Source organism: Lepidothrix coronata, unplaced genomic scaffold (assembly GCF_001604755.1).
Source record: "Lepidothrix coronata isolate B3197 unplaced genomic scaffold, Lepidothrix_coronata-1.0 Scaffold122, whole genome shotgun sequence".
Lineage (NCBI taxonomy): Eukaryota > Metazoa > Chordata > Aves > Passeriformes > Pipridae > Lepidothrix > Lepidothrix coronata.
In genome coordinates this window covers 1634880-1703102 of record NW_016690302.1, presented here as the reverse complement: position 1 = coordinate 1703102, position 68223 = coordinate 1634880, and the positions used below count along the sequence as shown (strand labels likewise).

The 68223-nt window shown below is 55.2% G+C and overlaps 3 protein-coding genes across 4 annotated transcripts; 1 reads left to right on the top strand and 2 right to left on the bottom strand.

The window, feature by feature from the left end:
* The first annotated feature begins 12813 nt into the window (after positions 1–12813).
* PERM1 (PPARGC1 and ESRR induced regulator, muscle 1) lies at positions 12814–20709 on the top strand. Its single transcript, XM_017825688.1, has 4 exons — positions 12814–12978; positions 13659–16040; positions 17128–17244; positions 19003–20709. The coding sequence occupies exons 2-4, from the start codon at positions 13661–13663 to the stop codon at positions 19080–19082; spliced, it is 2577 nt and encodes an 858-aa protein (XP_017681177.1). The 5' UTR covers positions 12814–12978; positions 13659–13660; the 3' UTR covers positions 19083–20709.
* A 5571-nt stretch (positions 20710–26280) lies between these two features.
* PLEKHN1 (pleckstrin homology domain containing N1) lies at positions 26281–47516 on the bottom strand. Its single transcript, XM_017825687.1, has 16 exons — positions 47437–47516; positions 45640–45739; positions 41722–41868; positions 41282–41362; positions 39796–39886; positions 36805–36929; positions 36062–36211; positions 35363–35443; positions 31235–31304; positions 30640–30794; positions 29858–30052; positions 29172–29426; positions 28484–28636; positions 27496–27711; positions 27225–27273; positions 26281–26824 (listed from the first exon to the last, which is right to left on the bottom strand). Exons 1-16 carry the CDS (start codon positions 47514–47516, stop codon positions 26631–26633), a joined length of 2142 nt encoding a protein of 713 aa, XP_017681176.1. The 3' UTR covers positions 26281–26630.
* Positions 47517–51748: 4232 nt separating this feature from the next.
* On the bottom strand, positions 51749–62095 carry KLHL17 (kelch like family member 17). 2 transcript variants are annotated; one of them, XM_017825831.1, is made up of 11 exons: positions 61534–62095; positions 61011–61132; positions 60345–60566; positions 59312–59428; positions 58720–58933; positions 58482–58626; positions 57875–58042; positions 57476–57564; positions 56496–56569; positions 55486–55667; positions 54722–54950 (listed from the first exon to the last, which is right to left on the bottom strand). In XM_017825831.1, exons 1-11 carry the CDS (start codon positions 61742–61744, stop codon positions 54722–54724), a joined length of 1773 nt encoding a protein of 590 aa, XP_017681320.1. In that variant the 5' UTR covers positions 61745–62095. The 2 variants fall into 2 exon arrangements, with proteins under 2 accessions (XP_017681321.1, XP_017681320.1); XM_017825832.1 differs by lacking the exon at positions 60345–60566 and having other exon boundaries at positions 51749–54950; positions 61534–62094.
* Between the last annotated feature and the right edge of the window lie 6128 nt (positions 62096–68223).

The following is a 68223-nucleotide window of genomic DNA, read 5'->3' as shown; positions in this document are numbered from 1 at the left end:
GGAGTCACATGGATCCCATTAGCCCTCTGCTTAACATGAACCAGAACCGGGAACAAGCACCAGCGCCGCCCCTGCCCTGGCTCTGTCAGAGACGGCAGGAATCTCTGGATGAAATCAGGCCAAAGCTCTGCTGTGCCTGTCTCCAGGGCCCTGGGAGCCGGGAGGGCACGCAGGGGCCGCCTGGAAAATGTTCCTTGGGGAGGGGGAATCGGCGCGGGGCAACTCGCTGCCATCGAGTGCTCGTTTTTAGAGGTGGGAACTCCCTGTGCTCTATATGTACTTGTTTTTTCACTTTATGTATGGGGACTACCTGTGCTCCATACATCCTTATTTTTACCTTATGGATTAGAACAACCTGTGCTCCATACGTCCTTGTTATTTAACTTAGGGATGGGAACAACCTGTGCTCCATATGTCCCTGTTTTTTTACTTTATGGATGGAAACTCCCTGTGCTCCATACAGTCCTTTTTTTTCAGGTTATGGATGGGACATAGCTGTGCTCCACACAATCACCAGCACTTCGTTAGCCCCCGGGAGTCCCTGGCGGGCATCACTCCCTGATGGGTTTGCTAACACCCGAAGGGGTTGAAAGAAAGCCACTAAGTGGTTTGTTTTTTTTTTTTTCTCCCCTCCACACTCCTGTTTGTGCGAATCCACACCAGCACAGAAGCCTCCAAGCACAGAAGCCTCCAAGCCCTCTGCGTCTGGGCTTCTGAGAGCTGGCGGGGGTGGGATTGCAAAATCCAGGGGGTTGAGCAAGAGGAGTGCGGGGAGCACGTGCCGCAGGGAGCAGAGAGAGGGGCACAGGGCACCGTCCTCCGGTGGCACCTCTTGGCAGCGCCCAGCCCTAGAGATGGTGACAGGTCTGACACAAGCCACCCCTCCTCCGGCGGGGGGGATGGCCCTGGCACAGCTCGCAGTGGGGCCGCGCTCACGCCGAGCCCGGCAAAGGAACCGGAGCACTTGGCCACCGTAGGCTCGGGGTGATTAACTGGAGTGTCAGGCAATTAACTTTTTCACACTTGCAGCCTCTAAACTCCCCCATAACTCAGAGGCGACAGACTCAGTGTTTATTTTCTGCTTAAGGAGAAGTCGGCTGCAGGTTCCAAAGGAAAACAGCCGTTCCCCAGATTTATAGCCGGGCTCCAAGGCAGAGCATAGGACAAAGGAGTCAGTCGGTTTGCAAAGCTGAAGGCCGGGTCCTTGCCTGCAGAAACTGGCATTGAGGAAGCAATTCTATCAGCACAGATCTGGTCCAGACTTTGTATGAGTCATTTTCTTCCCTGAGTCACCATCTTTGTCCCTACATGGAGGGAGCAGGAACCAGCAGTGCCAATTATAAAGTGACAGTCTCAGGGCATAGTTAAAACCAGGCTGGGTCTTGCTGTGCCCTGGAGCCCCATGACAAGGCACATATGCTCATCTGTCATGGATTGTCTTACCTTCTCAAGCATTTGGGAGCAGGGATCTTAACTTGCAGTGTGTCCAGTGGGAATCCTGCATCCCTGTGCTCCCAGCCGGGAGAAGGCTTTTGATTTTGCCATTAGGCAGCACAGAGCTGGGAACTGCATGTGTCCTGCTGGAGTGAGCCCTAGGACATCATCAGATCACTCCATCTGCCTCTTGTTTATGATGTAAACATCTCTGCACCCCTTCCCTGCCACAGGAGAATGTGCCAGCACTGACAGATCGTGGGTTTGGACAGCAGTGCTCCCAACGGGAAGCAGATAGCTCTGCTTCTGGCTGGCCATGGGCCAGTGGCTACCCCGTGGTGGGGACTGGGGAAGAAGGGAGGAGGGCTGAGGATGGATTTGCATGCAGGTGTTACTCATCTTTGCCACTGTCTATTTATTGCTTTGAGCTGGGAGATATTTTGTACGCTGCAACAGGCATGTTTTTGCATAAAACTGCTGCGTGGGGACAGCCTCTATTTGCATCATGGCCAAGGAGGGACGCTGGGGACCACAAATCTTGAACCAAAACCGGGGCTCTGGCTCACTAGTAAGGGTCCTGATGCTGACAGACGAGCCAAGGAATTTGCTCAGAACATCCATATTTTGGTTGGAACCAGGAGCACCTTCCCAGTCTGCTGTAACGCCTCCAGTTGCTACACAGGGATTGTTTTTTATAGCAACATCTCCAAGGTCTCGGCCTCATTATCCCCATTTTTAGAAAGGGAGAAGTAAGCAAAGGGAGGTGCAGCATTTCAAATAGGGCCTCCTGAGAGGCCAGCAGCACATCCCAGCTTTCCTGAAGTTCCCAGCCCTGTGGCCTTCCCACCAGGCACTGCTGGGATGGTCCTGTGAGCAGCCCATCGCTCACAGGGCGGCTGACAGCTCCCTGACCCACAGCTGCTGCCTGCGAGCTGACAGGAAGGCCCGTCTGCTATGAAGGTTAAAAATGCTGCCCATGGGGAGAGCAAAGTCTGACATTGCCTGCAGCATACTTCTCGCCTGGAGTTATTGCCTGTGGATTAGCAAAGGTCAGGGTTTAGTGCTCCAGCCCTTCCCAGTCTCTTCCTTTGCTGCAGGTTAGGGCCACGCTTGGAAATTTTGTTGATTTAGCCTGATCTGTGAGTGCATGGAAAAATCCCACCCAGCCTGGGGGAGCCATGGGAGCAGAATTCCTCCAGCAGATGTAATCGTGCTGGCGGACGGAAAATACCCCACCCCTTGGCCGCTGAGGCATGTGTGGGGAATTCAGAGGATCCCGAGGGGCAGGACAGGTCCTTATCAGCACAGGCTGTGTCCTCCTGACCCTGGCACCCTCCTCTGGCAAAGCCAGAGCCCAGCTCACCCTCCGCTCCTCCTGTTCCTGCCTCGGAGTCTTTTCATCCCTTCTCTCCCTCCCGCCCGTGCTCATTTTGCCCTGACAACTTTTCCTCCTTGCAGAACGTGGGAGGGATGAAAGCTGCAGATAATTAATAACCCTGGCGCTTCTCAGCTCTGCCTTCCTGGGAGAACTCAGAGATTCCTGCTGCCTCCACCTCTGCCTCCCCCTGCAAGTGCTCTCCCTCCGGTCATGTGCTGTCTGTTCCCAGCGCCTGAGAAATTGCAGCTGGCAGCCCTTGCTCCCAAAGACTCTGCTTGTTTTATGTGTGTGTCCAGGGGTTTGGATCCAGTCTGAGCGAGGGACAGGGAGGGAATGGCCTAGCAGCTCTTCTGGAGATGGGGTTGCTGCAGTTTATCCCCAGGAAACTCCGTGTGCAGGAGCAGCTTCTTGATGTAGGTCTGTGAGGGCTTTGCTGAGATCTTGGGTAAAGCCACACTGGGGTAGTAGAGACTTCCCATCTCCCGAGCCCCAAATATAGCAGGAATTGCTTCTCCTGCCTCTTTCTCTCCTGTTCTGTCCCTTCCAGACAGTTTCCAGCAGCTCTGCAGGTCATTCAGGCTCTCCTTTGCTGGCTCCTGATCTTTCCTTTGTGCTACCTCCTGTGCTCTCCTGCTGTTGGGTCAGTTGGAAATCAGCACTTTGCATTTGAGAAAGGAATATCTGGAAAGGCAAATGCAGGACCTGGAGAAAGAGGAGGCTTGGGACAGTGCCTCATGCAGGAAACAAATCAGTGCTGCTGCAGAAACTACCTGAGCAAACAGCAGGAAACCACAGGGAGAGGCCAAGGAGAAGCTGCTGATAACCCGGGATCACCTCCTGAGGGGTGACTCCAGCGCTGGATCCGTCGGTGTTCCGGAGGGAGCAGCCAGGCAGGTGCTGAATTGCACTCTGCCTCTGCCTCTCTGTCTCTGGAGCATCAATTTTGCAGAAGCCTGGTCACCAGAAACCTCACCTGCCTCGCAGAACCCTGGGGAATGTTCTCAGGGACCGGGTCAGGGCTGTGCCCTGGTGTGGATGTCACTGTCAGCTGCAGCTGAGGCTGAGGTTCATCCAGCTGTGCAACTCCTCCAGAATTCCCTGTGTAGCCAGATCCATTCAGCCACAGTGCAGAGGTTTGGTGTTATTAAGGTGAATGTTGCATGGATAGAAAGGAGCCTCTGGGGTTCCTGCAGGGTGGGGGATGCTGGGGAAGCCCCTGCTTTAGTTCAGAGATGTCCTGACCCACAAGGCTGGATCCAGCAGCTGCTGGATCCATTAGCTAGTCCCTTCCCCCAGGCTTACCCCTGCACCCTGCTCCAGGGTCTAGGTTGTGGATTTGGATTTGGATTGTGTTCCCTGAGGACCATGGAGTTTCCAAGAGTGGTGGTGTGACCCTCTTGGGCTTCGGGGCTGCTTTCTTTGCAGAAGAGAGAGGCTGAGACCAATCAACTGCTCCCAGGAAATTCAGTCTTTCATCCCTAATTTCAGCCCCGGGTGCAGCCCTCATGAGCTGTCCTCCTTCCTGAATTGAAGCTCTGGGTGGACATCTCTCTCAGTTCCAGATGTACACACTGTTTATTTTATTTTGGATGCCTCTCTGGCTCTCTGTCCTCTTTCCTCTCCCCATTCAGAGAACTGGGACCCTGTGGCTTTTTCCCATTTGTGGGCTGACTTTAATCTCTGTCCCAGCATTTTGTCTCTGTACCCCGTGCCTGGTGCCTGAGCTGTGAGACAAAGAGGTGTTTACACTCCTGGACTGCCTGGGCACTGGGGCTGGAGAAGCAGCACAGCAGAGGCCGGGTGGAATTGAACATTTCAACACTTTTTCCATCTGTCCCCAAAACCAATATTGACCCAAGACCCCTGGGCGGCTGCTTTAGTCAAAGTTTTACCAGACGTAGCAGCTCGTGGGATCACAGCACCCTGGAGTGTGGGTTGGAGAGGAGGTGAGGACAAGGCTGCTCCCAGGAGGGGACCAGCCCACCAGGATTGTGTGTCCCAGACAGAGCCTGAGGGGCACTTTGCCTCCTGCCATGAAAGATGATGAGAGGAGAGACAATGGCTGTTCTCCCCATCCAGTGCTGATCCACCCTCTTTCCTGGAGATCCCCCTGCTCCACGCAGTCCAGGGGCTGGAGCCCTCCATGGCAGGAGGCAGATTTTCCATCTCCAAATGCCTTTCAATTAAGGAGCGCTAATGGGGCTGGATTTGGCCCGAGCACTAAGGCAGCGGGGTCAGTGCCAAACAATATCCTGTTGACATCACTTCTGAGGAGCAATTCACCACCCCGGAGGAGAAGGGGCCTCGCCGAGCAGCTCCTTGGCACAAAAAAAACCTCGAAGAGGGCTGTGGCCTCTCCTCCTGCCTCTCCCAGCTCCATTATCCAGCCCTGAGGAGCGTCCTTAAGGAAGGAGGTGGAGGGGAGCGAGAGGGGGAAGAGTGGCCATTCTCCCTCTGGCTGATGATCGCCCGTCCCCGTGGGGAGGGGGCCACGGGGGGCCCGGGGTTTGGATAACCTGCCTCATTAGTGGCTGTATGACATCATTATCTCACATTAGCGACACTCTTCCAGAGGTAATTGGGAAGCCTCTGGAATGGCCCTGTGACCTTTAATTAATGCAGTGGGGGCCTTTTCCTTGTGCGATTCCTCGCTCTGCCTCAAGCAGCTGCTTCTTGTTAAGATGCCAGCACAGGGGAGCCTTGGTCCCATGCCGGGATTTTCTAAGCCTCCATCCCCCCGGGGGAGGAATAAAAAAGGTGCATGAACAGTCAGCTGCTGCCTGACTTGTTTCAGCCTCCGTTTCCAGCAGCCCCTCGCCCGCCCCTGGCTCCAGGCTGCTGCCTGGGCAATTACCTCCGGAGCTGATTAGCTCAGCTGGGGCTCCTGCCCCTGCCCACGGGTGCCCACGGGGACTCTTGGCCCGTGGAAAGGTGGGGATGGGGAAAGGGGGCTGCCTGGTACCCACAGAGAGCCAGTCCTTTCATCTGCAAAGGGAAGAGGAAGAATTTAGGAAGAAATTCTTCCCTGTGAGGATGGTAAGGCCCTGGCATGGGTTGCCCAGAGAAGCTGTGGCTGCCTCATCCCTGGAAGTGCCCAAGGCCAGGTTGGATGGAACTTGGAGCAACCTGGTCTAGTGGAAGGTGTCCCTGCCCATGGCAGGGGGGATGGAAGGAGATGAGCTTTAAGGTCTCTTCCAACCCAAACCATTCCATGATTCTGTGATGTGTCCCAGCTCAGGTTTTGCTGCTCTGCCCTGGCTGCTGGGAGGCCCCCAAGCACACACGCTGCCTTAGGCACTGGAATGGATAATCCAGAATTGTTCTTGTGGTACCAGCTCTAATCCTAATTTTGTCTCTGTAAAAACCTTCAACCCGAGGAGATAAAGACCACTGCCTGTGACTCTCCTGGCCGAGATTCTCCTCGGGGTTTCGTATTCAAAGCGTGGAAACAAATTAAAGGAAGATCTATTCAGATTGGGGCTTTTAATTCCCCGACCAAAGGCAGCAGATTTCAAAATCAGGTGAACGGTGTAGTCAGGCCCTTGGGAAATCTTCAGCCTGCAGAGAGCTTGAGCTGTTTTGGCAGTGGCATTTGGACTCCTCAGGCTCTGGGGATGAGCCTGCACAGCGTGATGCTCCTGGCACAGCTCGCCCCTCCACAGCTGGCACAATGTCACCGTCCCTTGTTGCCGTGTGCTGTGCCAGCATGTCCGTGGGGTCTTGGAAAGCCTTTTCCGTGGGCAGAGGGGAGTGCAGCTCTCCGTAACAAACAAGTATTTGGGGGGATTCCCATTGCACAGCCTCGGACTTCAGGGGGTTAATGCCGTCAGCTCTCCCAGGCTGATTTAATTCAAGCCAGACTGGAACACTCCTGGAGCTGGGACTCTCCCGCCCTGGGAGAGAGGGTGAGCGGAGCAGCGTGTGCAGGGAGCTACCGGTGTCTGTTGTGCTTTGCAACCTGACCTCTCCTCTGCTCTTTGAAGCTGCTGACAGTGGGTGGGCTGGGATCAGTGCAGTGGCCGATGTGCTGGGAGTTACAATAACACAACCGCGATGCCCCGTTCAGCCGGGAATGGGATCTGTTTGGAAGGGGGTGGGCAGAGCAGGGGTGAGGAACTCGGGACCTTGAGGGCTGACAGGGTCCTGCAGATGTGGAACAGCTTGTGTTCGGGGCTGGGGTGGGAGGAGAGGCCCTTTCAACCCAAAACATAATTAATCAGCGGCTTGGACAGAAAGCGGAGCTGTGGCTGCCGGTCCAGCTACCGTTGCCCTTTCCAGGCCCACAGCCAGAACAGGGAGGGGAGAACTTCCCCAAGCTGACACTCTGTCAGGAAGTCTCAGGTCCTTCTCCCTTCCCGTGTCTCATCCTGGAGCTCTCTCTTGCTCCCGAGGGCCAGTGTCAGCCACCACTGCCTTTCCCTCCACTGCTCCATCCCAAAGCAGCCTCTCTCCCTCACATCATGTTGGGTGCAGGAGAGGAAGAGGAAGGACACCAAAGAGGTGGCCCAGGACACCAACTCACCCTCCTTTGAGACCTCATTGCAGCCTACAGCTTCCTCATGAGGGGCAGGCACTGATCTTTCTGGTGACCAGCGACAGGAACGGCATGAAGCTGTGTCAGGAGAGGGTTAGGTTGGATATTAGGAAAATGTTCCTCACCCAGAGGGTGGTTGGGCACTGAACAGGCTCCCCAGGGCAGTGGGCATGACCCCAAGGATGACAGAGCTCAAGGAGTGTTGAGCAACAGCCTCAGACACGTGGTGGGATTGTTGGGGTGTCCTGTGCAGGGCCAGAAGCTGGACTGGATGATCCCTTCCAGCTCAGGATATTCTGTGGTTCTGTGAGTTTTGCTTTATGCCTTTGCCACACGGTCTCAGAACCTCCACATCCCCAGCTGGGATGGCCCAAAATACCTCATGTTTTCTACGATGTGCAGAGGCAGAACAGCCCTTACCCCAAAGCACTTCAGACGTTCGGTGACTGCAGAGCTCGAGCTGCTGCTGGCTCAGAGATTTGGACACCCACACGTGGCAGCTGGTGACCTACCTGCGTGGATCACTGAACATCTAATGTTCCAGCACAGGGCACGACAGCCTTGCTGCAGAGGCTCCCAACATGCTCAAGGCAGTGTCAGCAAAGACCCTGCTCTTCCAGCCTTATGGAACACGGATTTTCCCTTCCCTTAGAGGCACCACACCAGCTGGATGGGATGCTCAGCTTCCCCTACACCACCCTCCCCTACAGCCTGCAATCCTGACTGCTCTGGTACCATCACAGCCCTAACGTCCTGCACACCTAAGACCCCTTTTTAGGATCACCACAGACCTGCTCCGTAGAATTTTAACCTCCACGGAGAAGGTTAAAAATCCAAGGGAAACTGCAAACTTTGTGGCTGTAAGTGACATCTAGTGGAAACGGCAGGGAAAATGAGTCCGCAGGCAAAATACTGATCCCGTTGGATTCAGGGGTGAAACTGAGTCCTGAGAGTTGGAACTTCAGCCCAGCAGCTTCTTTTCAGGACTTGTGAAAAAACCACAATAGAATAGCTCTCTGTGCATGGGTATGACTTGCAGAGAGAGCTTGTCTCTCACACCAGTGAGCAATGTGAAAAGCGAGGTGGCTGTGACATGACAGCTGTCCCCTGGCCTTACAGCTGCTGTCCCCAAGCCGGGAGCACCACAGCCACCCAGACCATGCACTGGCCTGCTGCCACTGTGCTGCACTTTGGGTTAAAATGAGGTGCTGGGGTAACTTTGAACTGATGGGTGTTGTGGTGATTTAGGTCTTGCCTGTCCTCTGGCAGTGGGAGCAGCTACAGTCATGGAATCATGGTTTGGGTTGGAAGGGACCTTAAAGCTCATCCAGTTCCAACCCCCTGCCGTGGGCAGGGACACCTTCCACTGGACCAGGTTTCTCCAAGCCCCGGCCAACCTGTCCTTGGACACTTCCAGGGATCCAGGGGCAGCCACAACTTCTCTGGGCAACTTCTCTGCAGCCCTGTGGCTGCAGCTTTTCCTGACAGGTTCTGGGCACAGCCCTGGGGCAAGGGACAGCGTCCCACAGCCCCTGCAGAGAGGCAGAGCTGGGGAGTTCGTTGCAGAACCTGTCCCCCAGGGATGGTGCATCCAGGATCACGGATACTGAGCCCATCCACGTGCCCCTGAGGCAGCTGCCTGCCCTGTTTACCCTGCTTTCCTGGCATTGGAACCACCACCCCTGCCCCCGGGGCTGCCACCCCTGCCCTGGCTGGAAGGGTCCCGCCAGCACAGCGTGGATGTGGCCCGGAGCTATTCTTGTGTAGAGCAAAGCCAAAGCTTGCAGGGAAATCTGAAACCCAGCGAGACTTGGATTAGCAACCCGAAACTCTGGCCAGGATACGAGCTTTTGGAAGAGCTTGGCAGAGTTTCAGGCAGAGTGCAGGCTGAGTTTCAAGTCAGCAGAGGCTGACCTTTGCGTGAGCCTGCTGCTGGCGGCTCGGGAAGCATGGGCTTGAATTTTAAGAGAGCCTGGGGAGCGAGTTTCAGGCAAAAAAAAAAAAAGTCAAATAAAAAAAAAATCCACCAAAATAGTTAAAGGGTTTAGGCAAAAACAATGCAGGGAGTCTTATGGTTTGGGGGTGATAATTCCTGCTCACCTGCCCCCAAACCAGCAAAACCAGCCTGGTGGTTACAGCTTCCTTGCACTTCGAGTTTCAGCACAGAGTTAACCCCTTCCTCAGCGTGGAGGAGCTGCTCCTCCCAGGCTTTCCCTGGGGTAGATCTGGATTCCATGTCTGCTCCCTCCCTGTCTCGGGGGGGGGAGTTCTCATGGCAGTGAGGGTGCAAGGTCAGAGCTGTACCTGAGCAGCTCAGAATTCCCTAATCCGAGGACTGAGCTATCCATGTGACAGTTTGTACCTCACAGGAATTTATGGAAGGGAACAAATGCATCAGATGAGGGGGAGATCACAAGATGGAATGGCTGGTGCTCTGAGAGCAGAGGACCAGAGTCCAGAGCCCAGCCAGAGACAGGCAGACAAGGCCAGGCACTATCAGTGACCGAGGCTGAAGGATGATCCAGCCAGAAAGGAAGAAGGCATGAGAAAATAACCACAAACACAGTCTGTCCTGGGCAGCTGGAAGCAGCAAGGGCCAACGTTGTCTTGCTCCTGAAGCTGTGGACACATTTCGTTTTCCATTATGTTTTTATTTTTTTTCCATTGCTTTTCCTGCAAACTCATCTCTCTTCCTCCCCTCACACACAGCATGTGATGGGTGTAGATCAGGGCAGGGAGGACGTCTTCGTAATCAAACCCACATTTCTCTGCACTGTCTGTGTTGTCTCACAGTGAATTCAGCCAAACCCCCATACTCGTGATGTTTTAGTGCTGGTTTTAAGAGCTGCATGAAGGTGGAATTTTCCCAAATGGAGTTTCCTGGATAGGAAATTGGTTATCTCAGAGTATTATTCCATAAAGCTCCGAAAGCTCCTTTCCCAGAAGTCAAAATCCCTTTACACTTGGAGTAACAAATGTGGAGCTTGAAGCCACAGAACGGGTCTTTATCCCAAAGGAAGTGCCCTTCATGGCACTCCTGGTTTTCCTCCCTAGACCCCTTTTCCATGCCCTTGACCCTGACTCTTTCTCCCACGCTGTGTCCTGTGACATGAGGCACAGAGAGGGGCCTCATCTGCTGCTTTATTTCAGGCCCATCTCTAATTACACATTGACATTAGTTATTTATATAATGTCCTTAATACCACAGCGTCAACCCTGGAGGTGCTGGGACGAGCTGCTGGGAGGCTCTGCCCTCCTGGCTCTGCCCACGGCAGGTGCCATCCACTGGATGGTGCTGGAGCAGCCCTGTGGCAATCCCAGCATCTGGCATCACCTCCCTGGGAGAGCCGGAGCCAGGTATCCCAGAGAGGCACCACGTGCCAGAAGGAAATCGGAGCCGGGCTGTCCAGGCTGCCACTGCTGGATGTCCTTGGCAGGCAGCACCGTGCCCCTCGGGGCAGGGTGCCATGCCCTTGAAGGCCACGCTGGGCTTTTATCCCCCCCGGAGGAAGGCAGGGAAGCGGCGGCAGATGTGTCATTTCCCCAAGGACAGCGCGCGCGGGCTTCGCCCTGGACAGCTAAATAAATAGCGGGATGTCTCCTGCGCTGAGACTTGTTTGTGTCTGGGGGGCCGGGGTGGGCCGTGTGGCGGGGTGTGTGCAGTTCCTGTGGGGTTTGGAGCGTGGCTGCCCCGGCGCTGGGTTTGCAATGTGATGCTGATAACGCGGGCCGCCAGCCCGCTGCTGGCTCCCAGTTCCGTCTCGCTGCCTCTGCCCCTTTCATGTTCTCTGCTGCGGTTTGCAAGGCTGAGTTTAAAGGTTTCTCTGACTAACCCTGGCTGCCGGGCTCAAAGGGAAGGAAGTCGACTGCAGCCAAGAAAAGGAAGCCAGTTGGTTTCCCTTCTGCGTCTGCGAGTTGTGTGAGGGGGAGAAGGGTGTAGCCAGATCAGACGTGAGATAGGATGGGAAGGCAGCAGACCTCTTTCCTTCCATATTTTCTCGGCTGGACAAGCTCCCTGCATGCGTCAGCCTGGAGCAGGGAGAAGGGAAGCGTGTCCTGGTCAATATTTACCCCTCGATTCCAGCTGTTGGTGGGCTGGACCCTCCTGGCTCGCTGCCGGGCTGTGCAGTGTGAGGCGGCAGCCACGACGGGGAGCTTCCATCCCGCGGGATGGCCGGGGCTGGCAGGGCTGGCAGGACAGGGCAGGAGGTTCCCTCCTCCCAGCCGGAGCCAGCTGCTGGCCCCGGCTCCCTGGAACGTGTGTCCTGGCATGGCCAGCACCCCAGCCCGGCTGAGGACCCCTGAGGTGGATGCAGAGCATGTGGGTCCCTCTTGGTTCCCACAGCATTCCAGGACCCCTGAGGGGGGTTCAGAGCATGTGAGTCCCTTTTAGATCCCCACAGGACCCTCAAGGCAGATGCAGAGCATGTGGGACTCTCTTGACTCCCACAAGCATCTGCAAGACTCCTGAGGTGGATGCAGAGCATGTGGGTCCCTCTCAGCACCCAGAGCATCTGCAAGACCCCCGAGGTGGTTGCAGAGCATGTGGGTCTTTTGTGGCTCTCCCACAACATCTATGGGACCCCCCAAGGTGCGTGCAGAGCATGTGGGTCCCTCTTGGCTTCTGTAGCATCTGCAGGACCCCCAAAGTGTAGGCAGAGCACGTGGGTCCCTCTCAGCTCCCACAGCATCTACAACAGTGGCCATCTCCAGTTGTGGGGGCTGCAGCACCCTGGTGGCAGAAGTGACCAGAGCCTTGGGTCAGTGCTGGCCCCCCTGGGCTGGGGCTCACACTCACAGCCACTGTCCTGCAGCAGCTATTTCTGGCCCCTGGGACAGGGAGGGCATGTGGTGGGAGGCAGCTCCGGGGCTCGTGGGAGCCGAGGGCTATTTCTGGCTCTGGTTGCTGACCTGCCAGGCCACCCTCGGCCAGTAACTCCCTCGTGCCAGGCTCACCCAGAGCCTCCAGCCCCAGGCTCCCTCCAGCACGTGGACCAGGTGTCCCTGGGCGGCGTGGGACGGCTGCCACACGCACCCTGCAAGGTTTGTCACAAGACCTGACTGTGGTCTTTTGATGTCACTCTGCGGTAGGCTGGCAGTAAGTGCCCTGGGAGTGCTCTCAGAGGGTGAACCATGCCCTGGGGTGTGCTTTTGTCATCTTGGAAATGACGACTGAGGCAAGGGGTGGGTGTGTGTGGGAAAAAGGACAGTCATTGCCACCCAGGTGTCCCACTCCCTCATGTGATGAAAGGTGTGAGCTCCGAGGCCTTTGCCCCCTCTCCATTGGCCATCCCATGGAGCGATCCCAGGCTGAGGGCAGAAGGGAGCAGTGGGCATCAGGAGTGGTCCCAGGGACCCCAAACGTGGCTGTGGGACAGACACACATTGGCTGATGCCCTGACATGTCCCCCACCAGCTTCTATATATGGGCCTGCCCTCTCTGAACCCACCGCACTCGGCTCTCAAGTGACACGCTGGGGAGGGAGGGGGGGTCTATTTTTAGCCCCTGAATGGATCTGTGCTGGAGCCGAGCTCTCTGCCCCCGTCAAGGGTACGGCATCATGTTGTGCTGGGAGGATTTTCCTGCGTGGCTCTTTGAATGGCTCCATCCCCACCTTAGGTCGGGGTACAGGTAGGATTCAGCTTTGTGGTCTCTCTGCTGCTTCTGCTGCTGGATCCCCACTCTTTTGGGCTCTGTTGCAAGTCCCTCCCTGGGGCCACGGCTATGGAAGGAGCTGCCATGGCTTGCTGGAATGTCCTGTTTGGAGTGTGCTTCGTGCTCCCCTCCTGCATGATGCTGTGGCAGCAGGAACAGAAATCCCACAGTTTTTAAAATGGGTTGTAGGCAAGAGGAGTAGGAAAGGGGTGTGTGAGGTGTGATGCTGCTGTGCTGCTGTGGAGAGAATCCCAAACCTTCTGTGCAGCTGTGGAGAGAATCCCAACCCTTCTGTGCAGCTGTGGAGAGAATCCCAACCCTTCTGTGCAGCTGTGGAGAGAATCCCAACCCCTCTGTGCTGCCATGCTCGGGGAGCAGAGGCAGCAGGGACCAGAGGGGGGTAGCAGTGGTCTCTCTCACTGCTGGCTGGGTTATGGTCCAGCACAGCCATCCCCATCCTGCTGAGTCTGCCAGGAGCTGGAATTTCAGCTGGAAAGATGGGAGGATGAGCGAGGATGAATGAATGCAGATGGCAGGGAAGGAACCCGTGGGGACAGGATTGGGGGCACACACCTCACCTATGTCTGCCAACACTAGTGCCACCTCCTCATGCCCCCATCTCTCCCCCCTCTCCCCACTTTGCTTTCCCGCTGCAGGCATGGATAACTTCGAGTACAGCATCCAGCTGAACGACAGGGAATGGGCTGAGTTCTTCTTGGCCTCAGAGGAGTGCAACCTCGCCCCGGCCTCGCTGGCCACGGCCGAGGAGCAGTGCCTCAGTGACATTGAGCAAGGGGACGGCCACGCCAGCCCCGACAGGCTGATCCCAGCCGGGCAGGGCAGCGAGCCAGCGCCTGGCACGGGGAGCTCTGCCCCACGTGGGGTGCCTGGAGACACCCCCCTGCACTGGCAGGCCGGTGGGCACCTCTCCCCGCCGGAGCTGCTGTCGGGCAGCGAGGACGAAGCGGAGCTGGGCTCGGTCGGCAGGTTCCTGTGTGAGAGCGACCAGCCCGGCTGCCCGTCCGGCCCTGCCATGCCCAGCGCACAGAGGAGGCAGCCCCCTCGCCCCCCTGGAGCCCCCCTGACTGGCCAGGCTGGTGGCACAGCCCAGGGCAACCCAGGGCAGGACGCAGAGGGCGAAGCGGCGGCGGCGGAGAAAGGAGCGGCCGGAGGCAGCCGGGACGTGGAGCCCCCCGGCACCCCAAGCACCCCCGAGCCGGGAGGGGACACAGGAGGGGGACAACCCCACGGCAGCGAGGTGGTGGCACAGCCGGGGACTCCGGTGGGGGGCAGTTCACCAGCACCCCCTGCCAGGAAGAGGCATCCCAGTGCTTCCCACTCGGAGCCCAAGCTGCGGGGACCCTCGTGTGACCCCCCCAGCCCATCCCTGGGGGCTGCGCAGGAGGCGAGCGGGGAGAGGGCGGGGGCCGAGCAGAGCTCCCCGGCCGGGTCCCCCAGCGTGGTGAGGCCCAAGGTGCCAGGGCAGCAGAAGAAGAGCCGCAAGCAGCGAGGGGCCAGCACTGCCGAGGGGGACAGGGAGCCTGGGGGGGCTGTGGCTCAGGGGCCCACACAGGGACCCGGGAAGGCACCTCCGGGCTCGCCAATGTCCTCTCGGAAGAGCAAAGGGAAGGAGAAGGCGGCCAAGGCGGCTTTGGGGAGGATGAGCAGTGAGGAGGCGGCGGAGAGCAAGCCGCCGGTGCCCGGCCCTGGCGTGGATGAGGAGGATCCAGCTGGGAGTGCTCCCCCGAGGCAGAAGGGGAAGGAGCCAGGGGCACAGTCCTCAGGCAAGACAAAGGCCACCAAGCCCTCAAAGGCAGGGCAGGCTGGTGGCTTGGGCGTACGTGACGGTGCACCAGTGATCCCTGACAACGGAGCCGTGGCTCCTTCGGGAGAGGCATGCCAGGAGATGCCAGGGAAGCCTCTCCAACCCAAGAGCATGGCAGCTTTTGGAGGGGATGCTGCTGAGGGAGCCTGGAGGGATCCTGCAGCTGAGATCCCTGGAGTTGCTGCAGCTGAAATCCCTGGGGTTCCTGCAGCTGAGATCCCTGTGGTTCCTGCAGTTAAGATCCCTGGAGTCCCTGCAGCTGAGATCCCTGGAGTCCCTGCAGCTGAGATCCCTGGAGTCCCTGCAGCTGAGATCCCTGGAGTCCCTGCAGCTGAGATCCCTGCGGTTCCCGCAGCTGAGATCCCTGTGGTTCCTGCAGCTGAGATCCCCGCGGTTCCTGCAGCTGAGATCCCCAGGAAGCCCTCAGAGATCCCCATGGTTCCTTCAATTGAAATCCCTTGGGAGCCTGCCCCTGAGATTCCCAGGAAGCCTTCATCTGGGATCCCCAGGTCTCCTCCTATTGACATCCCTAGGAAGACTGCAGCTGGGATCCCCAGGGTTGCTACTCCTGAGATCCCCTGGGGACCTGCCCCTGAGATCCCCAGGAAGCTGAGCCCCCCGTGCTTTGCAGATGGGGCTTCTGCAAGGTCAAACACCCTGGATGTGACCTGGCCTGAGATGTATGACTATTTTTTCTGTGATTCCCAAGAGGAAGAAGAACTGGGGAGCTCAGTGGAGGGGCGGAGATCACCCTTGCAAAGGGAAATATCCTGGCCTGAACTGTACGAGTATTTTTTCAATGAACCAGAAGGAAACAGGAAAAAAGTCAAAGGTAAAGACAGGAAAAGAAAGAAGTTCAGCAGCTTGGACCACACTGGGCTGCAAAATGAGGATCCCAGCTCAGCTGCAGTCAAGGACACTGTGATTATCTCAGTCCCCGAGGTGTGTGAACACTTCTTCCCAGAGACACCTAGGAACAGGATGGGCTGGAGAGGGATTTTCTCAATCGCTCCAGCCTCCGAGGTGAAGAGAGCTGTGGGGGCTCTGAAGTCCCTCCTGCAAAGGCAAATCCACCCCGACAGTGGCCAAGACCCAGCCTCCCAGGCTCTGGTGCCGAGAGGATCCGCAGAGAAGTTCGCCCTCGTCCCACTGGCTCCCCCGGGAAGAGGCCAAGTGTGGCCAGAGGGTGAGGAGATGGCCCTTGCACTGAGAGGTAAAGCATCTTATCCCCTGCAGGGATGTGTCCCATACTGTGTCACGCTGGCTCTCCCTTGGGATGCTCCCACTGTCCCCGTGCCAAGCGAGTGCTGCTGGCCAGGTCCTGCAGGCTGGCTCCCAGCACTGCAGCAGGCATGGGAATCTGGGAATCTGGGACTTTTAAAAACATGCTCTTAATTCAAAAAACACCTTCCAGAGGTCACCTGAACGTTGACTGTTCCTGGAGGCAAGTGAGAGAAACAGGAATAAAGGGAGAGAAGTTTGACCCACGAGGACAGCCAGTGTATTTGTCTTAAAGCTTATATGATGCTTGGAGCCACAGGGCCTCGTAGTTAATATTAAACCCAAACAATGAGTGAGTCATTCCAAAGGGTGCCTCAAAATAGAGCTTCCAGTTGGTTTGCAAGGAGAAAAGCCCCTTTGCCGTGGTCACAGATAATTGGGAAGTCAGTTTTAATTAAAGGCCTGATCAAATAAACATGGGAGCAAAAATAACCTACTCTTACAGCATGAAGTTCCAGGCTGGAAATCTGTCAGGGGAGGAAATTTAGAGCACTCAGGGATGTCCCCCTCCCCGGACTTAGCAGGAGGTGGGAGTGGGGTGGGATCAGTGAGATGCTGAGCACTGGTGCTTCTCAGGGGAATGGATGTTGTCCTAAAGCAGTGTGTGCCTTTGGGCACTGTCTGGCAGGAAGGGGCCCTTGCCCAGAGGTCCTCAGGAATCACTTTCTCCTAAATCTACTCACCAGACCCACTTCCAGCCGCCACACTGCTCTGGGAAGATACACAGGGAGGTGTGAGGCAGCCACAGATCCTGGGGGGGCATTAACAAACATTTGCCTCAGGGTCTTAAGAAAGTCTAAAACTGAGAGGGGTGAAAAATGCGCCCCTCACCTTAGGAAACATAACTGAGTCCTAAATAGACACATTTGACTTGACAAACGGTGGGAAAAAAAGTCTCCAGGGAGGGGAAAATGTGTGACAACGACGTGACTCCCTGGGAGCGCGAGGGACTCGCGTCCCGGGGGGACACACGGGGGCTGTGGCATAAAACCCCAAACCTCGTGCTCCTCTTCTGGCAGGGACAGCAGAGGATCCACGAGTGCTGACCCACAAAGACATGTGCCTGGTGTTCTGTGCCTTTGCATCCTGGGCAGTGAAGACATCTGACCTGCAGGCTCCGGATGCCTGGAAGACCAGTACGTACAGTGCCCGGCCCGGGAGAGGGGCGGGAATGACTTCATGGAAGACTTGGCAGGGAGAAAGGCAGGGGATACAAATACACCCACTGCTGCCTGTGGGAAAGTGCAGGCACTTCCCTGCTTTTCCAGAGAAGTGTCCTTTTAATGCCTTGCCTCTCTCGTGGAGTGGCAGCCCTGATTCCTGCTCACTCACATCGTCCTTTCCCCACACCAAGTGGCTGCTGACAGGAGCTGAGCTGTAGGACAAGTCTATCCCCAGCCTTGGCCCTGCTGCTGACAGGGACCAGGAGCAGTTTGTCAGGAGAAGAGAGGCTTCTTTAGGATCCGTGCTGGCTAGCAGTGGGATTAGGACCTGGAGTGTGCAGGTTTAGGCTCCCTCATCTCAGCTGGAACAAGTGCATGTGTTTTTTCAAATGTGCTATGAAGATATAACCTTCTTTCTAAATACAGCTTAGCTGAAGTATTATCCTGGTGCACTGAGTCCTGCAGGTAAATGGAGCTCTGTTGGATCCTCTCCTCTCCAACCACAACATTGGGATAGGTGGTGGGAAGAGAGGAAGCTCGGGAATGACAAATTTGCTGAGTCCCCCCAGGAGTGCAGGTGGCTGGATGAGCAGGGAATGGGGCAGTGAGAGCAGCATTCCTCATTCCTACCCTGGATGGAGCAGCTGAGTGCAGGGTCCAGCCCTGGAGAGCCCCTTCCATGGGGTGAGATGCTGGGAATGAGGCTTCCTGCTGCTTGTCCAGGGGGAGGAATGTTCCCCACTAAGGTCACACAGGAAGCTGACACCCTGGGCTGAGAATAGCTCATTAGCTAAGGCTGCTCAGTGCCATCATCACAAGGAGCTTTTGGCCTGCTCCTCCTTGTCTTCTGGGTATGGGATGGTGGACGTGGCCTCGGGGAGGTGAGAAAAGTGGGATACGGGTCCTCGTGCCCTCGGGATCACATAACCCTGGTGAGGATGGGAGATGGGAGGCAGTTCCACCTAGTCCTGGACTAGCCATTCTCTTTAGGCATCCTGGGTTCCGGTTGAACTTCCCTGTTTCTGTCCCTCTAACACATAAATCAAAATCAAGTCTGAATTTAAACTGGGAACTCCAAAGGCATGGCTTGGGTTCCCAGTTTTGCTTGGGAATTTAATCTCTCTTATAAACCAAGCTAAAAACATTGGCTGACAGTACAGAGAAAAGCTTGATTCTGTGTATAATCCCCATTAGTTATTTGTTGTATCTCTACATTTTTTGTTTTGGGTATTTTCTGCTTTTGGCTGGGATCAGAAAATCCCCAGATAATCCACAAAATGGTACTTTTCTGGCATCTTCATCCAAACAGGAGTAGAAAATGAAGGGACTGTCCTGAAGCCCTGGTGAGATTTTCTACTGTGTCTTCCTCATCCAGGATTAAACCTGTGTATCCAACCAGTGCACATCCCTACCCCACACAGGGAGCCTATTTAGTGTTTCCCTGAAAAAAAAGCCATTTGCTGTGGAATGGTGGTGTGATCCATGTGCCCAAACTACAGCACTAGATGTGGGCAGCCAGGCTGTGGGTGTCTGGGAATGCACTGGGAATAAATTCGGTGTGGAGGGGATGAAAAACAAAGGCGGGAGGAGACTGGGGGAGGGAGGGGAGTGACCCCTCTATGGCCCAAGGGTGGGCCAAGCAGCTTGTGGTCTGCAGGTCTGGAAAAAAGATCTTTGGGTTTGGAAGAAGCACCCAGACTAACTGTGGGAATGTGTTGGGCTCTTTTCCAGTGTTCCTGGCAAGTTTTGGCACGCTCTCTGCCATCCGCTACTTCCGGAGGCAGGTCAGAGAAGGACAACCCCGGACTTAGGCTCAGCCCACACTGGAGGTGCTTCCTGGGGACAGGTGGGCACGGTGGAGGCAGAGACTGGGGACTTTGTTCTTGGACAGTGTGAGAAGCCTGGATCCCAGCACCAAGACTTCTCTGGACCCATCCCTACACGGGACAGGACGTCACAGGAAGCAGGATCGTTCCGGTGACAGGAATTGATGGCACGGTAGGCAGTCGGTACCTGTACTGGAGAAAAGGGGAGCCCAGCCTGGGCTGGCTCTGGTCTTTCCTTGCACTCTCCTGGGACACTCCCTAGGAGCAGCCAGTGTCTGTTCCAGGGCACTGCTTATCCCTCCTCCCCGCTCAAGTCACCTGGTGGCAAAGGAAGGCACTGACGTGGTGGTGGAGGGAGGTGAGGGCAAAAGAAACCGGGAAAGTGCTTCACTGGTATGAAAGAGCTGGGATGTCTGTGAAGGAAGAGTGGAGAGAGCTTTGGGAAAAGCTGTCTGTCCAAACATGGGGCTTGGCTAAGCATGTGCTGGCTGGGCAGCAGCTAAAAGGGGATGAAGGGGCCGCTCTCCTGGCAGAGCCCAGGGCTCCCATGACTGCTTTGGCTCACTGCAGGAGGACTCATCCTCTTGGAATTCACTCCTAGAAGTCACAGTTCAGTGTAACAGTTCAGGATGCTGAGATAAGGTTTCTGTAGCATGCAGCCACCTCAGCCTCGCTGAGCCAGAGCCACGTCTGTCCCCGTGGGTGAGGAGCACCCGCTGCAAGGACACATCCCAAACCCGTAGGCAGAGGATGGACGGGGGTCACACAGCCAGAGCTGGGGAAGGGGCAGCCAGGAAGGGTTCTGCAGGAGATGCACAGGATGGAAAGGGGCAGCAGAGGAAGGGGCTGAGCTCAGGGAAGTCTCAGGAAAGAGCCCTGACGAGGACAGGAGCATGTCGGAGAGGAGGAAGAAGCACGTGTACGTGTTTGGCTCTGCCCAAACCACACAAAGGGTCTGGATATATGACTTGTTCCCTCTTCTGCCTCCCACCCTGGAGGGGGAAAGTTGGCTGGGGGAGATGTGGGGTGAGGGGGTGCTGTGGCTGAGTCTGTAACCTGGGGGCCTGGGAAGGGCTCGAGGGGGCCCAGAATGGAAGGTGGGGTGAAAAATAAAAAGGAAGCAATTCAGTTCCTCCCCTGTCTCCAGTGCCTTCCTCATCACTCAAGGGCATTATTCATGAGGGTTTTTCTTGACTCCCAAGTCTGGTAACAGCATGAATGTGAGATTAAGCACTCAGGGACCAGATCCACAAAGGTACTAAGGAAAATCATCCCAGAATACCAGTGTGGATCTGCCTGTGAGCTTTATAGGAATGATGTGGTGATGTTTGCCTCATGAAACTAGAGAGGGGAGGTTTAGCTCTTTCCTTGTAATGCAGAGTGCCATGCAATTTTAATGTGTGTAGGGATGGACTGAAGACCATGTATTGTTGCTGATAAGAGAGCACACTGTGCAATTGTGCAGTGAGATATGTAACTGTAAGTAGTGAGAGAGATGTACAGGCTCTATATGGACTATAGCAGCTGTATATCCAGTAAGAGGAGTTTTGTGGAGGAGAAGAACAGATAAAACATGCTGGAAGCTTCTAATAAAGTTCTATTTCATTTACTACTTTTGTGTACATTCCTCTGTCTGCATGGTGGGTGTGGGAAACCACTGAATGAGTACTGAGTTTTAAAGAATGAGAAATCAATGCATTATGTGTCTGTTGATACAAAACTGCAGGAGCTGATGGGCTGGTTTTTGGAGCCCTGGAGGACAGAGCATGCAGGGAGATGGGCTGTGTCTCCTCTGTTTGGCTCAGTCCCCATGCCTGCCCCTCCGAGACACATCTTGGCTGTCACATGTCGCTAACAGCCTGTTCCAGAGAACCCTCCTGCCTCAGAAGCTCTCAGCTTCTCTTCAGACGGCTCCTCAGGGCCCTCTGAACAGATCAGTGAGCACAAGTCCGTGCCCAGCAGCAGCTCCTGCCTTCGGTCCATCGACCCTCATCACCTCCGTGCTCCCTGATCCCGCTCTCCAGCCCGGGCTGCATCCAGGAACACCTGGCACTGCCTCCTCAGAAATGCCCAGCAGACCTGCTCCCTGCACCAAGCAGGAGCACAGTGGGGGCTGAAGCATTCCATATGCTCTGGTTTACTGTTTATCCAGCCGTAATCCGTGAAGCTCTCCCCGCCTTCTCCGTGGCAGGTGGGAACAGCAGCCGGGGGAAGGCGGGTGGGAGACAGGGAACAGCTGGAGGAATCAGGCACTTCCATTGTGCTGGGCTTTCCTGGGAGGCTGTCACAGCAGGAAAGGGCAGAGGAGGAGGGCAGCAGGCAGGGAAGGGGTCTCTGGCACTGCCATCTCAGGACCCTGCCAGGCCTCAGGGGCTCTGGCTCTTCCTGGCAGTTCTCACGCAGGGCGAGTTCCCCAGGGTGAGGGCAGAGCTCAGCCCTGCTTGCTCGGTTGGAATTTTTCAGATTTTGTGTTTTCTAGCCTCGCCACAGAGATCTGGAGGAAAGAATGTTTTCCCTTCCCCTGTGCAGGTGCAGGAACAGCTCATTTCCCTCCTGGCCATGTACAGTACTGCCAGGTGCAACGCTGGCAGATAATAAAGGATTGTGTCAAAAATCACTGAGTTTAATACTTGGCTGAGTGGTTTGTGTCTGTCTCAGTGATTGCAAAGTTGGCTTGGAGGTCTCACTGGAACTGGGAGGGTTTCTGGCCAGAAACCATAATGTTGAAGACATTTTTGATGCCATTAGCTGCTCCAAGGAGGGGCTCTGCGCTGGCATGTGGGGAGTCTGCCCGTTCCCATATCAGCTGGATCTTTCCTAAGGGATGCCCTGGCTTTGGGGACCTCCTGTTCCCAGTGCCCCAATCCAGAGATGAGCCATACACAACCAAACATGGCACTTGGGGTGGGAAAAGCAGCTCCTGGCTATCCCTGACCTGCTTAAGCAGGGAAAGGTGTAGTGGCACCAACTGCATGTTTTCCCACTCCAAAGGATATGGGGTATATCCCACCCTCTTAATGCCTCTGTCCCAGTGCTGTTTCTTCCCAGGAGAGCTGAGCACTCCTGTTGTGCTGCAGGTAACATGAGGTGCCTGTCACCCTTTGCCTCTCTGTGATAATTGGTGTCTGATCCTTTACAGCCTGGACTGGGAGATGTCAGTATGATTTGGCACCTCTGCCTGCTAAAAGTTACCAGAGGTGCCAGATGATCCAGCAGGTTACAGGTGCATTTCACACTCCTTTTGATCTGTGCTGGAAGAAGTGGGTGAGATAAATATTTCAGGAGATGGATGTTTTCGGCTGACTGCAGAAGTGAAAGGAATTACTGAAAAGATCTTGCTGGTATCAGGAGATCAGCTCTGGGAGAGTGTGCTGTGCTCAGTCAAGCAGCAGTGTCCCTCAAGGAAACCAGCCCGGGCTTGCCTGCAATTTTAATGCTTGGTTTATTCTCCGACCTTTTAAGCCCTCTCCTCTCCCTCCACGGCGAGGCCGATGCGCCTGTATCTCACCCCGGAGGGAGCAGCCGGGACCTCACCATCTTTTTTTTTTGCAACAGCAGCAGCCACGGCAACAGCAGCGACCTTTCGGTGCATCCTCGGGGCGGCTCTCCGGGCTCCGGACAGGGCGTCGGGGCCGGAGGTGGGACCTGTGCCACCCCTGCCCGCCGCACGTAGCTCCCTCATCTGACACCTCGCCTTGCCAAGCGCATGAAAAAGTCAGGCAGGTGCACCCCGAGGGACCGGCTCCGTGTTTCATCCGGACACACCGTGTGCCGGAGCCCCGCTGGAAGCAGAAGCCTCTCCCCCACCTCTTCCCGGCGATCGCTTTTGTCGGAGCGGCTCCTTCGCTCTTTATTTCTTTTGCTTCGTCTCTCGGTGATGAAACCCGGGCGAAGCTTCCCACGGACATTCCCGTGGCCGTTTCCGAGCCGTGACTGGCTTCTCGGTGGAGTTCAGAGGGATTTTGGGGGGCTTGGTGCTGTGCCAGAGCCGGGGGGGAGCAGCGACCCCCCTCTTATCTCGGACTGACAGAAGCGCCAGTTGCTGGGGTCGCTTGGGCAGCCCTGCGAGCCTGACATATTCTGGTGGATTCCCCCACCCACAGGGCAGTGAGGGAGTTGCTCGTCGCAGACCAGAGCAGATCCTGCACATCCTCCTGGTGTCCTGGGAGCGGGTTTGCCCAGAGGGTCCTTCCCAAACCTCAGCCGTCCATACAAAACTGCTCCCCAAGGAATTCCCCAAACCCCGAGTGCCTTTGTAAAGACGACAGAAAGATGGGCAGCGGGGCTCACTTGCTACACCTTGTGTTCGTTACAGAGGCTTTTCTCCCTTTTCCTGAAGCCAGAGGAGCAGGTTGCAAGCTCCACTTTATTTTTATTTTTTTTTTTTTTATACATCTCTCTCTTGTTTATTCTTTGAGGAAAAAAAAGGGTTGAAATTCTGGCTTGGAATTAAGAAAGCAGAGAGAAATCCAGCAGCCCACAGTGTGTCAATCACTGCTCTGGCTTTCCAGCTATGGAAAAAGTGGGGGGGAGACACCTGATTCGGGACTTTTAACACTTGGAGGGAGTGAGGGGGGTGGAGAGATCATTTGTCAGAGAGTGAATTGTTGGCAGCCAGTGTCTTCTCATGCCTTTCATCTGCCTCTGTGAATAAAGGCAGAGCTATCCTGTGACCAGAAGGATGTGCACAGCCTTGCTGGCAGCTCTGGAGCACTGGACCTGCCTTTTGTGGATGACCTGGTCCCCATCGAATTCCTGCTGCAGCCAGGATGAAGGATGAATACATTTTTTCAGGAAATAAGAGGTGTTTTGTGCGCTTTCAGGTACTAATTTCCAATTCAATGCAACCTGCACAGAGACATCTAGTGCTGCTCTGAGGAAACCCTCTATTTTTAAATCCTGAGTCTGCTGAGAAAGGTGTTGGAGGAAAAGCAGGAGAGTGGGGGTTTGGGGGTTTTCACAGTCACAAACATCCTGTTCCTACCTGCTATGGATCCACCCAGATAGGAAACCATCAGGGAAAAACCAATGGCCAGCAAAACCAGTGACTCAACAGGGAAAAGAGGCCGTGCAGAGGGACTTGGGTTTGGTCATCACCAATTTGATGCTTGTGGGGGCTGGTTTGGGAATATTTTAGGGCTGGTCCACAAACATTAATTGATCTGCATTATTATAGCGGCCTAGAAAAGCTGTGCAACCCTCTGAAGTCAGGACAGATAGGGGCTGTGGGACACTGTCCCTTGCCCCAGAGCTGTGCCCAGAACCTGCCAGGAAAAGCTGCAGCCACAGGGCTGCAGAGAAGTTGCCCAGAGAAGCTGTGGCTGCCCCTGGATCCCTGGAAGTGTCCAAGGCCAGGTTGGACGGGGCTTGGAACAACCTGGGATAGTGGAAGGTGTCCCTGCCCATGGCAGGGTGTTAAAACCAGGTGTTTCTGGGGGTCCCTTCCAACCCAAACCATTCAGTGACCCTGTGATTCCATGACTGATTTTACAGAGCACCTTTCCAGGACGTGGTGCTGAAGCAAAGTTCGATGAGCTTTGGCTTTAAACCTCCAGCCAGGTCTCGCTGCCTGACAAACACTGGGGAGACTTTGCTCAAGGATTAGGTGTTTGCAGGTGCCTGACCCGAACTAGAGACAGCCAGCAGTCTGGAACCCTCCTGGATAAAGGGCCCCAGGGAAGGAAGGATTTGGAAGGGACAGCAGCGATGGGGGAAAAAAAATCACCTCCATTAAACCAAAGAAAGAGAGAAGGAAATTATTCCATGGGAATGTGTATTGCAGTTGTCCAACCTCACAGAAACCCCAAGGGAACTTTAATATCAGCTGGAAGGGGATCTTCCCTTTTGATACATTGCAGATATTGCTGTTGAAACTCAGTTTAAAAGACTGTGGTGACCACGTTCGAAGTCAATGTGTTCACAGGAGCTCAAGAGCATGGAGACCTCCCAGCATATGTGTGCTTTTGATGTTCCCTAGTGCAGTTTTGTTCTGAATAAATAGATAAATTTGGGGTTATTGGATACAAATCTTCCCAAAACAGAGCAAAAACGAAACAAAACAATGACAGCTACAAGACCCAAACCAACACACTCATGAATGTGCAGACAGCTGCCCATTCTGCAGCACTGAACCTCATCCACAGCTAGAAAATTAAATAGGTCTTTAACTCAGCCACATTTACACGTTACATACATAGAATCCACTCAAACTTTACATGTAAACTTCTTTGGATACCCGAAAAAAAAAAAAATTAAAATACAATGTAATATGCAGGTATTCAAGTAGAAAGAGCTCCCCCGATTGTTTTGTTTGCACCAGTGAAAGAACAAAAATAGAGGTTTTGTTCCTGTGTTTGGTTTGCAGCCTCTTTAGGGAACAAAGGTTAAGAATTTGGAGCCTCAGGTAAAAACATTTGGATTTGCTGCTGACCTTCAATGTGCCAAAGGACCTGGCCTAAGAGGCTGGAGAATAATAGCACTGAGACTCTGTCCCCTGTTGTTTGTGTCCTGGTCCTGCTGTGGGTCTGGAGGGGGGAAGAGGGGGATCACAGCCCACACTGGTATTGTTTTGATCAACTGGAGTTTAACTTGTGGTGAATTTTCTTCCCTCCCTGCCCAGGTAAGTCACAGGCAGCATTTAGTGTGAGCCCAGTTGTGTGCAGAGGAGTGGGAGGAAAGGAGGCATTCCCCAAGAGGAATCCCCAGAGCATCCTTTCCAGGGAAGACCTTGGTGAACACAAGTCACTTGGCATGTTTGCTGGCAGCACATTTCCAGGCTCCACCTGCCAAGGTGCCAGGCTCCTCATGTCACAGGACACCCACCATGGTTTTTGGAGCCAGCACTGGCAGGAAAGAATTTTTTGCATAGATTGGAAAGAAAGTCCCATCCTGCTCAGATCTGGTGGGTTTTTTCTCCATCTCTTGTCCAGTAACTCTGATCTTGCAGGAAGACAATCCTATGAGCACAGCTATTGCTACCAACCTTGTATGCCAGGATGGGACATGTTTCATGTGTCCCTGCAGACTTCATAGCTCAGTGGAGGAAGGTTTGGCTTTAACAGCTGTTCTCAGGGCTCAGGGGATCATCAGAGGGACCAGCCTGAGGGCTCTGGGGAGAAGGAATCAAACTAACCCAGCCACCAACCAGCCCTTCTTTTTGGCCTTTGAGTGACTGCTTCCTCTGAACACCCAGTCCCTTTTACCTGAGGGAGCCTGACCCTTTTTGTTCTTCCTTTCATTTTTGGGGACAGAGCTATTCCCCAGCCAGGGCTCCCTGAGCACTCTCCTTGGCACGGCACTCACGCTGCGCCTCCGTGTCCACAGGGGCTGTTGCTGCTGTGTTTTGCCCCCATCCCCAGATTTAGGGGAGAAATTTGAAGCCCAGGCCTGCCAGGACATGGGAAGCAGCCTTTTGCAGGGCAGGGCTCTTCCCTTTGCTTTGTGTGCCCTGGGTTCCTCATCCTGGAGGGAAGCCCAGCGAGAAAAGAGCCCGGGATGGGGGGGCTTTCTGTGCCTGGCTGTGGAGACCATCCCTTAGACCTGGTAAATCTGCTGGACTGGAGATGGGGAGGTGTGTGGGGTGCCTGGCTCCTTCTCCTCAGCTTCCCACAGGTTGTCATAGCTGAAGTCACTGTGGAAGCTCTGGAGCTCGGCGTAGTCGTGGAAGGCGGCGGAGTCGCGGTGCCGGCAGCTGGAATCTGGCAGGTCGTAGGTGCCGACATTCCCACCTGTGGGAAAACAGACCCAAGGGATCAGAGAGCTCAGCAGCAGCAGCAGCAGCCTGATGGTCACCTTCCCCTTCGCCAGCAGAAGGTAAGAACGAGGATGAGTTAAATCACAGCCCAGGTGCAAATAGATGTGGGCAAAGCGTGTGTGCCACGGGACAAGCCACAGGTCCCCACGTGTGACAGGTGAGCTGTGAGTCAGTGGAAGCCATAAAGGTGTCTCCACCAGGCAGACACGGGCACAGGGCAGGGTGACAGGCAGAGGGCAGGGTCACAGGCTCAGTCCCACCCGGGGAAGCAGGAGGGATAAAGGGCACCAGCCCTGCTTGGAACGACGCTGATGGAGACGGACACCGGCGGGGCAGGGAGGGTTCAGCCCCCCAGCACCCCCCAAGAGTCTCACCTGGTGGGTGCAATGAAGGGCCCAGATGTTCCTCTGGCAGAGAAGAGATCTGGAAAGAAAAAGAGACACAGTGATGAGGATGACACAGCACTGCAGTCCTGGGATACTGCACACCAGGGAATCAGCCCTCCGTGGTTCCCCACTCCCCAGGATGATCCCTGTCACTGAGCAAAGACCCCTGCAGTGAGACTCCAGTCAAGCTGGTTCCCCTGCACCCCGTGTGTTCCCCTGCAGCCAGTGTGGGGCTCGAGGGCTGCATTTACCATCTCACCTCCTCAAGATAAGAAGCTTCAGCCTGTGCCCGCAGCTGGAGCCGGCGGGAGGTGCCAGGGGTGCTGTAAATGGGAGCTGTGGGCACCTCTCTGCAGTGGCCACTGGGCAGGGGCTGGCAGTTCCATTTCTCCAGAGAGAGGTGCTGCTGGGGCACAGGGATTGCTGGGCACCCGTTTGCCTGAGCTGGACCCGTCTGCCTGTGGCACTGCAGGAACTAGAGCAAAGCAAAATCCAGGTTGGATACCTGCTGTGGAGAGCTGGGAGACTCTGACCTGCTGCTTCCCGCCTGCTGAACCAGCCCTGCTGTGAACACACCAAACCAAGGCTTTCTGCCCTCCTCACAAATTCTACTACACCCCAGTCCTGAAGGCCTTGGATGGGAAAGGGAGGATGGCCACAGACATAGTGGAAGTTGGCTGGGTGTGGAGGCAGTAGGATGACGCCCTATGGCAACCCAGGGGATACAGAAGGACAGGGAACAGTCAGGAAAGACCCTCTGAGGGAAGGGAGGTCGTCACCAGCATGGGGAATGCCAGCCACAGACTCAGAAACAGCCTTTTCCCAAGAGATGTGCAAAACAAGAAATGTAGCCTTCAATAGGCACTCAGTTATCGCATCTGGAATTTTTTGGGGTGGATAAAGTGGTCTCTGTGTCTGACTCATCCCTAGTTTCTGTAAACTGGAGCACATCTCAGTCTCTGCCTTTGTTTCGTGGTTTCTGGCTCTTCCTGGGATTACTGTTGTGACGCTGGCATCCAGTGATAAGACAGGGGAAACCTGTTCCCCCCTGACTCTGTCCTGGCTTGAAAAAAACCTGGGAACTATGCTGTGCCCTGCCCCACCCCGAAATGCAGGCCTGGAGTTTCCACATGCTGCTCAGGCTCAGGCAGATGGCAGGAAAAGAAATGGCCCGAGGCACAATTTCTGGAGCCAAAAGCCTGTGTGCTGAGTCAGGGCCAGCTGTAACCAGTAGCAAGCACAGGTACCTCTTCCAGGAAGCTGGAACCTGCCCCACTGGGAGCACTGGGGGAGCTGGGGGTGTAGGGATCAGCGTACAAGTGGGAGCGGGGCATGGCCAGCCTCTCCAGGGAGCTGGAAGCTGTGGAGGGCTGGCTTCCCACCGAGCTCCATCTGCTCAGCTACAAGGCAGAGTGGAAACAGGAACGTGGCACGCTGGCCTCTACTTGCAGTTCATCCCCAGGAGGGACTGGGGTGGGAAATCTCCCTGTAACTAAAATCCCAAACGCTGCTCATCCACGAGGGATGATGGGAGTGACTGTCTGTGCTAACGAGGGGAATTCCTTGATGAACACTCACAGAGGGGAGGGAAATGTGGCCTCACACACTAAACCATTGATGGACACACGCTGGAAAACCCTGGGAAGAAGAGGCTGTGTCCTGTGAGGCAATAACACTCCTACTCACCGAGCAGTGCCGGTCGTGTTGTCTCGGGAATTATTGCCCAGCATCCCATGGCTCCGAGGGACATTGCTCCACCTGCCACGTTTAACCTCACCTCCCACGGGCCATTTTCCAATGGAAATGGATTTCACACCTGCCCAAGAGCACCTGCCAGCACTCCTATCCCCGCCAGTGGCACCGCAAGGGAAAGCTGAACCACGCTCCCCATTCCCAGGCAGGAGGATCCATCCCCCCAAAATCCACCCTTCTTACACTGCTGAGGTGTGACGGGGGAGCTGGGGGGTGATGCTGTGAGCCGTGAGCCGAGTACGGCTCGTTGTACTCCGGGGACGGGATTTCGCCGCTGGGATTTTCGGGAATGAGGCTGCAGATGCTCCTCTCCGAGTCCTGGCTGGGCAGCTGCTGGATGCACAGCCCGCATTTGCCCTTGGATTTCCTGGCGCTGCCCCCTCTCCGCAGGTCCTGTGTGGGCAGCCCTGTGCTTGGCCAGTTGGCTTGTGCCAGGCACTGAAATGAGAAGGCAGACCCTGGAGCTGACTTTCCTCAGGCCAGGAACTCAGGGATCGGGATGGTCTTGCACGGAGTCCCTGCCCCGGGCACTCCTACAACCCTGGACACGCAAATGCTGCCCAGGGCCAGACCAAAATCCTGCCTAGCCCATCACCTCCACCCACCTCCAGCTCTTATTTTGGGGTCTCCTGGCCTTTGAACCACCCCGTTTGCCCTCCTGAAACCTGTCCAACAGTCAGAGTGGAGGACTGGGATGGGACTCCTCTGCAGCCTTTTCCCTTATCAGCAGAGGCTGGGCCAGGACAAACCCAGGCTCCAGGCATGGATTTGTGGCACCACACAGCAAACACTGCCCGCACCAGAGCACTCTGCTCAAAGGCAGCGTCCGTCCCCACACGCATCCCGGGCTTTGGCAGGGGCTCACTTACGTGGAGAGGCTGGGAATAGCCAGAGGAGAGGGCATCTTCGAGCAGCCTGCCCTCAGGCATCAGCAGGAAGGAGTGTCCGTCGGGCAGGGAGCCGCTGGTCTGGGACAGGTGGGTCACGGTGGTCACTCTCCCTCCGGACGCCCAGGAATTCGTGCGGCCGTCGGAGGTGAGGGACCCCCTCCCGCTGCTGGTGAACTGGATGGGGAGAAGAACATGGTGATGGAAGGACCCTCTGCATGGCCACAGGCACATCCCTCCCCAGCCCCAGCAGTGCCAGCCCAGCACAGCCCTCGGTGCCCCTTGGGTTGGGGCTGTGTCCCCACGGCCAGCAGTTGCCCGGTGGCCGTGCCTGGTGTGTGGGGTGTGCTGGTGGGTCCAGCTGAGGTGACCAGGGTGAATGAGGGGGGTGCACTGCAGGAAAGGGGTGCTCAGGCACCCTGACCCGTCCCAGCTGGAGAGCTGGCAGTGTGGGTCTCCCCTTCCTTGCAGGAATCACAGAATAACCAGAGTTGGAAGGGACCCACAAGAATCATCGAGTCCAAGACCCTTTTAATGCCCTTGTGCCCAATGCCTCACTGCACAACACTGTCACAGTCTACGTCCTGCTTCTGAAGGAATTCACTATAATATCTGCCTATAAAATGTCATAAAGGGCTTTAAATAATTGGCAGGGCTCAGCAGCTTGCTGACAGCCTTCAAGCAGGACGCCTGAAGACAAAGTCTGCTGCGTCACAGGAGTGCTCCAGAGACAGGACAGCCACCGATTCCCAGGCGACTGTTACCTGGCTGGGGTGTGGCGGCTTTGATCCTGAGAAACTCTCGGATCCGGAGAGGGAGGAGTCGGCGTTTCGAAACTGGGCCGTGTTGAGGCAGTAGAGCCACTCCTGGTAATCCTCGTAACTGCGGCAGGTCACCCGGATCGAATTGATCAGCCGGCCTGGGGAAACAGCACTGGCTGCTCTCACTGGGCTCCACTGACTCAGTGTTGCTCCCTCGATGAGCCCGTGGGAACCCTCTCGCTCCGTCCCCTCCCCACGTCCTCCTGGGGTCTGGAGGTGCTGGGACGATGGGAACGCTCTGCCTTCGGTGCTGCCCGTTTGTACCAGGCTGGGTGTAGGACAGGGGCAGTCCCAGCCTGGGTCTAAATGAGGGGGACACTGTGCACCCCTGGTGCTGTGGCCTCTTCCACCAGCAGAGCCGGGTCCTGCTGCTCATCCAGGGCACTGAGGGTCCCGGATTTCCAGGCAGTGCAGTTCACAGAGCCTGGCTCCCACACAGCTGAGAAGGGGCCACAGCAGCTCAGTAAAACCAGCAAACCAGCCCCCCAGGACCCTCCGTGGCTGCTGCCAGCACACCCCGTGGTGTGGGGACACCCACCTTCGATTAAAAAGGAGCTTTTCTCGTTCTCTTCAAAAAGCACCTGGATGGCGTTGAGTGGCAGCTCGCCCTGTTGGAGAGAGAATCAGGATTGGGACCACAGAGCTGAGCAGATCTCCCAGTCCGTACCATAGGGCACATGGGCACTGTGGGAAGGACAACGTGGCTGCCCCTGCCCACCTTGGGGCAGCAAAACTCCACTTCCACAGGGGCTTTCCCATCAGGAGAGCCAAGAGGAGCCTTGTGCAGAGTTTTGCTGGGAGCACGAGGAGGGAAGCCCATGGTGAGGACGGAGAGAGGCTGGCAGGAGCCTGGCTGCAATTCCTGTGGCTTGGGGAGAAGGGGCAGCTTGGCCCTGCTGGGATGCCTTGGGATCCCCAGTGGGGATGGGGAATCTCAGAGCCTAAATCCCCTAGGGCAGGTCTGCAGGAGACAAGAGGCACACCCAAGCTGCTGCTAAGCTGGGCAAGGATTTGGGGGCCTCTGTACCTTCACAGGTGTGGGGCACAGGCTTGTTGGAGAACTCTGTCTCCAGCAGATTGTCCCAGCTTGGTGTTTCCTGCTTCCAGTTCTCCCAACCACCAGCCTTACTGCAGGAATGAAGCCTCTGGAGCCAGCATGACTGTGTGAGACAGCTTTGTTCTCAAAGTCCCTGCTGAGATCCAAGCTTGGAAAAAACACCCCTTCCCTCCTAGTTCTGTTTCCAGCAGTTTAATGGCTGAAATTTCTGATTTCTCTGGAAAACTTCGCAGACGTGGACCCGCACGAGGTTGTAGTTGCTAACTTGGGACTTCCAGCCTTGCCCAGAGGAATGCCCACAATCCATTCCCTGCAAAGCCTTACAAAGACAGGGCTGAGCCCCGCAAATGCCAGCTGGTGAAACCTGAGCTCTTGTGTTACACGAGGCACAGTTGTGAGCTGCCACTCCTGAGGTGGGAGCGGGGCTTGCCCCGGGCAGGCACCACACGTCTGTTCCTGTCAGCTGGGAGCTAAAGCAGCCTGTCCCTGGAAGATCTGGGAGTTAGAAGACCCCGTGTGCTATTTGCCCTAAGTGCTATTATACTTTTTCATGCACATCCACCACTGTCCCCTCTGCCCTCACCCGGTGTCCCGTGGCCATCCCATGTCTGTGCCAGGGATGGGCTGCCTGTCCCAGCCCCTCTCTTGCTCTGCTGCCACATGTCCTTTAAGTGTCACCGCTGACAGCTTAATTCTCTGTGATAGGCAACGTGGCAGAAGGGCCAAGGGGGTTCGTCAGCACTGAATTCAGATCCAGAGCTCCTCTTTCTTTGGGGTAAATTTTCCTTAGAGAAATGAGGCAGGAAAGCCCTGGGAGAGCCACTGAAGCAGATTCTGCACTGGAAACATCACACAGATGAGCTCATCCCCTTATTTCTCGTCTCTCTCATGCTCTGAGCAGAGGGAAAACAAGGAACATGTGGTATTTTTGCTCCTGTTCCTATTCCTCTCACCTGGATGTCACCCTGACTCTCTCTGTGGGCACAGAGCACTGGGCAGGGGCAGCCGGTGGCAACAGCCCTGGGTGCAGCTCCTGGACAGGATGGTGAACACTGGGGCTGGGTAGTGCTCAAGGAAAAGAAGGTTCTCACCTCATTCCACTCTGCTCCATGCCCGGGAGTGGAGGAAATGCACAAAAAGCAGGAACAGAAGCCCTGTCTGTCATTTTGCCCAAGGCCCTCTCCGAAAGGTGCAATCCATCAGGATTCATTTGCCTAAGCTCAGGGGCTGCAAAACAAGGTGTCTAGCAGAAACTCCTCACCCCGCCCTCACTTCCAAGCTGTGCCAGCTGGAAAGGCTCTGGGAATGTGGCCGACGTGACAACTTTGCCGTGAGGGAATTGCGGAGCACACGGGTGTCCGTGGTTCGTGTGGCAGCTGCCTCTGCTACAGCCTGTGGGCACAGGCAGGCTCCTGTGGCATTCCTGCTGCCCCAGCAGTGATTTATGGGCTGAGCAGCTCGGGAAGGCTGACCTTGGGAGGGAAAGCTCACGCTCTGCTCCCTGACTCCTTTCCCCCCCGTTGCTGGGGTTTGACATTTCGGCTGACGCAGGCGCTGCACGGCTGCTGCTCCTCAGCTCTCCAGCACATCCCAGCAAGATTCCTGCCACCAGCACATCCCAGCAAGCCTCTTGCCACCGAGGCAGACTGCACAGGGCTTGCCCTGGTGCCTGGTGCTCCATCCTCCCTTAAACAACAGCTCCCCATCCATGGGGATGCTGAAACACCCTCTGGGTAGAGTCCCACCTCAGGAAGCACAGCAGCATCCCACAAAGAACACACCCATGGGCTGCAGAGAGCCCCTCCAGCCTTCCCTGGGCATGGTGTGAACCTGCCCCTCCAGAAGCTCCCCCCTTGCTGGTTTTCACCTCGCCCAGGGCCTTTTCCCACCAGGGGTGAGCCAGAGCCTGTGGATTTGGGTGAGCCCCATCCCGGCAGGCTCAGCCCCTGCCTTCCCCTTCCCTGTCCCACACACACACACACTTGGCAGCAGCAGCTCCTGCGGTTTGTATGAAGCTCAAGAACAAAAGGCCCGGCCTATTCCCTCACACACAAATTGTAGGGCTCAGCATCTGCTCGCAGGGAAGGGAAGTTAATTTGCAGAAGCCCTGGGAGAAGGCTCCTGTGCCCTGACATGCCTGTGGAAAATCAGGTTCCCAGTGCAGTGTCACAGGCTGGTGAATCACCTCCTGCCTGCACCCTGCTGCGCAGAGCCCCGGGACCAGAGCTCCTGCACCGTGGGAAGAGGGAACATTGCATGGACAGGGGCAGACAAAGCTGGTTTAAGGTTTCAAAAGAGATGAGCTAATCAGAGAGCCCAGCCCAGGGCCCCCTTACGCGGTGCCCCGTTCCCAGGAGCTGCAAACAGCGTGTTCCCGAAAACAAGCTCTGTCTGAGGTGTGTCACACAAGCCACCAGCTGCTGGAAAACAGCCTCCACTGCTGCACTGGGGATGAGGAGAGCTGTGACTGGTCATGTCTCTCCTATTGAGGCACAGGCATCTCCTCTCCAGAGATGCCTACACAGGTCTTCCCATGGGTAACCCTTGAACTAAAAGCATCCTGCGTGATGTGGAACCACAAGGTTGGACCCCAGTGAGTTCACGCTGGATTTCACAAGCCCTCAGTCTCTGCAGGGTTCCCCTGTCACTGGCTGCTCTCTCAGTGACTAAGAGGGATGCTGTTCCCTGGAGGAGCAGCCCAGCTCTGCCCCGCCGTGTGCCGGTGCTGCCGCACGCGGGGTCACACACAGTTCACTGCTCTTTTTGGCACATTTGTTCCAGCAGGGGAAGAAACAGGACCAGAAAGCACAGGGCTGTTAATAAGCCATCACAATGATGCCCAAGAGCACGGAATCACAGGATTGTTAAGGTTAGGGAAGCCTGCCAGGATCATCAAGTCCGGCACTGCCGTGTTCGCCACTCAACTGTGTCACCAAGTGCCACGGTGGGTGTTGGCAGCCACTCAGACTGCACAGTGCCACTGCCTGTCTGTGCTGAGGCTCCCAGCACTGCTCCCACAAGGCACACTAGACTAGAGAAGCTGGTCTTGCATCCCCTGGGACACTCAGACCTCCACATCCTCATTGTCCCTTCCACTGCCATGCCCAGACATTGCTCCACAGAGGGACAGAGCAGCAAACACTGCTCCAGCAGCAGCCTCTCCTCCCTGCCTGTGCCCTTCCCCACGAGCATCAGATGCGCTGCCTGGATGCTCCCTGCTTCCAAGTGGTCCCGTGGCACAGAGCCTGGGAAGCAAAGCCCCCTCAGGGGCTCTCTGGGGCTGTTCCATCAGGAGAGCCAGGCTCCCTGCCAGCACCACCACACCGAAACATGCCAGCCTCCCTCCTCCCAGAGATTCCTTGGCAGCCAGCTCCTTTCCCCCTGGGCTTCTGTAGGAGGGCAAGGTGTTTCTCATGGGAAGATAACTTGCAACATCCCTCTGCCTGCTCACCTGCCAGCTGGCACGGGAGCAGCGTGGAGGGAAAGCCCCTGCCAACACGAGGGAGCACAAGGGAACACAGGTGGAGGGGAGCAACAAGCCAAAGAAGAGCTGAAATAGCTGCTGTGGATGGGTTGAGAGAGCAGGGAGATGCTCCAGCACGAACTTACCTTAAAACAGAAGCCATTCTGCTCTTCAGAAACTATCACCAGTGTGGAGGCATAAAGCACCAACAGCCGGTCATTCTGCTCCTTGGAAAGCAAGGAGGGAGAGGGATGTGAACAGCCTGTGATCAGCCAGGCAGGGATTGGATGTGGAGAGCCCTTTGCTCTGTCTCTCTGACAGCAGCCTGGGGCAAGGGCTCTGGAAAGGGCCAAGCTGCTCCCCTGCATTGGGAAATTGCTTTGAAAAGGGCCAAGCTGCTCCCCTGTGCTGGGAGATTTCTGCCAGATTCCCGGGGCTTGCAGCTCTGTAATTCAGGAATGACTAAGCCCAAAGAAGCCTCTATCCAAGCTGCAGGCAGGTTGTCATCCCAGGAAATCTTTTATAGAGTAAGACCACTCAGAAGAAATTTAAAAAGCCTGTGGAGGCTGGTGAGGGAAGAGCTGGTGAAGTGACACTGGGTCAGCTGCCAGCCCTGTCCTGCAGGTCCTTGTGCACATGCCTGTGTGCCTGTGCTGTCCCCAAGCACCCCTGCGGGGCCACAGGAGCAGGAAGAAACCATTTTCCCTTCACATGGGTGTAAAATGACCCTTGGGACCTGCTGGATTGGTGGCATCAGGCGGGCAGGAGCCTGCACTGGTCACTCCACCCATCCCCTTTTCCCGAGCTGGGCTGGCAGGAGGTTGCTCCCCAGGGATGTGTCCTACCTGGAATGGCAGATGCTGAAGCTTCACTTCAGAGGCACAGAGGACACGGCCCAGGGATTCCCTCTGAGTCCCACTCCAGCCCTGGATAGGCATGTGCTGCATGCACCACCGCAGCTCCTCCTTCCCCACGGAGCTCTGCTTCCAGCCGTTCTAGGGACAGGAGCAAACTGAGCAGCAGGCAGACATGCCCTCCCCTGAGTTTATCCAGTGCATGGCCCTTCTCAGGGCACTTTTTAAGTGTGGCAGAGGCAGGAAAGAATAAATAAATCAGTGCAGGAGCCAGTTTTCCAGCTGGGACTGAATAATTGCTCCTGGTACCAAGCATCACCTGTAAATTGCCTTTCAAAGGGAGATATCTCTCTTTGACAAGTGGGGAGATGGAGACAGGGAGGGAATTAAAACACCCTGCAGAGATGGGAAGAGAAAGTCTCTTGAATCTAGTCCTGTTTTCTAGGTTCCAGCCTCCTCCTCCAGATGTTTTGTAATCTCTGGGGAATTGCACAAGCATCCAAATGCATCAGAGTTTCTCTGAGCCAGACCCAAAGCTCTGACCCTTTGGAGGTTGTGGTGGTGGCACCCACAGGTGGCAGGTCTTCCTTTCAGCACCCCCCACACCTCTTGCAAACCTTTCTTCTTTTTGCACCCTTCTGTCACAGGAAGCCACACCAAAAGCAAGCTCTGAAATGGAACCATCCCAGCTTCCCTGGTTGCTCAGCACAGGACTGTGGCTGTGAGACACTCACCTGAGGGAGGAAGGGCAAGGCAAGGCTTCCTCCATTCAGCTGGATCTGCTTCTCCAGGTGATAAAGCCACTGCTTCAGCTCTGACTCAGAGGGGCAGAACACAACAAGGGGATTGAGCCGAGGACCTGTGAGACACAGGATGAGCAGAGCAGATAAGGGCACGGGTTGCAGCATCCATGTTGCACTCTGCACATCACACCATCAGACCATTGCTCTGTTCCAGTCCTTCCCACCACTCTTTTAGCACATTCTCTCACATCAGGCTGCCGGGAGTGCTCCAGCACCTTCTCACACACGTCAGGCTCTGATCACCAGGCACTTCCCAACCCCAAACCAGGCCAAGAACAAAACTCAAAGACAGCACGAAAGCCTGAACTCAACACACGTTCCAGCTTTGAAAACCCCCAGGAGTTTGTGAAAAGCACCTGTGTGGGCAGGGATTGTCACAACTCATCAGAAAGTTCCGTGCTATCTCCTGCTTTCACTTTGGCACTCAATATGTAGAACACTGGTAGCTTTCTGACACAGTTTATTTATTGCTCCACCAAACATAATCTGTGCCAGACAATCTGCAGCTGACCTCAGACTTCTCTTGAAGGGAGGAACAGCCCTGCATCTTGTTGATTTTGACGTTTCCAGCCTCCTTCATTTAATAGCACGAGCAAAACAGTCTCACACACCCCTCTGCTACTCACTGCAGACATGACCCAGTGACGGTAATAACCATTTCTGGCAGGATGCAGAATGTATGTTATGATTAATAATTTACCAGCAATCTCATATTAAACCCTGCTTGGTGCAAGCTCAGTAGGATCTGGCTCTGTGGGACTTGGAAGTATTGAGATAAGCCCGTGCACGGGATAAACATGGTACTTTGCCCCTCTTTAGTACCCTAATTCCTGCACTATTTATAAACAATGGTTAATTAAGACTTTGAAACGCTTCTGCCTTTCAGGAAATGCTCTGAAACCAATGTGCATAAACAAAGCAGAGGTGTGGAAGCTGGGGCAGAGACTCCCTGAGTGACTCTAAATCCATTGCAGTAATTTAGTGCCAAGCATTTCCTGGGCATCCAAGTGTCTGTGGACTGCCGTGGCTCTGGAGTTCTCCTGCCTCCCCTTCCCTTGGTTTCCCTGTCTTTGCAAGGAAGATACAGTGATTCCCTGCTTTATGGAGTAGCCAGGAGGGTGTGATGGTGTTAGTGCTCTCTAGGTATTCTGGCAGCTCTGGATACTTCCCATGGCATCCAGGCCCTTACACAAACAGCAGGAGTTGTGCTGGTAGGGAAGAGAAACTGAGGAAAGGCCCTGCTGGCCAAGCCTGAAGCCTGGGACACGCCTGAAGCTGGAGCAGGAGCTGTGGGAGGCTTTGAGCAGAGTCTGAGGGGCTGCTGCTAATTCAGCTCCTGCCCTTGCCCTCGGCCCCAGGGGCACGTTTGTGGCAGGGCCACGACCCAGCCACGCTGAGCAACCCCTGCCAGCCCTCGTGCTCTTTTCTTCTGCCTTCTCCTTCCTCCTTCCTTGTGAATGCTTCCAGAGGAGCTCTGGAAGCAAGAAACCCCCTTCCCAGAGCAGGAGCCGTTTATTCCCATGCAAATCTCCCAGACTGGAGACACTAAAAGGCTGCAACGTCTGCAGGGGAGGCAGAGGTAACTCGAGGTGCTCAGTAACTCCACCAGCACCACAGGCTGGGCAAGGGATGGACCATAAAGCCCAGGTGACAGCCAGACACCGTCCACCAAGGACACCCTGGATGCTGCCAGGCTTCCTTCTCCACTCCACCTCCACGCTTCCAGTGATCCTGCAACAACTTCCAGTAAGCTGAACTACCCCTGGCAGTGCAGTTATGGGGAACTAGGGATGCCACAGGATTTCACAAGAGAATGGATGCGTGTCTGTTGTGTCTCAGAGTCATGAGACGAAGAGATTTCCACCCTGACCCTGTGTGGGGACATGGGAAGGCTCCTACCCCCTCCATGCCTTGATTCCTCCCCTTCCAGCAGGACAATAAAACCGTTCCACTGATCTCCCAGCAGTCCTAAACATCGCTGCCTCCCTGGTTTCTTCCTGTCACTACTTCCCAACGTGCACAGCACTCTGTCTGAAAGGCTTTGGCTTGTTCTTCCCCCCAAGCAGGACAGGAACCCAACAAAGCTTGAGGCAATTTTCCACCCAGTCACGCTCCTGCCTGTTTTCATACAAGCAGAACAAGTCCCCCACCCCAGAGCAGATGCCCCTGGGAGAAGTTTTCCTTCATTTTAAAGACTTCCAAAAAGGGTTGGAGAGCCCTGCCTGGTACAGTGCAGCACAACCACAGCTCAGCAGCCCTTAAAATTGGAGGGTCGTTTGTACCACCTCCTTTTTTATCATTTATGCCTGTAATTCAGCAGTGACTAAGCCCAAAGAAGCCTCTATCCAAGCTGCAGACAGGCTGTCATCCCAGGAGATCTTTTACAAAGCAAGAGCACTCAGAGAAAAGTTTAAAGCGCTTGTGGAGGCTGGTGAGGGAAGAGCTGGTGAGGTGACACTGGGTCCTGGCAGCACCAAACTGGTGTTACTGTGGAGGCAACTCACCTCTGGGCACTGAACTGTGCCCTTCAGTGCCCTGCCTGCTTGGAGTCACCCCCTGCCCTTGGGGTTTATATGGAGAGCTGGGAGAAGGAGTTTTATTCCATTTTTTTTCATTCACATAACTGGACAGAGGTGGGAACTGTCACCATGAGTGCTCAGTATTAACCAGCTGGAACACAGGACCATCCATCCTCTGCCCTCCCTGTGCCAGCCCCGGGCATCACTGCCCAGGTGTTTAAGAGCAGGAAGACTTGGAGAGAAAGATGTGAATTCTGGGAGGAAGGAAGAGTTTCATCTCCCTGCAGCCTCTTTCCACAACATGATTGTTCCCTGGGATGGGGTCAGGGTGGGACAGAGAGCAGAAACAGCCTGATTCACACACCCTCTGCCCTCTGTGCAAAGCAAACACGGAGGCACCCACCTGCAATGAGGAAAGCGTGGCAATCTTGCTGCCCAGGGCCCTTCCCAGCCTCAATCTCACAGACATTCAGCTCCTTCAGAGGCAGCAGTTCCTGCAGAGGGAGAGCACACCGTTATTTTGGGGGCAGCTCTGCCATCGATGCCCCTTTGCCGTGGGAGGTTGGGAGCCCAGACTCCCAGTGTGCTGTGGCTCAGTGTTAGACTGGAAAACGTGGCTCTGAGGGGAGACATTTGGGGTCTGGATCCAGCACACTCCCCAGAGGAAGCAGGTCCAGCAGCTCCCTGGGGCCAGTGCTGCAGCAATCCTCTGCCACACAGGCAGGAACTCTTCCTTTATATTCTTTATATTCCAAATCTTTCAGCTTTAAGAGAAACCTCAGCATGACAACGGTGGTTTAACACAAGAAACACAGAAGATGGAGTTGACCATAAAGCAAAACTGAGCTGTCTGGTTCCTAGGCTCTGGATCTTCAGATTCCCACTATAGCAGAGCACAGGAACAGGTGGCAAGTTTGTACTCCCCGTTTTGGGCTCTCTAAACAAGCTCCATAAAAGATGCTAATGGCTGCTAATGTCTTGGGGCCAGTACTGGAACATTAATTCCCTTTTAATTCCCCTCGAATTAATAAACTAAGGAGCTGTTTATAAAGCAGTCAGGAGATTTTGTAATATCGTTTGTCTCCTGACATGCGAATTTTCAGTTGAAGGCTGGTTGGTGGGTGACTCGAGAGATTGCATTGATGTATTGCATCAACATAAAGTCACCTGCAAGACAATGAATCATTTCTAAAAGGAACTAATTTTTATAACCATCTCCGAAACAGCCATGCTCAGTTTTAATTGCTCACTCCTGTGGAGGGACAGCACATCCAGGGCTTCTTGTTTCACAGTTGTGACTTCCTTATTGTTTGTAATTCACCAGCATCATCAAGTTAAAAGATTGATGAGCAGTTTGCCAGGAGAGCTCCCCAGTGCTGCCCTCAGTTTTTTATTTCCACCTTCTCCCACGGATTAATTAATGTTGGAGAAGTCCTCTAAGATTATCAGCAGATGAAAAAACTCCCCCTTGGTCCAGAGGGCAGGGCCAAGACCACCACGGGCACCAAGGCCAGTGGGATTTTGGGCTGTAGGAGCCCCTGTAGGTCCCTGCCAAAGCTCAGCTCGCTGTGCTTGGTGCTGAACACCTCCCACCCCTGGCCCTGCCTGCCAGCCCTGCACAAGCCCCTCTAACACCTCTGTGGGGTCCTTTATCTCTGCCCACAGGCAAGGCCAAGGACTCAGGTGAAACTGAGGTCATCTGAGTGCAGGCCCTGGGGAAAAAAATGCCCTCCTTTCCCAGGATCTTGGCATGCACGGGAAGGGACTTGGTGACATCTCTTAGAGGAGGCCAGGGGAGCCCCAGAAGCAGAGCCCCCTGTCCCAGCCCATCTGCCCAGAGCCACCCAAGTGCCCAGTGCTTGCCCTGGCACGACCAGGCGATGCCCTACCTGGTGGGTGAGTCCATTGGAGCCCACGGACTGGAAGTACAGGTAGGACTGGAACAGCTCCAAGAAGCAGTCGTTGACCTCCTGCAGGAGAGACACGTCCTGGGGGTTATCTCAGGACACCTTCCCTCTCCCGACTTCCCTCTCATCCCAGGCTGATCCGTGCCCAGGAAAGCTCATCCCAGGGCCACCATCGCGTTTCCACCATGGATCTGCTGCCAGCCCAGCAGTGGAGCCTGGAAGCACATCCCAGCTGCCCACAGGGAGGGGAGCAGGTGCACGAGCTGATACCTGTGCACCACATGACAGCACATCCCGGGGCCACGCAGTAGCCCAAGGGAGCCTCCCTGAGTCACATTTCCCAGAATTACACTTCCCTTCCCAGTTCTGCAGGGTCATACCCGGGGAGAGAAAACGCCCACAAACAGGTGCCTCAGTTTTACCTGGCAGTGCTGGAACCTTAACTTGACCTTGGAGTAATAGATGATTTTTCCCAGGTTCCTGACAGTCGTTTTCCTTCGTCCCTTCTTGAACAGGCTGGGGAACCTCTGGTCCAAGTTTTCTTTCTGGTTTTCCGGGTTTGGGATAATCTGTACCAAGGACACAGGGAAATCAAATCAGAGGAATGGGGAGGTGATGTCTGGAAGAGACATTCCCAGAACATCTTCCCAAAAGGGATTCCTTGGAAAGGTGCCCTGGGCAGGTGCCCAGGATGGGCTGTTTGTTGTTGGGTCTCCATGCCAGCATGGAGCTGGGGTTCAGTTACTGCTGGGAGGAGATGCTGACCTAAAGGTGAGGTTTCTGCATTGGGAAGGAGGGGGGGCAGAGGCACATCCTACTTTTAGGGTATCCCAACTCCACAGACAAACCTCTTACCATCCTAATCAAATCCACTGGAACAAGGACCCATTGAGGCTAAGCAAACACAGTGTGTGCCTTCCACTGGGGGTAGTGGGAAGGTTTTCTTTGCTCTAGTTCCACCTGGATTCCTTGGCTCTCCCATCTGGTCAGATCCCTGGATTTCTCTAGGTGGAGTCAGTTATTTTGGGTGCCAGACAATTTTGGGGCAGAGCCCCGCAGCCATAAAAGCAGCTGCAAGGCACTGAGTGGTGAAGCTGCTCAGTGCCAGTGCAAAAAAGCTACAGGAAGCCAGAAAGCACTTCAGGAGAGCCAGGACTGAGGAGAGGAGACAGCACTCAGGGCTGGAGGCTTCCCTGATTCCCTGGTTATAGGGGAATTCTTCCTTCTGTGCAGTAGCACAACCCCACACCCCTATGGCACAGCACTGCTGTCACACTGCCTGGATACTGCATGAATCCCAGGGGTGGAAAGCTCTTCCTGCAGCTTTTCTGGGAATAACACTTTTATTTCTGGGGGCTGGTTGATTTCCTTGGGGAGAAGGGAAGGATTGTTTCCCAGCCATGGATTCCCACAGAGGCTGGGATACACACTAGCCTGGGAGTCTTAAATATCAGCTTGGTCAGACGCTCCACAGACTCCAGGTATGCATTCCCCAGCAAAAGGGAAAGGTAGGTGGGAGAGGGAAGGTTTGGAGTGGTTTTATGTGGCTGCCCTGGGCTCGAACTGAGCATTTCCAGGGATGAGCAGGGCGAGGGCTCAGCGGGATCACTCAGCCCATCACCCCGAGGCTGCCGGCACGTCCCCGGCGTGTGCCCGCTCCCGGCTCCCTGTGCCAAGGAGACAGCTGCGTGTGCCCGTGATGGATGAGGAAGCAGCACAGCTCACCAGATCTGTCTGGCTGGGGACTCTGTGACTCACCCCTCTGGCACGAGGTTAACCCCCCTTTCCCAGCCTTCCCCAGGGATAGCGCTCTGAGGGGGGCTGGTGAACCAGGGACAGGAGCCTGAAGCTCTCGGGGCCCTTTCACCTGCAAAGCTTGGGCCTCACTGAATTTAGGTTACTCTTTTTAGGGCACCAGTTAACCCTTTCTCTGCTCAGAGCCTCCCTCCAGCTTTCCCAGGCATGGAACAGAACCCAGGGAACCCGCTGGCTGCCCGTTAAAAGTCTCACTGAGGCAGCTCAGAGTAGGAAAAGGTCATATTTGTGCCACAAGCCACTGTCAGAGCAAAAAGCAGCTGGGGCAGCAATAACAAAACACCGCTGGGATAAGGGCAGCCACCAGAAACAGGGAGTGGGGAGAGGATGAAGTAATGAAATTATGGAAACAGAGATAAGGAACGACACCGGCTACCAGCTGCCTGGGCAATACTGCTGCCTGGAACGTGCCAGCCAAACTTCCTGGGAATAAATAAGGCACCAAGGAGCAAAAGCAACCTGGGAGCTGGGAATCCAGCAGCATTGTTGGCAAAGAGCTCGGCCAACCTGCCAGCTTCCACAGGGATCCTCCCGCAGTCGGGAGGGAGAGGGAGAGTTTCCATGACCGCTGTTCATGTGGCAAGAAACAAGCTCAGTGGAATATTCCCTCTCCCAAACAAGGATCCAGCAACCCCAGCTTGCAAGGGTTTGCAGTGAGACTTAGGAGACAGGTGGATTTAGTGGTTAAACATGGGAGCAAGTCCAAGACCATGGACATCCCTGAAATTTGCTGCTGCCCTTCCAGCTGCAGGCTGCCACGACACAGGCACCACCCAAAACCACGGGGATGCCTCAGTGTGCAGCCAAAACAAAAGGGATTTATTCTTCCTCTGGAATGCTCTCCAGTCAGCTGCTCGCTCCCCTGGCTGGGCTGTGCTGGGGACCAGCACCCTCCTCCCCCAGCCCCATCCTGACCAGCCCCATTCCCGTTAGCTCAGCGGTCCCACTGGGTTCCAGGCAGTGCAGATCCTTGGAAACTTGGTTTCTCCCAGGGCTTGGTCTCTGGCAGTGCAAGTGCCCTGACATGTTCTTTCCCCCCCCAGTCTCAGATGCCTCATCCTACAGGTAGAACAAGTTACTAATTAACCTGCAGACCCCAGTGACTCCCAACTGAATCACCAGCCCAGGCAGCAGGAAGAGCTCAGCCTTGCAAGGCTGGTGCCCCGGGGCTCTGAAAGCTGCTGTTTAATGATAAAAGAAGCAAATGAGAAGCACAGCTCTTCTGGCACATCCTCCCCCCTCGCCTTCGCGGAGGCTCCACAGGAGCTGGAAGTGGCTGGGAAGTGTGGGAAACAGGGCAGAGGGTGGTGGGAGCAAAAGGCACTGGCTGTGTGTGCCAGGTCCAGAAGGGGCTGGTTTTCAGGGATGTCACCTGCCCCAGTCCCAAGCTGCCTGGCATGGCCAGAGGTTTGGTGATCCCATCTCCTCTGAGATTGCATCAGAGCCCTGTGCTGACGGCTGCTCTCTGACCTGGCCCCACGGCACCTGGTTCTCCTCAAAATACGGGAGTGGGAAAGGGTCTAAGCCAAGGCTTTCTCTCCAGGCCACACAAGAAGCTTGTGGCTGAGCAGGGAGTTTGCATCCCAGCTGCCCCAGGCGAGGGTAACTGCTAAACAACTGCTCCACCCACCCTCCTTCCTTCCCTGGAGAGATCCCACACTCGTGTTCCCGAATGAATAAGTTCTCGGTGACCTTTGTTGTGTCCTCTTGCAGGATTTCTTTTCCGGGATCTGCTAACATGACAGCTCATCCTGCTGAGCATCCAGGATCCATCTGGGCCCTGGGCTCTGCTGCCTGACCCTTCTGGATGCTGATTCCCACAGGGAGCTGTGCCATCTCTGAAATTCCCTCTGCCTGGCATTGAGTCTCTGCCTCAGTTTCCCCGTCCCCACATCCACGCAGCCTATTTGCCATGCAGTGGGAGAGATGCCTGCCCAGCACAGCCCAAAGGGTTCCCAAACTCCGTCCACATCCCTGTCCCCCACAAAGGGACCGAGAAAACACACCAGGGTTCATCCCTTCACCTCTGCTTTCCCTGAGCAGTGCTGGGAAATGGGCCATATGGCCACAAGGCTGGTACGTGCCTGGGGCAGACCTGCCCTTCCTGATTGCCTTCCCAGGGCTCCTTGCTAAGACACTGCCGGCTCCGTCTCATTCCGGCGTGGGAATGAATCATCTCACCTTTGAATGCTCGCTCCGATTTTCCCTTCCCTCACAGGCAACCCAGAAAGAGCAGAAGTGGGGGGTGAGATATCCCTGCTTGGCTCCCAGCACGACCCTCCCATCCCATCACACCTTTTTGCTGGTGGCAGGTCCCCCCCACACCTTCCTGGGGACCCTGGAGCAGGAAATTCTGACGCTGTGTGAGCACAGGACTCATCCTTCCCTGGGCTCCATCCCTTTGAGACAGACCTGCTGCTGCCCCTGGATCCAGACCCATCGTCCTTCTTAAGTGCTGTCTTTGGGCTGGGTGGGAATAGACTCTTGGAGCAGCGGGGAGGGGGTTTGGGTGTGTTTGTACTTGCCTTTGCTGGAATATACTGCAGGATTTTGTCCGTGGTCGTGTCTCTCTCCTGCCCTCCTTCTAGACCAAAAAAGCTGGGCAGTTTTTTCTTGCCATTTTGTCTATAAAAGGGAGGGGGAAAAAAAAAAACCACAAATCAAAACACACATGGAAACACAGATCCAGGCTGATGCACAGAGAATTCTGCCCAGAAATAAGGAAGCCAGCAAACTGAGCAAGCAATTTGTCATGGGCTTTCTAATCATCCCAGCCCAGCAAAGGGACTGATAAACAGCCTGGGAGAATTGAAATGGGGGTTGTGCTGCACTTGTTGCTGTTTCTTTGCTTTTCCACAGGTCTTTGCAGAACCAAATGATCGATTTGGCTCATCCGTGTCTCCGAATCAGCAGAGGGACCAGATGTTCCATTGCAAAACACGAAGACCAAATCCAGCCCTGACAGCTATTCCAGAACCCCCCCTGGAGCAGAGATGCACATGCACAGATACACCAACAGACATTCACAAGGAGGTTTTGTTTCTGCCTCTGTGGTTTTCCTCTCTCTTTCCTTCCACTCCCAGCCAGGGCCCCGGTTCTCCTTTGCCTGCACACACCATTAACACGTTACTGGTGCTGCTGAGCAGCACTGGGATTGCTTTGCTGGGACTTCCCAGCCCTTGCTGGGAATCTCAGATTGCAGCATTTATTTGGGCAGAAACCAGGCTTATCTCCACGGAGAGCCCTGAGCGTGGGAAGCCGGGAGCCAGCAGGGACAGGGGGTGCTCTGGGGCTTGGCTGCTCCACCACAGGTGGGATGTCAGCCCTCCAGGGTCCAAATTCCCCCAAGTGACTCCCTCTTTTTTATCCCACAGGAGCTCCACAGGCTCCTACAGGTTTAATCCTAATTTATGGCAGCACAGGGGACCAAGGGGACAGTTTAGTGTCTCCTCTTGATTAGAAACCCCTCAGCTTGCAGAGTTTAGGGGGTCTGTCTCACAGCCCAGCACAGACACAGGGTAGACAGGGCTGGCAGGTTCACAGGGAATCACTCTGGTTCCCAACAGAGCTCTTTTCCAGCCCAGAGTCCTCGGGATGGGGAGGGATCTGCTCTGTGCATGTGTAGGTACTGGCAGATGGTGCTGATGGGAGCACAGGCAGTGGAAAAGAAAGCAGGGAAGCTTGCTGTGCATTCCCTGGAAAGCTCTATTTTGGGACAGCCGCCCATCGCTGTGGTACCTGAGCGCTGCCCTGGCCAGCTCAGCACCCAAATCCCCAAAGGGTTTCACAGACATTTTCTGTTATTCCCCCGTCAGGTTTACAAACACAGGTCAAATCACGTGTCAGAGTGCTGGGATTTGGGATTTTTCTCTCTAAGGGACAAGAGTGTGCGAGTTACTTTTCCCCAACAAGCACCGCGACTCCGGGAGTTGTGAAGAAAGAAAACCACCAGTGAAAACAAGGAGTATCGGGTGTTCTGCACCTTGCCCTGCCAGTCCCACAGAGAGGAGTTCAACCATCAAAACAAAATTAAATAAACCCTGTTTCTCCTGGGGGGGGGGTGTGTTTCCCCTGGGGAGCTGGGATTCCCTGCTGGCAGAGGACTCCATCCCAGGCAGTCAGGGCGAGCTGATCCCGCCTGGGCGCTGCCCAGCACCCCACAAAACCACGGGACGCCGAGCATGAAACGTGAAATATGAAATAACCGCCGGGTTCCCCGAGCGGGGGCTCGGCCGCCAGCCCGGATCCGCACGGTGCATCCCACAGGAGAACACCAGCCCCGCTGGAAAACCATCCCGAAATAAAAAAGCTGGGGTACTCACGCTTTCTTCAGCGAAGGCTTCCTTCGGAAGGAGCTCCTGAAGCCCCCAGGTGCCTGCGGGACACACGCGATGTTCCCCATGCCGGGAAGCGCCTGGAAGCGCCCGGAGCCGTGGGGAGCTGGAGGTCTGTGTGTGGGATCGTTTCACGCCGGCGTTCCCTCCCTTCCCTTCCCTTCCCTTCCGCCCGCTGTGACTCGAGTGGGTGTGGGCTGAGCCAGGCTCAGCTCCCGGCCGGGGCTCCCACTCCTGCTCCCGCCCCGCTCGCTGGCTGGGAGGGGCGAGCCAGGTACATGTTCCCTGTGACGAGGAATTAACCACGGAATTATAAACCCAGCGGTGCAGGGCATGAACGTTCCTTACTGTCCAACAGCACCGAGCTGGAGCCACTAACAAACCCATCCGGAGCGTTTTCCCGAGTGGAATTCGATCACCGTTCAGCCCGGACGGGGGAAAATAAGATAATACTGGTGGTTATTGTTTAAGCATTAACAAAAATCTTTTAAGGTTGTTGCTCAAGGGTTCAAAAGGCTGCGCTCGGAATGGGCGTTCGTTGAAAAGAAACAGCCGGATTAAAGGTGTAAAAGTAAATAAACTGTGTGAAAATATAGGAAATAAGCAGGGGAAATCTAATTGAAATCTAAGGATTATGGAGAATTGATAGAGGAAGCAAAGAGCAAAAGGAGATGCATGACCAGCAAAGCTAAAGGTGTATTTGTGGAAGAAATGCTTTAAAAGGAGGAAAACAAAAGATTTGTGGTATGATTCCCTTACTGCGTGAAAATATAAATAACAAGTAGTTAATGACAAAAAAAAAAGGTAAATATTTCTGTGCAATGGATTGAAAAAAACAGGCAGTTACAGCCATAGGGAATTACAAACCCCTTTTCATTCCGTGGTCAGGTGGCTGTGAAAAAGTAAACACAAAACTCAGATGCTCTGGATCAGAAAATCCAGAGAATTCACGTTAAAGAGTTTTAAAGACCTGAACACAAAGGTTCTGGGTTGCAGGAAGTCTCGCAGGACCACAGAATTTGCAAAGAAATTGCATAAGTTAACAGGAATATCAGTATTTCCATGGGTAAAACAACCACCCCAGTTAATTATGGGTTTGTCAGTTGACGCTGATTCCTGGGAAAATGATGTAACAGTTGTGAGGGAGTTGGATTAACTTTAAGGATTACAGGAGGAGAATATAATTAACACAAATCAACACGGGGTTGTGGAAATTAGATCTTGTCAAACTAATTTAATTGACAGCACGTTTGAAAAATAAATCAGATTTAGTTAATATAAATAACAGTGACCCAAGCAATTACTATAAAGCACGTGATGTGAGGTATCTACACCTTATTTTACGAAGGCTCTAAAGCACAACAAAGGCTGTAAATCCATAAATCTGTTACAGCCTGGCCAGCCAGGGAGAGACAACAGTGACTGTGAGCAGGGACTGTCCTCTGGGAAGAGGGCAGGGAGCAGGTTTTGCCTCCTCCCTGTTCCCAGGGACAGTCCAGCAGCTCCATCTTGCAGCAGAGAGGCTGCAGGGATGTGGTGATGCTGGAAGCACCTGCGTGGGGAACACACTTGTGACACACTTGTGACAACCTGCTGGGGCAGAGAACCAGGAGGGATGCAGAGAAAGTGAAGGTGGGTGAGCTGAAGCTGGAAACAAGGCGTGTATTTTCACAGGAAAGGTTATTTCTCACCACAGCAACTCCCAGGGTGTGTGGTGAGTCCCGGGTGATTTCTTCAACAGGGGATTTTTAAAACCAGGAGAGGGTGTTTTCTTAGAGAATCTGTTTGAATCAAACTGGGATTGGCTATTTCTGAGGTCTTACAGACACATTGGGTGTGTTAGGCTCTCTCTGTTTGCATCTTACCTTGCAGAAACAAAATCAACATATTCCCCAAAGAGGTGATTGCACAGAGAGAGCAGCTGATAACGGATATGCCATAAAATTTCTCCAAGGCTTCCCCATCTTTGACCTTTAAAAACAGCCTCCCTGTCCCCCTCCCCTTTCTGTCATATAATCCATTAACCCTTCATGGCCAAGCAAAGCAACAGGACACCCCTCCAGAGGGCCTCGATCAGAAATTCCCTAATTTTTATGGCAGGGTGCTTCTGTGAGCTCTGTTCTCTCTGCACAGCTGGGAAACGACTATCTGACAGCACAGCACCTCCTGGCAGAGATCAGAAATTACAGCAAACAGCACCAACTGTGTTCTATTCAGGAAAAGTGTGATTCCTCTTAAGGTCCGTGGCTAACACGGTCAGACTGTGACCAGAAACGTGCCGTTCCTCCAGCATGTTTGTTCTAAATAAAAACCTTACAGCTCGGAATAGTGACAGAACTACTGCAGGTCCTGCAAATACACCTCACTTTGCTCGCTGGGACACCAGTGACACCACCACAGGTGGCAGGGCCAGGCGTGACCAGTGGCTGAGGACAGTCCCCTCTCTCTGCGTGCTGGGTGCACCAGCTCGAGGGCACACTGGCTCTGCTTCCAGGAGAACCTGAACTTGGAGGGAAGCAGCCTCCAGACTTCAGGAAGGCTTTCAGAGCACGGCAGTTATTTATAGAAGCCCCAGCCAGAAGCAGGAGCCTAGAGAGCAGTAGCAAAGAGGACACGGGCAGGGCTCCAGCCGAGCCAGGCATTCCGACCGCGCGGCATCGCGGCTCGACCGCGGCGCACACGCATGGGAAAGTTCCCTCCTGGGCCCCAGGGGATGCTGCCAGGCAGTTCTCATTGCTCTTTTCACCCCCGGAACTCCCCACACCGTGAAATGGGCTCGGCATTCCCCCCGGGAAGCGGGGACTGGCAGCAGTTGGGAAGCAGAATGGGGCCGTCCAGCCCCTGGGTGAGCTGTGTGTGGCAGCTGGGGGTGCAGGAGGATGTCTCTCATCTGGTTTTCATTTCCACTGCAGGAAAAGCTGTCAACAGCACTGGGAGTCCTGGGGAGACCAAACTGGAATTTAATGGGCAGGGAGAGGTGTAAATCAGCCTGCCTCTGAAGCCTCCATGCCTTGAGTTGGGCTTTTCCCAGTGGTCTCCACGACCACCAGCATCTTGGCCCCGCTCTTTCTCTGGGATAGAGGGAATGTGTGCAGAGTGGTGGACACTCCCAGCACATCCTCCTCTCTGGGAATACAAAGCCCCTTGTCCACAGGACAGCAGCCCCCCTGCCCAGGCATCCAGCACCATCAGCTGAGCCCGGGGCCAGGAGCTGGGGGAAGAGCTGCTCCTTTTAGCACAGAAGATCCTTCAAAACTGGTTTTGTTCCCTGTTGTCTCCTCTATTACATCCACATCAGCAGGGCCAGTCTGAAGTGGGCTCCAGAATGGGAGCCTGTCCCTGCTCTGTGCAAAATGCTGGACTGGTGACATCCAAACAGATGAGATCTCAGAATCCTAGAACATCCTGAGCTGGAAGGGACCCACAAGGATAATTGACTCAACTCCTGGCCCTGCACAGACACCCCAACAATCCCACCATGTCCCTCAGAGCATTGTCCAAATGCTCCTGGAGCTCTGGCAGCCTTGGGGCTGTGCCCACTGCCCTGGGGGAACCTGTTCAGTGCCAACCACCCTCCAGGGGAAGAACCTTTTCCTAATATCCAACCTAAACCTCCCTGACACATCTCATCAGTGGCTGCTCAGGCACAGATGCACATGAGCCTTCCATGAGCATCCTCTGCCTGGGGATCCTTCCCCTCCTCTGCCCAGGGCAGTGCAGAGAGCAGCTCCTGCCTCCCCAGGAGTGAGCCAGAGAAGTGAGAAGGAAGGAAGGATGCAAGAGGCAGGATCCAGTATTCAAGAAAATGTCTTTATTGTACATGTTGGCTTCTATTGCTTGTATCCCCTCCCCAATCCCATGTAGTGCAAAAAATTCCGAGAAACAGAGTTCCACATAAATAAGTCGGATAACTTACAGAGAAATCAAAGTGACGACGGTTTGACATGGATTGGACCAGGTCTGCCCAGCAGCAGGACCAAGGGAACCTCTGCACCCTCCTCAGGGCAGGGGCTCCTGCCTGGCCTTGCTGCCTCCCTGCAGACCAACACCGGGGTCCCTGGGCAGGACACATCAACACACACAGCCTGGGGCCCCCCTCCTCGGGGACACCCCTCCGCTGGGAAAAGCTCACACATGGGAAATCACACAAATAAACGTTTTGGGTGAGACACCAGGAACTAAGACTGGCAGAGAAGCCACACAAAGAGTTGACGGTTCTCCTCCCCTCAGACAGGGTACTACGCACAGACAGACAGACACAGACACACGCCCCCTCCGAGGTCTCCTCCTCCTCCTCCTCCTCCTCCTCCTCCTCCTCAGCAAGGGACGTGCAGCACCAGAAGCGATTCCACCCTGGCATCTCCCAGGGCAGATGCTGACACCTCGTGTCCACACAGTGTGGGTCGGGGTGCTCTGGACCCCCACAAGCTGCTGGGGAACTATTTTGCCCTTTCCTCCCTTCTCTCTCTTGCACAGGAAAGCAGTGAGCACCTGCATAGTTAGTACAGCAGAGACACAAAAGGCTCCCTCCTCCCCAGGGTTCTGCTGAACAGGCTCAGTGGGATATTGCTCAGGACCCAACCAGGGGGGGACAGGAGTCACACTGCCCCTTTCCCTGATCCTCAGGAGGCAGGACAGCATCACACACCATTTTCAGTGTATGGAGGCCAAGGGCACATGGCAGAAAAATTCTCCTCAGCTGCTACATTTCTCGCTTCCCCTCTGGTTTTGCTCCCAAGGCAGCAGCCCCCCTTCATGCTACAGCAGCCACAGCTGGACCAGATGCTGAACCACTGCTATAACAACTCACTCCTTGTTTGAAATCAGCCGTGTTTCCCCTCCAGCAGTTCCTCCCTGGCCCTGCAGTGCCCCTCTTTGCCGTGCCATGCTCCCTCCAGCAGCCTGGCTGGGCTTCGCTCTCCTTTTGCCATTCCTGACTCCTGCTGAGTTCTCAGCAGGATCTTGGAATGTCAGGCCAAGCCCAGCACCAGCACCTTCCACCTCTGACACCGCCATGGGGCCTTTGGGCTGATCCTCCTTCCAAGAGGACCCTGGAGCCAGGGCCACCTTGAGTCGATACGAGCCCAGCAGAAGAGTAAAATCCTGATGTTGGTTCTGGGAATGGGATGGAAAGGGTTGAACCTCGCTCAGGTGTGGGCACACGCACTAAACGGAGCAGACTTCACTGATTTCATTGGGGTTTTCATACAAAGCAGATTCATCTGACCTTCTGAGGGCAGCCCACACGGACCAAGAGACAACCTGCACAGAGCCTGGACGTTCACAGACCCCTCTGCAGTACAGAGGAACAGGAGAGCTGCTGAGCTGTGACGGGCTGGGCAAGTGAGAGGGGGACAAAAAGCAAATTTAGAGTCTGTTCTAAAAGCCAAAAAGGCCTCCTCAGACTGAGAAGACCAGGCTGCCCCTTGGGGACTGGTTGGGGAGGGAAGCAGCTCAGGTTTTCAGAAGCTGCTGGTAATTTCAGGTGTCCAGCATGAGGCACTGTGAGTGGGCTTGTAAAGCATGTCAGTGGGCTTGCAAAACATGCAGGCACCAGTCCAGGAGAAATCAGACCGCAAAAAAAATTGTCTTAAGCTGGGGAGTCCCTGTTTCATCTCAAACTCTCCTTTCACCCAACCTCCCCCTCAAAAAAAAGAGAAGAAACCTCTCGTCACTTGAAAATTCAGGCCAACAAATCCCCACCACGAGTGTAATCTGAACTCTGTGAATGAGAAACGAGAAGGAGCAGGGGGAAAAAGGGATAAAGGAATTAGTTCCAAACAGTTAGATTGTATTCCAGTGCTACATTTGAACACTATTGAGGTACCAGTGGTTGAGTCATTCCTCTGTAATGCAGAGAACACCTGATCTGTGCCTCAGTTCACGGCTCACACGCACAGCACACGCACTGAAAACACCACCCCAGAGGCTCCGTGGCACAGGTAGGTCTAGGATAGGCCTGTGACTTACAGCACTAATTTATTCAACCTTCAGTTAATTAAAGGGGTTGCTTAATTGCCAGGGAGTCGCTAATTGCAAATGGTCCCTTCCGTGCTGCTTTCGCTGCACATTTGGTATCTCACACATGCACACACCCCACACATCCATAGAGAACGTCTTCCAGGACACAGGCATCGTCTCCTCAACAAATGAGAAAAGTAATTGCATCCCTTCTGCTGCCTTAGAAGCAGATGGGATGGGGAATACCAGGGTAGCGTAGAAAACAAAGGGATATGAAGTCATTAAAAACTAAAATATTAGCATTCAACTAAAAAAAGGCAAAAAATTAATACCCAAAAGAAGTAATGCCAGGCAATCCTCCTCATTTAGAAGGCTGGACTGTTCTTTTTAAAGAACTGATAGCTCTCCACAAACCCAGAATCTGCTTTGCAGAGAGGGGAACAGCAAACAGGCCGATCCTTTTCCAGTCTGAGCCAGGACCACGTGCAGAGAGCAGGCAGCCACCCAGTCCTTTGAGCATGGGACAGCAATGGCATGGATGCCAACAAGGTCACCCAACCCATCTGCCTGGCTTGGGACTCCCCAGAGCAATGGCCAGCTAGGATCTCGGGGGATGAGGTGGGGGCCAGCAGAGCATGGAAACACTGGAGGGTTCAGGATGCTACGTCCAGTTCTGCCTCCGAACCTCACCTCCTCCAGGCCCTGTCCCTTAGCTGGGATTCTTCTGTTTGTGTATTTTAAGGCATCAATGAGACACCATTGAGAACCATACAGTGGCCTCAGAGTCTTTAACAGTGCACGATAGGCTTGGTAAAGAGTTTGGCTACAGTGACATTCAGAGGAGCGGTGGTTGCACATTTGCCGTGTCCTTGGCAGGAGCGCTGCCCACCTCGGCCACCCCACAGGGCTCCTGGAAGCCTCCAAGGCTGGCTGTGCTCGTGTGTGGCACCGGCTGGATCCCGTGAATCCAAGAAGCAGCAATGGTTTAGAGTTTCCCCTCCCCAAAGGAGATATGAGCCCTTGGGGCGGGCGGTGGGATGAGTCTGAGCGGAGCGGAGAGCACCCGCCTCGTCGTCGCCCTCCGACCGAGGGTGCTCGTCCAGGAAGCACATTTCTAACTGCTGTGGTGGCGCTGATCCGATGGGCGCCCCAAGAGCGGGGACAGCTCCGGGGTTCACAGGAGTGCTGGGGCTGCAGGCACCAACCAGGACCTTCGCTCCCCTCCTACAGCGACCGGCTGCCCCTCGGGGCCGGCCTAGAGCCCTGCCAGGCACCCCTGTCCCCTTGAGGTAAGGTACGTCCTGATTCTTTGTCAAAGGCTCGTCGAAGACACCGAGAGGGTGGGCGAGGAGGGGGGAGGGAAGTTGAGGAGTTCCAGCACGGCCACCCCCACGCTGCTCCGGCGGGTGAACATGCAGGACGCTGCCACCCACTTGTTGGTGCGGGGGTTGTACTTCTCGATGGAGTTGAGGCTGGAGCTCCCGTCGTTGCCACCCACGGCGTACAGCCACCCATCCATGGCCACCAGGTCGTGGGTGCTCCTGCAACGACCACGCAGAGACCGCAGCGGGGTGAGGCTCTGGGGTGTAGGGGAGCTCAGCGCCTCGGGTAAACCGGCCCCACAAAAGGAGTGCCCAGCCTGACAGTCACCCAGAGAAAATGAACTACTGGAGTTCAAGCAGAGTGCAGCACAGACTCTCAGGTCCTCCCCTTCACTCTGACACTCTCATGCCACTGGAGAACCGCCACCTCTAAATAACAAACTCTAGAAGCCCAAAATCCTCGGAGTTGCAAGCCTTAAATCCTCCCACAGCCCAGCAACATCTCCGTGACCTCAGCCAGCGGAACCACCCGGTTCTTTACAGCCACACAAACTGCTGAGAATAAATCCCTCTGCAGAACACCCCTGCTCTGCCCTCCTGGCACACACTCCAGCCCCTCTCAGCGCAGCAGGAGCATCAGCCAAACCCTGGGAGGGGGGCACGGGCTGTGTTTTACAGTTTGCGGTGCCAAGCGAGGCACGGCGAGGTGGGATACCCGCTCCTGCTGCCACCAGAGCGGGGCACGGCTCCTTACCTGCGGATGTTCATGGGTGCCACGCTCTCCCACGTGTTGGTTTTGGGGTTGTAGCGCTCCACAGAGTTAAGGCAGCTGGTGCCATCGTTGCCCCCAGCCACGTAGAGCATCCCCTCCAGCACGGCCACCCCCGCGCTGCTCCGGCGGCTCAGCATGTTGGCGATGGGTGTCCAGGTGTTGATCTGGGAACAGGCAATGGTTGTTCAACCAGACAGGTGTACAGGGCGTTTTCCACCCATCCCTGGCCAAATCGGTCCTGTGGTATTAGTCCTGCTCTAACCACACGGCTCCTGGCACAACAGTCCTCCTCCCCCTCCAAAAGGACTTCTGGGGGGAACCCACTTCTTTCCCTTCCACTCTGCCACAGTAAGAGCAGCACGGAAGTCTCTGCTGAGTGGCTCAGGAAAGCGCTGGGGGAGCTGGCAGGAGTCCTGCCATCCCAGGGGCACAGAGATCGCTGTGCCAGGCCACCAGTCGTGTCACAGCTGAATCCAGCCTGACCATGGGGGTTGAGCTGTATCTATTTCCAAGTATTGTATTTTGCAAGTACAACTGCACAGCTCATGAAAAACCTCCAGGACCTTCTCTCTTATTTTTTGCAGCAATCTCCCCTGCTCGAGCAGAGCTGTGAGTCCTCAGGCCCAACACATGTCCCCAGCCTGCCACACTCCCCGTTCACCACACTGGATGTGCACAGTGCAGGACCTCAGCTGGAAGCTGGAAACAGCTCAGGGCATGTACCAGGACTGTTCTTCCTACAGAACTCGAGCTGGCCTACAGGCAGCAGGGTAGAGAGTGTTCTGGTGGCTGAAATCTCGCAGTGGTATCTCAGAGCCTGCATGGATCAGCTGTGGCTCATTTTGCTCAGGATCACACCCCGGATTCTCTGTCGCTGTGGAAGGGGCTGATACCCACTCCTTGTTACAGTCATGCACAGTGGCTTAAGTCCTTTCAGGCACCACAGAGGAGGGGAGAAGGAAAAAGTTTATAAAAATCTCTCTTGTATTTACCTGGGGCTCATATTTCTCTACCGTGGCTAAGTGGGATGAGCTGTCATATCCCCCAACAGCATAGAGGTTGCCTTCTGCAAAGACAGTCACACAGGCACTGGAATTAGCTAAAGACATGGTCCCTGTCCCAACACAGGTCCCACAACACTACAGGTACCACCCTATGGGTGCCCACACAGGTATGAGCTGAGCCTCCCGTGCCCCAGGCAGCCAAGCTCCTCTCAGCAGGGCTCCCCCAGCTCCCCTCCCCTTCCAGCATGGAGTGTTGTGAAATATTCATCAGGCAGTTTCTCTGCCACGCTCCAAGCTTCCCAGAGAACTTCTTGACCTCCTCATTACAGGAGCTGCAAGTGCTCCCTGCTGGAGCAACGGCCTATTTTTAGTGGTGGAGGATGGAGCAGGGGAATGCCAGTATCGGCTGTGGCAGGCACAGTGTGAGCTGGTGATGGAGGGGAGGGAAGCTCTGAGTCAGCACTGAGAGCTGAAACCAGAGAACAGGGCAGGGGAGAGGCACAGGGACACTGGGACACCGTGTGGCAGTTCTTGGGAAGGTGGGAAGCATCCCCAGGGAGGCCCAGCACCTGCTTGGCTGAGAGTGGGACTTGGATCATCAGCAAAAGGACTGTCCTGCTTTCATACTGAAGGACTAACAAGGTTGTCCCTTCCTTTTCTAGGGACAGGGGATCATTCACAGCCAGCCCCTTGCTCCAGAGTAGAAGGGGCACAAAGGAACAAGTTGTGGGTTCCCTCAGGAGTTGCCTACAGAGTGTGATGAAACCCAGTTACTCAGGAGACTGAGGAGGAGGGCAGAGGCAGGCAGCATGTCAGGACATGGCAGAGGGATGGCTGGGCCATCCGGACTCACAGCGAAGGGAATCTAGGGAGAGGGGGCAGGAACTAGGACAGAACATCAAAAGGAACCACCAGGAATGCAAGAGAGCCTGCACAGAAGCCTGTGAGGTCCTCGTGCCATCACCCACCTAGAGTTGCCACCCGGACGTAGCGTCTCCTGGTGCTCATGGCAGCGATGGATGTCCAGGTGCCTGTCAGAGGGTCGTACCTCTCTGCGCTGCAGCAGGCAGGGACACAGGAACATAAGGTGTGACACTGGAAAAGCCCAGGTCAAAGCTCTTTGACACAGGCCCTCAGGGGCAGCTCCCAAGGAAGCTTGGGAATAGACAGGGAAAATAGGAGGGAAGAACTGACAAAGGCTGCGTCCTGTTGTGGCAGAGGGCTACAAAATGGTTTTTCCCCATTGGATTGCGACACATCTACCCTGGGGTAAGTCCATGGGTCAGGAGCAGGGCTCCCAGGCTCCCAGCACCAAGGACATTGCATGCACAAGCAGTGGAGGAGCCTGTAGCATTGCAATCCCCTACCTGTTCAGGCACGAGGCCCCATCGTACCCCCCAGCAGCATAGAGAAGCCCATGAAGTGCTGCTACGCCCAGACAGCTCCTCCTGGTGCCCATGGACACCTCAGGTTGCCAGGAATTGGTGACAGGATCATAGGACTCCACTGTAGCCAAGTCAGAGGTCCCGTCATAGCTGTTGGGAGAAAAAGGGAGAACAAGCTGCTCAGAGAAGCTGTGGCTGCCCCATCCCTGGAAGTGTCCAAGGCCAGGTTGGACAGGGCTTGGAGCAACCTGGGCTAGTGGAAGGTGTCCTTGCCCACGGCAGGGTGTTGGAACAAGATGACCTCAAAAGTTCCTTCCAACCCAAACCATTCTGTGATTCTGAGAGAAATGGGGGTGGAACCATGCCAGTCCGGGACACGGCCACCACCAAAACAAGAACTGGTGAACTCACAGCTCCGAACCACAGGGCAGGGAAGGGCTTTTCAGTTGCTACCCCGGAGATCCTGGATGGTTCATCCAGAGGTGAGCTCCGGGAGGCCCTGCTGGCCACCCCTGCTCCTGGGACAGCTCTGTGCTGCTCTCCCCACAGGCTCTGCTCACACCCCTGCCACCTCCCGTGCCCTCCTTACCCGCCCACAGCGTAGAGCTTGTTCCCAATGGCCGCGACGCCCACCCTGGCCCTGCGCGTCGACATGGAGGCCACCATGTGCCACCGGTCCGTCCGCGTGTCGTAGGCCTCACAGTCCCCGTGGATGGCAAACAGGCTCCCTCCACCTGGGAGGGAGGGCAAACAGAGCAAACCCGGCCCACAGGGCCCCGGGACGGGGTCGGGATGCGGGTGAGGGGGCTCCCTTCGCAGGGCCTTACCCACGGAGAAGAGCACCGTGCTGGCCCCCTCGCAGCGCCGCGGCCTCGTCCGGCTGTTGCTCAGGACCCCCCTCTGCTCCGGCATGAGGTGGTACTTGAGGGCTTCGATCAGCAGGTCCTTGCACTCCGAGTGGTGCCGCACCAGCAGCTCCGTGTCCACATTGCTCATGAGGAAGTCCCGGCTCAGCAGGGGCAGCCGGACGCACTTCATGAGCTGCGAGGGGAGAGGAGGCCTTTGGATGGGGATAGGGCAAGGGGGAATAGGTTTAAACTAGAAGAGGAGAGATTTAGGTTGGATATTAGGGAGAAATTCTTCTCTGTGAGGGTGGTGAGGCTTTGGCACAGGTTGCCCAGAAAAGCTGTGGCTGCCCCATCCCTGGAAGTGTCCAAGGCCAGGTTGGAGCAACCTGGTCTAGCGGAAGGTGTCCATGGCCATGGCAGTGGGGTGGAATGAGAGGAGCTTTAAGGTCCCTTCCAATCTGGACTGGAAATGGTATGATGGGACCTGCTGTCCCTCCAGCCGTGTCCCCACCCAGCCCAGGCACTCAGAGCTGGTGGGTAGATCCAGGCCACCTTCCCAGCACACACTCACCCTGGGGACGTGCTGTCTCCTGCTGTCCACATCATGTTTGACCCAGCTGAGCACAGCCCGGTACACCTCCTCCTCCGATGGCACATTGAGGCTGTCACTAGAAATGAGGTCCAGCACCTGCAGTAAAAGGGGCAGTGTTGGTTGGTATGGACGGGGAGGAGAGGAGACATTCACACCTCCAAGGAACTGCATTGCCAGAGGCAGAGCCCTGCCTCCTGTAGATGCTGGTGGTTGAAGGGTGCACAGCCCTGTGCCCCCCAAACCGGGAGGTGCAGCTGGTGTGGAGACAGCTCTGCCCTCAGTCATCATCCCCCAGCTCATCCCCCCCTTCTGTGGCTGAAGCTGCTGCAATTCCTGACACTTCCAATCAACGTCAGTGAGAGCAGGCAGACGACTCTGCTTGCACAGGCCCCTTCAATATTTCATGGGACAGACCCGCGTGCCCTGGCTGGTTCCAGAGCACTCATTTCACTTGCCAAGGACTGTGGAGCCAGAGCAGGTGGAGATATGCACCTCCCCTCACTGCCACGGACCCCCTGCCCCAAGAAGGGGTGAAAGGAGGTGTCTGGGTCCTGCTGAGGGGCCACACAGGGTCAGGTGATGCAGAGCAAGGACCGGGAGTGCCTCCTGGCCAGGGCACAGCAGAGGAGCCAGGGGCCATCCTGGCACATGATGAACAGCAGGAAACATTAGCTGAGCTCTGAATTAAACATCACAGCTACGTGACCAGGACAGGCAGGACTTATTCCTTGGACTGTGTGCTCAGAGCTCACATGGCAAGCACCAGGGACCAAAATTATCCTCTGTCCTACCCTCCCATCCTTAATTCCCATGGGATTAAGTTCTCTGACAGCAATCTTCCCACACATTGAACAGAGAGGACCAAAGCACAGAATCTGGGTATGTTCCCTTGCCAAACCCTGTCCCCTCAGTGCAGGTTCCTTGGGCTTTTGACACACAGGCTGTGCCTTCCAGGACAGAGCACGAGAAGCTTTGCTGCACCCACACCTTCACACTCTCATCGGGGCCTCACCTGTTTAAGAGGCAGCAGCATGAACTCCTCTGTCTTGGACACCTCCACGAAGTGTTGGAGGACGTACTTGTGAGCAGACTTGAGGAGGTCACTGCAGGAGTGGGTGTCAGCAAAGCCCCGGATCCCCAGGCAGTTGGATGGGTCGAGCTGGCTGAGCAGGAACTTGCAGCAAGCATCCCGCACACCATTGAGCTGAAGCAGGCTGGCAGCAGGAAGAAGTGTCTGGCAGTGGGAAAGAACGGGGGAAAAGAGAGTTTCCAGGGCAAGGAAACCGTTTCCACCCTCGTCTCACTGCAAGCCACGAGCAGAACAGGTTTACTGAGCACCTTCAGGCACACAAGCGCAGGGAAGGACAGAGCATTCCTTGTTTCCAAGAGAACTAAGGTAAAGAACAGCTGAGAAGGACACCAGTAACACCCCACAGGGCCAGGAGAACGGCAGGTGCTCAGGAATAGACCTGGGCATTGCACAGTTCTTTGAGGAACCATTCCCAGCCCCTCTGGGCATGGAGAAGCAGGTGAACTCCCTGACCACTGCTAGATCCAGCTGCCTTCACAGAAAAAACAGCTGGCAGTGCTGAGCAGAAGGAAAGAAGAGTCCCCAGGAGGTGAGTTTCGTACAGAACAGCTTTGTGGAAGGGAGGGATTTTGGGGGGGAAGCTCCTACCTGCACGTTCCCCTCTCCCACCACGATCTCGGCGGTGTAGGCGTATTGCACCAGCTGCTCCAGGGCCTGAGGGTCGATGTCGTGCAGCGTCACGTGGGTCTGGCGGCTCTCACTCATCTCATCTGGGGCAACACAGACACAACAATGAGCAAAAATCCCTCAGCAGGACTTGTTTCCCCACAGGAGAGTCTAACCAAGCCTCATCCACCTCCCCATCACAGCCCAGGAGGGTCTTCTGCCCCTCTCTTAGCAAGGAGTGCGCTCTAGGGAAGGGGGTCCAGGTCTGCAGGAGGGGCATCAAGACACCTCTGCAGGGGTTATGGGCCCAGGGATTCAGGGCAGGGAGTCAAAGGAGGAATATTACTGCACTTCCTCACTGAAATGACACACTGGCACCACAATTCCATAGGGCAGGGCAGCGAGAACAGGGAGCAGGGCAGAAAGCGGAGGGGTTGGCAGAGAGCAGAGGGTTTGGAGGGCAGGGAGAGCCTGTCCACAGGGGAAGGGAGAACTCTCTACTTGCTTGTGAACATGGCGTGGAAGTACGGGCTGCACGACGCCAGCACCACCTTGTGGGCCTTGATCTCCTTGGTGCCCACATGGAGCACGATGTCGCAGAGCAGCCCCCGCTGCCTCATGCGGTTCATGCACACGAAGGCATCATGATAGTGGCGCTTGGAGTTGTGGGAGATGCTGTGCCCGTCGCGGTTGAGGAGCTGCACACCCCCTTCCATGGCTGCAGGAGGGAGCTGGGGGGTTTTCCCCTTCTCACCGGCTCTGGTGTGGGGGAAAAATAAAGTATTAGCCAGGCAGGAACAGCTCTAGCCCCAGACAACCCTCAGCACTGCTCAAAGATCCTGTGCAACAACAGCTCGAACCAGCCCCTGCGAGGGAAATGTTGTCCTGCTCATTTGGGTTCAAACTGAAAGAAGGAAATTCAGGTTTGAGATTAGGAAAAAATTCTTCCCCATGAGGGGGTTGGAGCTCCAGGGATCCCCTTGCCTGTGTTAGAATTTCAGCAAGGAAGGAGAGAAAAGAGAAGGCTTTGGGTGACTGAATTGTGGCCATCCGGTACCTGAAGGGAACCTACAAGAAAGATGGAGAGGGACTTCTACAAGAGCATGGAGTGACAGGAAAAGGGGGAATGGCTTCACATTGAGAGAGGGCAGGGCTAGATGGGATACTGGGGAGAAATTCTGCCCTGTGAGGGTGGTGAGGCCGTGGCACAGGTTTCCCAGAGAAGCTGTGGTTACCTCATCCCTGGAAGTGCCCAAGGCCAGGTTGGACAGGGCTTGGAGCAACCTGGTCTAGTGGAAGGTGTCCCTGCCCATGGCAGGGGGTTGGAACTGGTTGATCTTTAAGTTCCCTTCCAATCCAGGTTATTCTGTGATTCAATGACTCTATAAAAACAAAAATTGCCTAATCAGGGAACAAGGGCATTTTATTTGTGCTGAGACGTTTCCTCCCCACGCTGTTTCCATCCAGGCTGCTCACGCTGTTTCCAAAGGCGTTTGACTGTCTCCGTGCCAGCATCACCCAAAAGGTGGGGGAGTGAGGAGGGAATGACTGAGCAGCAGGAGGAAGGAGGGGGGGAGGGAGCAGGAGAAAAAAGGCAGCTTGAATAAAAAATAAGGCCGTGTGCTGCACGCGTGCGCCTGCCCCCGCATCCCTGCGGCGAGAGAATCCCCTCAGCCTCCCCTCACACCTACACCCGCCGTGCCGGGCCTAAAAATAGAAACCCACCGCTCTGTGCCTGCTCAGCCACGAATGCAGCCATCTACTCCTTTTTTTTTTTTTTTTTTAAGTAGCAGTTGTATCACGTACTAGAGTCTGGGGGAGGAAAAAAGATGAATAAACATGTTTCCTGAGCGGAGAGGAGCCTGCGATGCCCTTTTCTATTTGCATCAGCCTCTGTGATACGAGATTCCTCATCTCGCTGTCAGCCGGGAAGGCTCAGGGGCACACAACAAAGGCAGTGCCTGTTGATGCTTTCCAGTAGTGAGAGCAGGATGCCACAGTGCCCTTGACAGGAAAGAAGGGCCCGTGAGGTAACTGGCCTCCTCCTACACCCCTGGGAAAGCTGCAGCATCCCCAGGATACCCTCTCTCTCCTAATTCACGTGTGGACATAAGAGATGCCCGCACAAAGGAGGTTTATAGTTATTAACATCTCTGCCTGGGCTCCAGAGGTCCTTTCCTAGAGCAGGTTTAGGGCAGAGGGCAGACGGTGCTTCCCCACCTTTATTCCCATCCCTAGCTGCAAGCCCAAGGGTTTTCCTCACCTGCTTGAGCTGGTTTCTCTGTGTAACACACTGCTGAGCATACTCGTCCCCATCAGTATTTAAGTCATGTTCCAGCTCTAAAGCACTCGCCTCATCCCTCCTGGGTGCTGGGAGTGAGGGACGGGAGCTCCCAGCTCCTCAGCAGCGGGGGGACGACGCAGGACAGGGCAGAGGAGCTGGGAAAAGATGGGATTTCTTCTCCTTGTGCTCTGGGAGACTTGTGAGGGAAGGTTAGCCGCCCTGGAGGAGCACAGAACTGGGCTCCAGCGGTCAGGGGAGGGACAGAGAGGGCACAGCAGGCTGAAGGTGGCTGCGGCCGACGCACTGGCACGGCAGGAATCAAACGCGATTCCAAAGAGTCGGAAGCGCTGGGCTCCCTTCCCAGCCCTGCCACTGAGTCACTGCATGACTCTGGGCAAGTACAAATGCAGGATGACAAGGGGTGACATTATCTTTCCTTGCAATGATTCTCGTGGCCAGGAGAGCAGCGATTGCTCAGTCCCCTCTCCAGGCACACCTCCCTGCTGTCACCTGCGAGGGGCCACCCTGAGCTATGTCCCCTCTGTGTCACCTGGTCTCTGATGCGACCAAGCACGGAGCAGGGCTAGAGGGAGATGCCATGCCACTGCCACTGGGCTCCACAAGCATCCCCACTGCCAGGGGACAGTCCCACAGGCAGCCTGAACCAGCTCTGCTTGATGGCTTTTTGGCTACAGCCACACCACAGCCTCAGCAATCCAGCTCTGAAGAACCACTCACCCACCCACCAGCCCCTCTGGGACAGGGTCACCCTCCTGAAGCCCTGGCATGGGGCTGCTTGAAGGTTTGAAGTGGGTACAACGCCTTCAGTCCCACTTCCCACTGTCCCCTCTGCTCCACAACAACTTGTTCCCAACAGAGCTCTTTTGCTTTAATGGATCAGAATATATAACCAGTGGGGAAAAAGGAAAGGAACAGAAAGGAACAGAAAGGAACAGAAAGGAACAGAAAGGAACAGAAAGGAACACCTCACTGCTGCTCATGCTGCTCCCAGTGCTGAACCCTCCACCTCGCTGGCAGCACTAAATATTCCTGATTTCCTTGTTAAAACTTCATTCCCAGGAAATGAAGGCCTACGAGCGCCACTAAGATGTAATTAATGGGGAACAGTGCCTGGGCCACGGGAGACAGTGAAGCAGTGTCCAGAGCTCCAGAGGGGGAAAGGAAACACAAGCCCACTTTTGTGGAGCACACAGCAGCAGGACTGCACGTGTCACGCGTCGGCCGGAGCGGATGCGGTGCCTGACTTGCAATAACTCTGAGGTTATGGCAAAAAAAAAAGGGGGGAAAAAAAAAAGGAATAAAAAAGAAGGCGTTTGTTTGGCTTCCATGCGACAGAGCGTGGCCATGCATAACAGCTCTGTTAATTAATGCAAATGATCCCTGCCCCCAAAGGGAGGCCTGTTCTCTCTGCACAAAAAAACCATATTTTGCTGGGAGTGAAAAGAAGTGTGCTGAACAATAAACAGGGAACAGAGTATCCTCCAGGGAGGAGTTCCGAGCCTGCCCTTTCCCCAGGAAGGCCCTGGAGAATGGCTTTTTTGTTGACAGCCTGGATGGGGATTTTGTGTCTGGCAGGCGAGCTGGGAGACCACGAGGACACATCCTGTGCAGCTGGTCAGATGTTGGGGATGAGGCTTTGCTGGGGATGAGAGGACATCCCCTACTCCAAGGCATGCCATGCCCTAAGGCCTGACACACAGTCGTCCTTAAATCCATCACCTCCATGTGTGCCCTATCCCTGTGTTGACATCCCAGTAAGCCAGTTACAAAGCCCTGTTTTGTGTGCACATCATTGCATCTCCCACAGAACTGCTGCCATTGGACCTGTGGAAAAGCCATGGAGCCCTTGCTTGGCACTCACCTCGGCCCCAGTGTGTCACAGCACTAACAGGGCAGCACAGACCAGTTTCCCTTTCAGGGGAGTGGTGTCACCCCCCGTTCCTGGGCACTGGGGGTCCATTCCCCAGGCACAGAGTCCCTGTTTTTGCCTGCAGACCTCCTCTGGCTCAGCCCTAGGCAGACAGGGGCTCCTGGCAGTGCTACTCAGTTGTGCCCAGCAGCTTCAGATCTCCACTCCCAGTGCTGGAGCCAAAGCAGTGCCCCCACAACAGCACAGAACTCACCCAGGGGTGGAGCAACAGCACGGATCCCTGGGGAAGGAGGGGACCACAGTGGAGTCACAAGCGGGAATCACTCCTTCCAAGTGCATCTCCATCACCCCTGCACCAGAAATCAGAATTCCCCTTTTTAACCCCCTCTGAGAGGATTCACAGCCCATTTTCCTGTCCAGCATTCCCCAAAGAACTGAAACGTGCAACACCACTCAAGGCAGGAGCAGACTGGGGCAGCCCAAGGGGGCACAGGCAAAGCCCTGCCCAGCTGTGGGGCGGGCACAACTTCCCTCCTGGGAGCAGGGCTGGGAAGACACGATGTGCTCCTGTGTTCCTGCAGACTCTTCCTTCCCTTCCACAGCCAAGGGACACAAACAGCTGAGCTGGCAGTAACAACAGAGGCTGTTGTGCTGTAAGACCATTAACAGAGCTCGTGCCAGCAGCCAGAGATGCAGCTGAGCTCACTGCACATTTCACCTTCCTTATGGCTTTGTGGAGACCCCAAATTTGGCTGAGCTGACCCTTTTGTGGAACCCTTCCATGGCTCTGAAGCCCACTAAGCAGAAGCTTTAAACTACCAGGCAATTAGAGGCATTTTTGCATCAATAATCAGATGCCAGGGCTGTTTTCACAGACTACAGCAGATATACACTGCACTTACAGCTCAAGCCTGGATATCCCAAATTCTTCCTTCTTTCAGAGGGTCTGGAACTGCCTAGTACAAAATATATTGTGTTCCTACCTTTCCTGCTCCCTTCCCCACGATAAACACAAGCAAAGAGGATTGGGAATCATCCAGTTGTATATGCCCAGGACTCAGATGCAAAGCAGGCACTAAATCCAGGACATGTCACATTAGTGTCACTGACACAGATAGAAAAAACTGCTCACTACAATGCTTTGGGGTTCAGTCCCTCCTCAGCCCCTGTAAGGCTTTGCCTGGATCCAGGGAATTCAGGCAGACACTGACAGTGTGCAGCAGCTCACATTCAGCCTTTTTAATACAAGGTTCATTGCCTGTTCAGTCTGGAAGAGTCAGCAAGTGGAAGGAAGCAGAGGGAGGAAGTCGGTTCAGGACAAGGGAGTGAGATGCTCTGAACTGCAGGTCCTGCAAGGGCTGATTTACAGCTGCACCTTGGACAGGGGTGAGGGCTGAAAACACCGATGGGAAGAGTGACATAACATGGCAAAGGGAGCTGTCATTCCTGGCACCAGCTCTGCCTTCAGGAGGGACACCAGAACTGGGAAGCTGGTGGTTTCAGCCCAGACTGAGGGCTTGGACACCTCTGGCAGCCCTCTGGCAGCTCCTGATGGAGCTGAGAACACACAAGTGGGGTGAGGAGCAAGGAGGAGCACACACCCAGCCCCAAACACCTCTCCCCACCTCCTCCCCTCTCTGCTGTTCCCCCTGCCAGCCCTGCCAGCCCTTCCCCAAGCCCCCCCCCGCTGCGGGTGGGAGCCGAGGCACTCGCTGCTCCTGCGGATCCATGGAATTAATCTGCTCTGAGCCAGCCTGAAGGCAGCACCGGGGCACCGCAGACAGCGCTGAGTCTGCAGGACTGAGAATCCCCAGCTCTCAGTAGGGTTTGGTGGTGTGTTTTTTTTTTTTTTTTTTTTTAATGAATTAGGCATAACTGACACGCACTGAATCCTCCTGTCTAGACATCTGCAGAGAAGTGACAAGCTGCCAGAGAGGATGTGGAGCCTCGGCAAAGGGGGTGGGGAGGACAGGGAAAAGCTGCACACAGTTGCCAGCTCTACAGCACAGAGACAGTGCTGGCTCCAGGCAAGAAGGGCATTCAGCACATTGACCTCGGCAGTGTCTTTCAGCAACTCACTGGGTTGTAATCAATCGGCCCCTGGTGCACACAGAAGGCTGGAGGTCTTTTCTAATTAAAGCCTCGCTCCCCAATACTCCTGGGGAGCTTTGTTTGGAAGCTCAGCTCGAAGTTGCTCTCAAGTCACCCCAGCTCACGCTCAGAAGTGCTTCAGCTGTGAGAGGAGGGAGCCTCAATGCACTGGGACATTCTCATACCTGAGAGAGATGAAGGGCATCCAGCCTGCTTGGTGCCCACCTGAGTACACAGCCTTCTCCCTCACTTCCCACAGGCAGCAGCTCTTCCTGCAGACATCTTCAAATTCAGCTTTCTCCTTCCTTATTTTGCTGCTCCAAGCAGGACTCCACGGTTGAGGGATTTAGAGGCATCTGTGCTAAGGCTTGGGTCATTTTGAAATAATTGGCTGTGAGGGTCAGGACTCAAATAGGTTTGGGACTGCTGAACTCCCAGGTTAGGGAGGAACAAGAAATGGAAACGGATTCATGCCTTGAGATGCTCAGCAAAACGTGCAGTTCTCCAGCTGCACTGGGGTTACACAGGAGCTCCTACAGTCCAGCCCAAAGTACACCAAGGCCTAAGTGAAATGAGCCCTTTGACTCTCTCAAGGACTGGAAATGTGGGTCGTGTCCTAATTCCCCCTTCCCAGTGTCCCCCAGCAGGCACGGGAGAGGAGCTACTGTCGCATCCAGAGCTATGTTTCGGCACCAGCAGTGCCAAACCTCCACACACAGGCATAAAGCAAGTCCCCTCTCCAGGCACCAGTGATAAGCACCAGCTTCAGCTGCACTGCCCAGCACCGTGGTATTCCTGCCATCCCTCTGCCCTTCCCTGTGACAGACATCTCTGTCCCCAGCTCGTTTTTCAGACAGGTAAACACAAGATGAGAGCACTCAGGTCACTGGAGGCAGCCTGTATCCGAGCACCTCCATATTCCTGGCTCC

Excerpts from the sequence above, each read along its gene's own strand:
- PERM1 (XM_017825688.1), top strand. The coding sequence starts at position 13,661 with ATGGATAACTTCGAGTACAGCATCCAGCTGAACGACAGGGAATGGGCT. Across the intron at positions 16,041-17,127 it reads GATGGCCCTTGCACTGAGAG|GGACAGCAGAGGATCCACGA; the intron begins GTAAAGCATCTT and ends CTCTTCTGGCAG. Across the intron at positions 17,245-19,002 it reads TCCGGATGCCTGGAAGACCA|TGTTCCTGGCAAGTTTTGGC; the intron begins GTACGTACAGTG and ends GCTCTTTTCCAG.
- PLEKHN1 (XM_017825687.1), bottom strand. The coding sequence starts at position 47,516 with ATGGGGAACATCGCGTGTGTCCCGCAGGCACCTGGGGGCTTCAGGAGC. Across the intron at positions 41,363-41,721 it reads TAAGGTTCCAGCACTGCCAG|GAGGTCAACGACTGCTTCTT; the intron begins GTAAAACTGAGG and ends TCTCTCCTGCAG. Across the intron at positions 30,053-30,639 it reads AGCCGCCACACCCCAGCCAG|TTCACCAGCAGCGGGAGGGG; the intron begins GTAACAGTCGCC and ends CTCCCCATCCAG.
- KLHL17 (XM_017825831.1), bottom strand. The coding sequence starts at position 61,744 with ATGGAAGGGGGTGTGCAGCTCCTCAACCGCGACGGGCACAGCATCTCC. Across the intron at positions 61,133-61,533 it reads CTTCCACGCCATGTTCACAA|ATGAGATGAGTGAGAGCCGC; the intron begins GCAAGTAGAGAG and ends GTGTTGCCCCAG. Across the intron at positions 58,627-58,719 it reads CACGGTGCTCTTCTCCGTGG|GTGGAGGGAGCCTGTTTGCC; the intron begins GTAAGGCCCTGC and ends CCTCCCTCCCAG.